This window comes from Erigeron canadensis, chromosome 6 (assembly GCF_010389155.1).
Source record: "Erigeron canadensis isolate Cc75 chromosome 6, C_canadensis_v1, whole genome shotgun sequence".
Taxonomy (NCBI): Eukaryota; Viridiplantae; Streptophyta; class Magnoliopsida; order Asterales; family Asteraceae; genus Erigeron; species Erigeron canadensis.
In genome coordinates this window covers 32,183,933-32,244,880 of record NC_057766.1, presented here as the reverse complement: position 1 = coordinate 32,244,880, position 60,948 = coordinate 32,183,933, and the positions used below count along the sequence as shown (strand labels likewise).

Here is a 60,948-nt window from a genome sequence, read left to right as displayed (position 1 = left end):
ACTTACTTAATCAAATAAAAAAATTCGTAAAAGTTGAAAAGCTTTAATTATATATAGTTAGAAACCAAATTTAAATTATAATTAGATTACAAAGAACAAACCTATGATTCAAATTACGTTGAATTTACTTGTAATTGATAATAGTTTTTATAAAACTTAAAATTATGATAATAAAATTAAAAAATAAATAATTTGAAAACCAAATATTTTTCAATTTTAAAAATAGATTTTAAATTCATACGGTTTCTATTATGATATAGAATGTGATTTTTTGTTTTTATTTTTTTAAGATTTTGTTTATATATAGATTTTATTTTTATTTAATTTAATAGTTTTAGATAATATAATTTTGTAGATTTATATATTGTAAAAAAATATAGAGATGCCACATAGAATAATCTTTTATTATACTAAAGCATAGTTGCTCTAATAATTTATTAACCAATCACATCTCTCAATTTTTTTAAATTCTCAATTTTGACTTTTCTTGACTTTTAATTATAGAAAAAACCTATAAATGCCGACCATCTATTCAATTGAAGATAACTATTCCAATAATTATATATTATAAATATAAATATCTAACTTAATATATTTAATGTTATAAACACTGTCGACCATATCTAACATAACCTATTCCAATAATTATATATTATAAATCTAATTTCTTATAATTAATATCTTATCTAAATCGTAATCTTAATATATACTATAAAATAGTTAAACTAATAATTTATTAGCCAATCAAATTGCTCAATTTTATTAAATTGACTTTCGCTTATGTCACCATATAATTTAGTTATAAATTAATTCTAATAATCATTATCCAAATATGTTATTACATTAGTATTTGTAGAAAAAGTCTCATTAATTTACACTTTTTTATTTTCCATCAATAATTTATACTTTTTAGCCCTGATATTTAATTTATATTTTTTTAGCCATCAACTTGAGACAATTTTTCTAAATTTTTTATCTTATTCGTGTTATGGGTCCGCATCATGATTAAAAACATGTACTTGAATGTCAAGTAAAAGTTCACAAATATGTTTATATTTTAATTCTTAATTATCTTTCATCAGATTATGAGTATATTTGGTTTCAAAAAATTCTATAACAAAAGAATTATTATAACATGTGCCTTGTGGAATGACTACGACAAACAATTCCGTCAATATGTCTCAGCTAATAATGACAGTGACGAACATATGATTATTGTACTACAACTTGCAAAGTTTAACACTTGAAACCGTATATCATCAAAATTATAAACTTTTATAACTTCAATGTAAATCTAATATTGATAATATCGTAAGCCCCGTGTTCAGTGTTGGACACGGGTCTAAAATCTAGTTAAAGAGCTATGTGACAATTTTTAAAAATAGCTTTAAATTGTAGAAGGCTTTAAAATGCTAGGATAACTATTGTTTTAATATTTATATAGGTCTTTTACCCGCACGATGTGCGGATATTTAAAAAGGTTGTTTTAGTTATATAAATATTTATAATAACTTTTAACAATTATAAATTATTTAAGCATGTACATATACCAAAAAATAACTCTTATTGTTTATGAAAATCTTTGCATTTACAAAAAAAAGTTATAAAATATCACATATTATACTTCATGCAATAATAATAAACATAAAATTAAGTTAAAATGTAAATGTAATGTAAAATCATAACGATCTGTTATTTTTTCAAAGTGATATGTGATCTATTAGAATTTCATCACACTCATTCAAATAATATAGTTTCATGAAACTTAAGTGGTGTTTGTTTGTGACTTAATAAAATAAGTCATGACTTAATTAAAAATACTTATTCCATTAAGTCATCAAAAGTGTTTGTTTTCGTGACTTAGTAAGCAAAAAATAACTGTAAAGACTTAATCCATACAAACATTATTTATCCATTCAATCACTAAATCAATTCAGTCACTTAACGGTTAAAAAAACAAACACGCCCCTTTTCTTTTATATTTGATATAATGTGTTTTTTTTATTTAAAAGTAATTGATATAAAGGTAATTGATGCAATGGTAATTACAATTAATTAAGAACAAACCTATTATTCAAATTAGGTTAAATTAACATGTAATTGATGCAAGTGTTTTGAAATAGTTTTTATAAAACGTAAAATCACCACCAAAAAAAGGATAACAAATAATTACAATATGATAGTAGAATAAGATATGAACATTTTAAAAACCAATAGTATAAAATATTTTCCAATTTTAAAAATAAAATTTAAGTTCATACGGTTTCTACTATGACATAGGATTTGATTTTTTACTTTTGTTTTTCTTTTAAATTTTGTGTATATATAGATTTTATTTCTATTTAATCTAATATTATGTTTATATAATAAAATTTAGTGGATTTATTATATTATGAAAAAAATATAGAGAAGTCAAATAGGATAAAGACTTATGTGACAATTTTTAAAAATAGTTTTAAATTGAAGAAAGCTTTAGAAGGCTAGGATTCCTATTGTTTTAATAATTATATATATATATAGAGAGAGAGAGAGAGGGGGAGAGAGAGATTTTAATAACAATGTATTCCAATGTTTGTAATCACTTTAGAATTTTTTTTCTATATAAAGACTATTATCTTTTTAATAGTGATTTTAAAAAATGAAAATAAAAATAGTTATTTAAGATTAGGATCTATCACATTATGAATAATTAATTAATGTTACATGATGTTTAAAAAAACTTAAAAAAAATATATGTTACGTGATTTTACAGAAATAAAATAAGATACTAATAGTAATAACATGGAAACATTACTTAACTAATTTATAGAATTTCTTTTCATCAAATAAAAGAGAAATATTTATGGCATAATAAAAATAATATATACTTGTAAGGTATTCTATATTTTATGGCAAGTAGAATTTTACTTAGTAATTATATATATTTTATAGGTTGCAAAAAATAAACAAATATTATGTTACATCAAGTGGTTTTGTGTTTATCACTAAATCAAAGGTCACGAGTTCTAGTCTAATCAATAGATTTTTTTATTTGTAATTTAAAATTAATTGTCAAGCTCTAAGAGACGTTCAACATATGGATGTCACGTAGGAAAAAGATGATGGGACGTCACCAGAGATATGACACATCAACACTTGGAGATAGAGAATTATATATATAATAGAGAAGACTATTACTTTTTAAGCATTGGATATCTCGAATATTAATTGTTAACTACTGAATACTAATTTGTTGTTAAAAGATAAAAGATAAATAAAATAAATTACTTTGTTATTATTAAAAACATAAACATAATATATATAATTGTGAGTGATAAGTTTGAAGACATCAAATTTTATGCGGGTATTATTTACTATATTGATAATTTATTTTTTTTAATTTAAATATTGAATATCTAATATATATTTAAATCGTTTGCATTAAAAAATAAAACGCTCCAAACAATTGGTGTAGTGGTCGTTTTGAGTTTCATGTCATCCTCTCACATGTGGGTTCGAAACATCATCGATTTGAATTATACAAATAAGACATATTATGGACCATTAGATCATGATCAAGTATTAATCAAAAAGTTTAATTAAAAGATTTAATTTAAAGGGCATACGTGACATTTTATGCATTAACAAATTTCCTATTTTCACTCACCGGACATTTTTTGAACGGATGCACTTTTGGGACACTTTCATTTCATTAGCCATTTAGTAGTACGAGACTTTTATTTTTTATAAATAAATTTTCTATTCAAAAAATTATGGTGTGTAATTCCTGATTTCCTTCCTTAATTATTTTAACAGATATTCAAAAAAAAGAAATAACTATTTTAACTATTTTTGATGCACCTCCATCACTTTAACGAATAATAAGATACACAATAATGTTTTCAACTATATCACCTAACAGTTGTCTAAATTTTGATGTACCATAATTTTTTTGGTTTTACTTTTCAAAAGCATATTAAAATTTTAATTTAAATGTTAAGTTGTAACATACGAACACATTACGGAAATAAAAGTGATGCACAACAAAACTTTGTGATTCATTGATGTACTCTTAAGATAAATTTAATGGATTTAAAATATAGTCATCATTTTATAAACCTTTTTGAGTCTTAAGCATAACATTGATGCACAACAACTTCTGAATTTTTATGAACTTATAACATAACCTTGATGAAAATTGATGCACCATGATTTTTTTTTAAATAAAACTTTAGCATAATTTTGATGAGAACTGATGCACCGTAACTTTTTTTTTTCTTCTTATTTTTATTCATGAGTTATTAACAATAAATACTCCATTGATGCACTTTGATTAGTTTGATGGAAAGTAACTACATAGAAACCAAATAAAAAAAAATTGCACGTAAGTTACAGGACTAAATATAAAAAAATCTACAACGTAATGCTCTTAATAAACACATGATGCCCAATATATATGTTTGTAAGTACCAACAAATTAGACACAGCAATCGCACATCTTCAATTGGAAAAAAAAAAAGAGGTTTTTGAAGACTAACAAATATAATTACCTATTTGTGGTTTGATAAAATCTAAAAAGCATGAATATTAGCCAATTGTTTAATCATCCATACATGGTAAAAAAAAATTAGTCACGTCCATGTAGATTGTTTGTTTGGGGAAAAAAAAGTTAGTCACGTACATTTAGGTTGGAGTGTGAGGAGATAAACTAAAAGTAAAAATGAATAAACACCTATTAAAAGGGGAATGTAAAATACAAAATTATCCCTGAGGCATTAAATTTAATTATTAATTAGAAAAGACACATGTCAAGCTCATAATATGTCTTACTTGTTTTATGTTAATACTTATTTTATTTTACCCCTCTCATAGATATATATATATATATATATATATAGAAGGGCGTAGATTTTAATTTTTGCGATGTAGGGGTATATTGTTTTTGTGTAGAAAAATTTCGATATATAATCGGTTTTGACCCCTCATTTTAGCGTGAGGGAAAAAAATTAAATCCCGACCCCCACTAAAAACTTTTAAGCTTCACCACTGATATATATATATATATACATATCTATACTATATTAATAAACAAATTATCATACATTTTTTCAACTCTCTACCTTTAAAATATCCAAAATACCGTTAATTTTCAACACATTTCTAACTCACACATATATCTACCCAATATATATCCCTAAAATATTTTACACTCATATTTATCCAAACTATCTATCCCCTTTAATAATTTACTTAAATATTTATACCTAATACCTTTATAACATTCTTAATAAAGTTATTTACAAAAGATTAATACATCCCTTAACCATAAAATAACTACACTACCATTTACGTCAATTATTTTAATTTTAATAACCACTTCGTTATCACCACCGCCACTAGCACCACCCGTTGCTGCCACCAAATCCGCCGCATTGCACGGATACCCATCCCGTATATATATATACTATTACAATTATTATATACAATACGTAATAACATAACAATAACAATATATAATAAATGTGAGCATGCAAGTTCCAACTAACTATCTGCTTATATATAGACATGAAAGAATAAAATAAGTTGTATGAACCTGAGCATAAATAGATATCACCATCACAATGCGTAGCCTCTTTGTCATTGTGTTTTATTTTCTTTTCACAACATTTTTAATAACCACTTTAGTGCGTGGTTCTATAGATCAATCCTGTTTTCTGGGTGGAAAATGGCATATATTGATAACCAATAACATCCGAAGTGACATAGACGTAATATTTCACTTGAGTTCAAGAGATGATGATATGGGAAATCATACACTTTCTTTCGAGTCGAAGTACAATTGGACTTTTTGTGTTGGATTGAAAACCAAATTTACTGGCGAGTTTTGGTGGGGTTGGAGAAATCAATCTGTTACTTTGTTTGATGCACATATAAGTGAAGTTTGTGGGACCCCGAGTCTTGGTACTCAACATTGTTATTGGTCAGTAAGACCTGAAGGATTTTATTATATTAGAAATAGTTCATATCCTAGTGAAGATTGGCATTTTGATAGGTCATGGGATCATTAAATCTCTTCGGTGTTTTTTTTTATATATATCATAATAATTAATGGAACATGAAATTGAAACTATATATATTTTATCAAGTATATTTTTCATATGGAATATTGGAATATTTGTAGAGTATTGTTGGTTTTTGTTGATGTAGACTTAAAATTGTGATAAATTGCGAAATGTTGATTAAGAAAATTCAATTAACAATTTTTCTGATAATCATTGATCATAAAAAATACTGAAAATTAAGAGAATCTATACTCTATGATATATATACTTGTGAATAATAATTGATAACTGATTATACATTTTCTTTCATATAATTGATAACTGATTTGTACCTTTTTTTTTATTATTTTCTTTTTCCGTTAAATTTTCATTCTCTTTTACTCCGTATTTGTTCTTACCAATCACCCCTTTGGTTCCTAATTTGTACGTCGTTATGACTTTAATAAGAAAATATATAGGAAACCTGTTTACAAAACAACATAAAATCAAAGCCAATTTAATTAATCATTGGATTTTTCCGTTGTGTAACGCATGAAAAATATATCATTCTTTACTTCTTTTCAATTTTCTTTAATATGACATGAAAAGGAAATACACGTAAACAATACAACAATAGGTTAGAGATATTGGCAAACCCAAGCCCAAAAAATGTTCTTCGGCTGACTAACTCACAAGACTAAAGATTAAGTTACCCTCAAATATCGTGGTACTGGACCTAATGGTATTGTCACCGGTAGGTATTGTCAAACCCAAGCCCAAATAGTCTATTTATAAGATATTGGCAAACCCAAGCCCAAATAATTTGTTTATAAGATATTGTTACCTCGCCCTCATCGTCTCTGTTATCACCCGTCGCCTCCACCACCACCCGTCACCGCCATAGCCAGTAATGTCGTATTGCGCGGACATACATCTTGTAACTATAATAAGAGAATATATAGGAAATCTGTTACAAACAACCTAAAATCATAGCCAATTTGATTATTGGATGTTTCCCGTCGTGTAACGTAGGAAAAATTATATCGTTCTTTTTAGTTTTTTTTTTTTTTAAAGAAAATCACGTAAACAATAGGTTAAAGATATTGACAAGCCCAAACCCAAACCCAAAAATTGTTCTATGGCTATCTAACTCACCAGACTAAAGATTAAAGTACTCTCAAGGCCTCTAACACTGTGGTACTGGTACATACTCATACTACATACACTGCTTGTTACATGCCTTCTAAGCTTCTACACATAATTTACATGTTTATTTACATGTAAATGTAAAATAACAACCAAGTAACATATACTTTCATCATTACAACTTATATCTTATAACGTGTACCAAAAACATTTTGAATTCTTGACTTTAACTTTTCTGCAATAAAGGTTGTAGACATTTGACGAAATGAGTAGCCAACTTGGTAATTGAGAAATATGGCTCAAACTTGTTGGAGATAAGAAGTTTGTGATGGAGCAAGCTTGGCAAGGTAAGAAGGGTTGATGTCTCCGGGCATTACTATGACTATCTTTAGCTCGTTTTCCAACGACACGTCCCCACGGAACTCATCGGGCAAGGATTGTTTTACTTGACCCGTAATTGTACTAATATTGTTGGTTGGTGATATGTTAGAAAAAGAATATGGTTTCTTGTAAGAGCATGTTAAAGTCAACAATGCACATGCTATTACACATAGAATCAAAGTTAGACCAATGAAAATGTAAGGTATGGGAGAATTAAACCGGAATACGGTTGTGGTGGCAACAATGGTGGTGTTATGTGTAGGTGTCATTAGTTTAGCTGTTTTTCTCTAACTTTTTGGTTTTGGTTCATACTATAGTTCTCTAACTATTTATAAAAGTTTTTCCCACTTGTACTCAAATAAGTATATATACGTTGCAATGGTGACATTTTGACATTTAAAAATGACAACGACAACTTGAATAACTAGTAACCATTCGGGTTGCAAATAATTAATAAGTAATTATGTACCTTTATCTACCTTTTTCACCCCAATTTAATTCTTCACGCAATTTGTTCATTACTCATAAAGACAACCGAAAGTTAGGTGCAAATATTACCCTTTTTAAAAGACACTAGTTAGGATGTATGAGTTTTTGTTAAAACATCGTGTAGTGACATATAGTATATATGCCAAAGTGAAGTCTTGTGTCTTCTTTTTCATTTTACAACAAAGAGAGAAACTAACGAAGGTTAAAACAAAACTTAGTATAGAATATAAGAAGATACTGGATAATGCAATTGTAAGGGGAGAAAAAGAAAAATCTACCCACCTATCTACCGATATAAATACTAGCCTAATATCCATGCAATGATATTGTTTTAAATATATTACGAAATAATTTATTGTTAATCTGGTTGTTAAAATATATAATATATTTAAATCCGGTTTTCTGCCCAATTGTTAAGTCTCCATCATTTTTATTTTTTCTTACACCACATGCTTGTTGGATATTTTAGTGTAATTGGGTAAGTTGGTAATTTAATCATAATAATATTATATCATATAAGTTTGGTGGTGCGGAGTGCACGCTTATATAAATTTATTATAATCTTAGCCCCTAAGGGACGAAGGGACAGGGGCAGCACCCCCGGGAGCAGGGCCCAAGGGGCGGCAACCTCTAGCGGGGTCCAAGGGGCAGAACCCCTGGCTGGGGTCGAACTTGAGGGACTTGTTTTGCCATTAAAATTGTTATGGCAAAAACGTCTCAGAAAATTAATTTTTGAAACTTGAGGGACTTGTTTTGCCAATCTTGTAAAGTCGAATTTAACTGTCATAAGGGCAGTAAATAGGCCCTGATTCTTCATTCCGATGATTACGAATTCACATAGAATTCTCTCCCCGTTTTTCACACAAAACTCAAATACAAATCATACAGAAAATTCTCTAATTAACTTAATTTACAATATTTATTATGAACTCTTAAATAACTACAGTAATATTGCCTTTTACATCAATTACTTTTACATTAATTAACACACCGCTATCACCGCCGCAACCCGTCACTGCCACCACCACAGTTGACACTGCACTTTCACATCGCACGATCATATATCACACGAGCATATATGACTAATATAGTATAGATTAAGCTTTGACTTTTAAATGAATTTCAACAAAATAATCACGTAATAGTTGACTTTAGTTTACCTCAAATTTATTTTTAGTTCCTAATATTTTAAAATATATCTATTAATTCTTTTTTTTTTTCCTTTTTGAAACGACATGTCTTTTTATATACCCAAATCCAATTCAAGTGGAAACTCATGTTGAGAAAATCTCCGATTCTCTGTCTCCATTCCTGGGAATATTTTTGTTAAGATTAGGATTTAAACCAAGACATCCCAGACTTCACCATATACTATACCAATCATCTAATTAATAGATTATGAACCTTAAACCATATATATTGGCCGGAAGAAATTAACTAATATGAGATCTCTCTCGTTTTTCTTAAAAATACCACAAACTCTTCAACCTGAATCACAATCTTCACTCTATCGTGAGTTGTTCCAGTTTTTCTTGATCTAAATCAATTATGACGAAGCATTGGATTTTATTTTTATTTTTTTTCAAATTGTTTTAATAAATTTTGCTCTTTTTATCATGTATATAATTTTTTATATAGTAAAACATGTTTATAAATCATGTTCGTTGACTTTTAACTATAATTGGGTTTTCACTTTTTATCGTCAGAGATATAGATACAGATTCATATCTTTAGTAGATTTGTTTGGAATACGATTTGATGTGTTTAATTTGTATGCAACTTTTTGATCAAGAGGATGTGTGGGACTGGGTCGATGGTCAACTCCAATGAGACAATATTATTCACTGTCAAATGTCAAAGACATGATCAGACGTGTTTTACTGTAGTCAAACTATACACGACTGTGATAATTAATCTTTGGGAAATTTACCTAGATTAAGAGAGTTCTTAGTTTACACTACATTTTAAAAAGTGATCAATTTGGTCAAAAGAACCGTGACCTACAGTAGGAAATAACACGTCTTAAATAAACCATTCATGATCCAACACGTGGCCTTTTCTTCTCTCTCTTTATTTTTTTGTCTGTACGTGACCTTTCTTCCCCCTCCTTCCATCATCTCCTTAACAAAAAAAAAACTAGGAAAGGTTATCTCCAATTTTATATGAACTTTTGAGAGTTTTAAATATTTAATCAATCTATAAAAGGAATTATCCCCGATTTCTTCTTCCTGCACATAACTCACAGTAAGAATTATCAATTTATTTGACATTTTTTGTCCATTATTTAGCCTTGTTTATGTATTTGAACTGCCTGACCTGTTTAACATTAAACGTAAATCCGACCCTTTTTACAAATAAATTGCTTGTATATACCCTGGTTTTAGCCCATCAGGTGAGGAATCTGTTGTTCACATTTTAATAATTGTTTGTTGTAGGCAATCAATGTGAACATCCATGTTTGTCGAATAGACTTCAGGGATTTGCACATGTTTTTTTTCCTAACTCCATATTTTAATTCGTTTACATAGCGTGAAATATGATGGAGTTACGGATTTATATATGGATTGAGATTGAAACCCCAAACACAGTAAATGATGCTGTGTTTTTTTGAAATTTCTTTGTTTAAGAAAAAAGAACAATGAAAATGAGGGAAAGAAAATAGTTTGGAGAAGAAGAAAGAAGTGAGAATAAATGACCACGTGTCGAGTCTTTATTGGCACTTCAAAACCCGTGTGATTTCTACCTGTACACCACGGATTTGTTGACCAAATTGGTCTTTTTGCAATAAAGAGTCTAAACCAAGACCACCTCCTTTCAATTTGACTATATATGTAAATTATTTATATATTACTTTTAATAAAATTATTTATAATATACATTTTTCAAACATTAAAATAATTAAACCAGTATGGTACCCGCGTAATGTCGCGGTATTCGTGACGACGACGGTGTGGTGATGGGGATGATTGGTGGTGGTGGTGGCGGCTTCAAGTGGTATTGATAATTGATGTAAAAGTAATTTATGTAAAAAATTAATAGAGTTTTTTTAAAAGATAAATAATTGATTGTGTAATTTAATCATTAATGATATTTTAGACATTTTTCTCTACGTAACTTTCAACATGAAGTTATTATTTTTATAATATAGTATATATACCCCTTTACATTAATAAATTTTACATTGATAATCACGGCACCACCACCCGTCTCCGCAACCACCGCCACCGCCATTGTCATCCCCGCCACCACCACCCGTCACCATGACCATACTGTCGCATCGGACACGTGTCTAGATTAAAACAATTAGATATTAATTTCTACTGTATCTCGTATAAAATCTTCATTACATCCTTTATTAATACAAAGGCATGTGAACAGTTAATTATAAAATTTGAAGCATAAAGGACAATTAATAAAACAAAAGTAAGTTTAAGATTTATATAATAAAATGTTTTCAGACAGATGGTATATGGCTTGCTTTCTATTTTGGTTAGAGTTCTAAACTCAACTCCTTTCCATCCTATTTGTTTTGTTTCAAGAATTCTTGCTTTTACAATTTAAACTTTTATGTTTTATATTTTGTCAGTTTTTTTATTAGACTTTGAAAATGTTATTTTGCTCACTCAAATCCTTTTATTTTCTTATATTTTAAAACTAGCTAATAAATCCGGGTTTTTAATTAAAATTTTAAAAAACAAGATAAATATATGTATTTCTTGTTATTGATATGTTATAATCTTTAATATATATTAAAACAAAACCTGTAATTCCAAATTGAAAAAGTAAGGACCATTCATTAAATTTAATCTCTCATTTTTAACCACTAGATCATATCATTCACTAAAAAATTAGTCAATAACACTTTTAGTCCTCATAGTTTCATATAAATGTTTATAAAGTCCTTAATTCTATTTGTTTTAATTTAAATAGCCTAATTGAATATCATTCTATAACATTTTTAACTATATATTTATAATAGTAGTCTTTAATGTATATAACTCATAAATAAATAAAATCATTTATATGGTATATTATATTTTTATATAGAGAGTTTTATATATGGGGGAAATGAATGTGTGGGACAACACCACCCAACTTGGGTGAAAAACTCCTCACATCTTGATTTTTTTATTTCATAAAAATCAGGGGGACCATCACTCACTTTTCCCTTTATATATAGGTATTCCTAATGTTGTGTTGCAGGGTTGCTAGCTTGAGTGAAAAAATTCTCTACGGGACTAAGGGGTTTTCGGGCATTTACCTTTTTTTTTTTTTTATTATTTCTAATGTTGTGTAAATGATACAGATATTTGACCAAATTTTAATTTTGAATGGATTAATACGGGAATTTAAATTTTGATAAAAAGATTTTTGATAAATTTATTATACATTTATTTGTTTGTTAATAGTCTATACTATATACCATTTATTTCACTAATTTTTTTGTAAAAAATTTTAGTTGTATTATTATTTTTATTTATTTATAATAAAACATTAAAAGTATGATATTACAACAAAAATATTCAATTATATTTTCTTTCCATTATTAACGATTTTATTTCAACAACATCACACGCTTTTTTTTAAATATTTTAGTATTAGATGGTTTTTATTGATGTGATTGTTTAAATTCATAGATTAAATTAAAATAACACATTTAATGCTCTTAATATGAGTAAAGTTTATGTAATTATAACTTAGTATTACTAAAAGAATCTATTTAATATTTCATAATTAATATAATAGTGAACTTACACTTATTGGAACATACCGTACGTGTGTATTCAATGCATATATTTAAGTTTTATAGATGAAAACATTATTTGTTAACCATCATCGACAATGAACATTTTATTATGATTGTGGTTCAAAAGTTTGTAAATCTTTATTTAGATGTTAATTATTTTCATGATTAAAAAGTTTTTTAATTTAAAGAATAATGTATAAATCCTCTCGTATTACCTGAGTAATAAACTAGTTTGGTTTGATAATATTAAATTAACTAACATAGTTTTTATATATAAGTACCTATTGATATACTCGAGTAATAAAACATAAAAGACATTTTCAATTAAAAAAAAACTTTAAAGAAATCATTTAGTGGACTATTTATTTTTAAAATGTTCAATAGTAAATAACTAAATATGACATCATAAATAAATTAAAATCTTCTTGAAAAAAACTATGAACATGTTACATAATATTTTTTTCTAAAAACTATGGGAAGTGATAAATCTACAACAACTAGTAACCATCTACAACAAATGTACGTGTTTTCCTGCACAGTTTACAACTGCGTAAAACATATATTATTGCAGATGGCAAATAATTATTGTAGATACCCAAAAACTATATATGAACATTCCACGTAATATTAAGATATCTTTTATCTCCTTTCATTCTTTTCTTACACTTTATTGTTTTGCTTTTGGTTTTCTATTGATATTCGGCTACTTTTGTTTAGTTTTGGTTTCTATTAGGTAACATATTGTTTTTTTAAATGTTTTTTTGTAATTCTTTTGTTTTTCGATAGCATTTTTCTTTCTAACGTAAGTATTTTCTTTATTAAACTTTCATTTGTGTTTTTCTAAAGTTATTCTTTTTTCGCAACATTTATTTTCGCATATATATTTTCAGAATTCCTTTTTTTCCTCAACTTTCATTGTACTTTTTTGTTTGATTTTTGGAATTTCTTTTTGCAACATTTTGTCTCTTATTGGTTAATTTTAGGAGTAAACATAAAACATAATAGTGATGTTATGATGTTGATCTTCAAAGAAACGGATAACCGCAACACAGAGTGAGCTATTATCTATACTCCTTTATAAAGATTATGCACCCTTCTCAAAATAGAAATAGTTACTCATATGTCACATACGAAATTACTAAATTGCCCCTTAATAAAAACTCATTATGGAAAGAGTTTTATAAATTACCAACTTTACTCTTAATGAAGTAATTTACACCATAAACCCTTATTTTAATACTTAATACTTTAAGCTCTTATCTTCTAAAAATTTCCACCTACACCACTTGACACTACCACCACCACCAATAGTACCATCACCGACACCACTAGACCATCTTTTCTACCACCGCCGCCGCATTGTGCGGGTACCATGCTCGTCAGACTATATATATATATTAGAAAATTTTGAGCTTAGATGGAATGATAACTTTTGAACATGGACATGGTTGAGATATCATCTTAATATATAAGTAAACACATTTATTAAGATGTATTCGTAGTATTATCTTAAAAAACGCATAAAAACCACAACTGCATGCGTCCCCGTAACGAGGGGTTTAAACTACCTATTAAACAATATAGACAACCATCGTTACTTAGTTAGAGTGATAAAGACTACATTAACTTCTTGAAGAAAAAACCAAGCTCAAAGATTTGCTGTTAATTAAAAAAAAAAACAATATAGACACCAAATTTTAGTTAGTACTCACCATTACCATATCATAATTACAATACTAATAAGGTTTTACAAATTTTGGTTATAAACATACAAATTGGAAAAACAATAAAGATATTCTTAATTACTTTTGTAAAGTTAAATAGAAACAACACAATTTTCGTCATTGATGATCAGCCCAGTTGGTGAAAGACATTTAATTTGCGATTTAACCCAAGGTTTTGGGTCCGATTATTAGGGATGACAAGCCTTAATTAAGGTTTTTTCCCTCCAACACATGATCTATCATATTGTTGTCTTGGTATATACAAACTTTCGGTGAGATTTTTCTAATATCGTATTTGATAAAATGTTAGAAAAACGACAACTTTTAGCGCATGTCATTGTCTAAGGGTATAGGTATCTGTATATATCATACTAAAATAAAATTGTAACATGTATTTTGATAAATAATTTTATGATTCATGCATGTCACTTGTTATTAGGTTACCGACCAAAACATTAGATGTAACATATATTCAAATAATCCGTATTATTTATTACTTCTTCCGTCCCAATTTAAATGTCCACGTTTGACTGTCTAAGTCAATCTTTCGTAACTTTGACCATTAATATTATTTTTTTTGTTTTATAATACTTAGCGAAAGTTATATCGTTATAAAATATATTTAAAACCTAACTGATTCATATATATTACATCAAATATTATATAACATAAATAGAAATCTAGACGGTCAAAGTTAAACAAGAAAGACCCAAAATGTCAAACTATGACATTTGAATTGGGACGGAGGGAGTATTATTTATCTTAAAAAAATTCTTAAATCTAGTATCGTGTACAGATATTAAAAAAAAAAAATAGGCATTCTTGTAAAACAATAATGTGTATGGGCCTGAAGCTTTACTTAATTGGTGTACGGGCCGGCTAACGAATGTTATTTTGAGTTTAACTAACCTATATCTATCGATCTATCTACACTTGCTTAATTCGTTTCATATAATATTGTTTCCATTAGGGTTTTTAATTAAGTTTTTTCAATACGATGGCGGAGCTTGGGTTTGATATGCTTCTGCAGATACTCATCAGACTGAATCTGGAAGATTTAATCCAATGCAAGCGGGTTTGTAAGTCTTGGTATTCTTTTGTTTCGGATCCTTGTTTCGTCGAATCTCATTTAAATCGTTCTTATGCTAATGATCTTAACACTTATGGGCAAAGAAAAAGGATCATCATGCCTGAAAGTGGTTCTTGTCGTATTGTTGGTTCTGCTAATGGCCTAGTATGCGTCTCTCTTAATGATTATGATCGACTTTTAGTAACCAATCCTTGGACTAGAGAGGTGAAATTACTCCCACCGCCTCTCTACTTTACTAGAAGTAGTACATCATGTTGGGGTTTTGGTTATGATTCGTCCATAGATGATTACAAGGTTATAGTTGGGTGCACGAGAAACGAAAAGGACCACACACGATTTTATGTGTTCTCGCTGAAATCGAATGTTTGGAGGCTTATCGATCGAGTTATGTATATGCTATACCTTGGTAGTGGTAAATCCGGAATCTTGTGTGATGGGGGGCTTCACTGGCTTATGAGGAGTAGTTATCGTGAAAACGAAAAAATAGTAATTCTTTCGTTAGATTTATCTAGCGAGGAATTCAAAGAAATCCCTCTACCAGATCATCATCATGACTCGTTTTCTATGGAGGAAACGTATAGACTTGGGTGTAGTATCCGGGGATGTCTATGCATCTATAATCACAAATCTGCTATAAGTGAAAGTGATGATAAATCTGCAGGGAGACGGAAATATCAGTACCAATTTCCCATTTCACGGACCTTATGCAGCTCCTCTAACACTACATGGGTAATGAGAAACTGCAATGCAAAACAGTCATGGGAATTGTATCAACTTTTTGATCATGAGATAAACCCTGATGCTGTACACTACTTGAAAACACCGCCACGGGGTGGCGTTCGAGAAGGTACTGTTGATCACCTTAGATGTTTAGACACTGATTGGGTGTATGCTAGTGCTCCTATATTTGTCCAGAGCCTTGTGTCTCCCTATATTGGTGGCCGGCAGAGACTATCTTCCCTTGCTAATATTGGGATAGGTGAGACAACTGATCGTGCTATTGCAAATTCTAGTTTGGATGATGTTTCTTCAGGCTCCTTTCCATTTTCACATGGTATACTGGAGAGTAAGCGAAAGTGGTAGCTAGCTAGCTAGACAAGTAAAAATCGTGAGAGTTATGATGCTAAGGTGTGTTCTAATTCACCTATATATATACTCTTTGTATATCTTCTCGATCAATGTGTACGTTAAATCTTAAAGCATATATAGATTGTTGCAAACTACTGAACATTGATCTTAGACTGGGCACTTCTCTTCGTATTATAACGTTCTATATACTCGATCGTTAGTTAAACTAGGACGAGTCCATTTTCAAACTAAAACATGCAGGACATTACATTAATTTACATGAATTAATGCTAGTTTCGAGTTTTTTTAAGTTGATGCTCATATATGAAGTAAAAAGAATTGAAGTTACCATTATTATGATTTACGATTTTGAAAAAGAAGTTAAATATTAATTGTCGTCGGTTATCATGAGCTAGCAATGAGGTAAATTAAAGCTGTACAAAATTTGTACCTCTGCGATAAACTATAGCTAATCTGCATATTTTGATGTCATCTTTTTTGGTTTCAATTCTATCTTAGTTGTTAGTTGTATTTTATCTTTGCTCAATATATGTCTAACTGTTTATATATGAATGCAGGATATATGGTAGGTAGGTGCTGAAACTATAACAAGGAGGGACAAGATAAATAATATAAAGAAGATTGATCGCGTCAACTGATCGATTGATCATCGACTTCTGTTTTCACAAACTAGAATTTTAACTTAATTAGTTAGTAACTAGAATACCATATGTGATGGAACCACAACAAATAGTATGTTTCTTTCCAATATTTTTGTTGTTACTTCTTACTTGCTGTGAATTTTAATTCTGTATTAATAATTTCATATAGTTAACCACAGTACCACACAGTAGAATCATACATCAGAAATAAAAGGTGGTCGAAAAAAGTGCAATCGGGATTTAACGGGTTTGGGCATGGCAAGGCCAAGCCTTAAAAAGTAAAAGGTAGTCTATGATTTGGAAACCGGTCTAAAGTGGGCTTGGGTAGGCCTTAAATGGGCTTTATTGGAGGTTTTGTACTTTTTTAGGAGTGGTTGATTTTTTTATTTTATTTTTTTAACAGTCAATATAATTTTATTAATAGCATCAAAATATACTGTACATAGATGCTTAGACTACCAAGATGATAGTCAAAGCATTACATATTATGATTTTATATACATCACATACTACAAATGCATATTCTCCCAATTACACCATTGAAACTTACTTGCCTTTGTACGATTGCTAATCCACAAATACGATCTTGCTTTGATAACTTCCACCACTGCCTCCATTGATAGGAGAGATAGACGAAAGTGGAAAGATTGACGACAAGTCCTTTCTTAATTGGGTGGTACTTACTCTGTCAAACTTTCACCACTCATTTTAAAATTATAACATTTTGCTGTATTCTCTTGTAACTCAAACATACTACAAAGATTTACCCCATTTTGCTGTCAGTATTCTGTCAAACTTTTTTTTTTTTACTTTAGTTTATATGGTAATGAACTAGGCCCCCAGAATTAATCTCGTTTGAAGCCTCTAAAAACCTTAAGCCGTCACTGGGTCTAGCTTTCGCCCTCCACCACCATTTGCAAAGCAAAGACAAGTTGAAAGCATGTAGCAATTAACCCAATCCCCAACCACCAACTGTTTTTGAAGCCAACATCCTCTCCCACTTTACCCAGTGGATTTTTGATTTATCCTCCCCACCCGACCACAAGAACTGTTTTCTCTTTTTTTTTTCAAGGACATCAATGATGTGTTTTGGTGCCTTAAATAGTGAGAAATAATATGTAGGGACAGATCCAAGTACCGATTTTAGTAACGTGAGTCTTCCCCCAAAGGATAGTGTTTTTGCCTTCCATAATGACAATCTTGTTTTGAAAACATCCACAACTGGTTTCCAATACTTGATTAGATTCATATTTGCACCTAATGGAAGTCCAAGCAGATAACTGATCGGAAAAGCCCCAACTTTGCATTTCAGGGAGTTTGCAAGCAAGCTGATTAACTTCTGCTTAATTGTATCACCCCGACCCCAAATAAACGACTATTTGTATATATAATTTACCCTTAATCCCGAAGCTAAGTAAAAACACCTCAAAACTCTTCTTAAATTCCTTGCATTTTTTTCACTCCATTCCCCCATAAAAATCGCATCATCGGCGAAAAAGAGATGTGAAACACACGGACCATCAGATGGAGTTTTTATTCCGTGGAAGATACCCAAATGGACTGCTCTGTTCATTACCACTGCACATTCAATGCCTCCATGACTAGGATAAACAAGAAAGGGCATAACGGGTCCCCTTGTCTTACTCCCGGCCTTTTGCACTTCAAACGGAATTGTTCGACCCATTGACAAGAACTGCCATACGAGCTGATGTTAAAAGTCCTGAAATCCACCCACACCATTTTTTTGGAAAGCCCATATGACTCATAATCTCAAGTAAGCAATTCAACCTTAAGATCACTTCTCCTTTGTTTTTCGTCAGGATACAACATTCTCGTTTCCCCAACAACTATCTCTAAATGCATAAGCTGCATGTTCTTCAATCACATTTCTCTTTTCCTCGTCCTTTTTCATTTTTTCTTTCCGCCATCCTTTGAGCTTAGCATGTTTTTCCCTCGTCTCTAGCTATCGCCTATCGGACTGTCAACATTTGTATACATGTGTGAAATTCTTATGGATAACTAATTTGCATTCCAAAGTACATAATAAAAAGTATGCTACTAAATGCATTTTGTATCTATGTTATAAAGTTTTCCTTTAAATAACTAAGGGACATAATAATTACATAGCTTGATTTCGTACGAATAAAATGTTAATATCTGTCAATATACTAAAACAGGATTAAGGCTTTTATTAATGACACTTGGCTTATTAACTAAACGACATGTGTCCTTTTGAAAGTTGCCAATTTTAAATTACCTTATTACTATCAAACACTAATATTTAATCACTAATATAATTTAAGATGTGTCTCTTATCTACTACGGGGAAGGGAGTGGTGTGGTTGAAATCTCCATCCCTCCCAAATTCCACCAATTATTTTTGTCCAATTCAATTTTCTTTTTTATCCCTTCCAACTATTTTTATTGGCATTCATGCCTTCCCCATCCCTCCAAAATTTTTTTTTTTTCTTTTTCATTTAATTTAATCAAACTTTTTCTTTTTTTAATAAAAACATATTTTAAATATTTCATTAAAATTAAAACATAAACCATACATATTAAAATTAAACAAAGTTCATTACACACTTAGACAAGTAAAAATTAAAATGTTCGACACATAAACAACATAAACGATAGATTAAACAACATAATAATCACTCATTAAACTCCCATCCATACTTCGCCGCAATCTCCCGCTTTTGCTCAATCGCCCACTCTCTGCTTCTTGGATCGGATGTCGCGTGTGGGGTGTTGAAAAACTTGTAGTCACTCCTCTTGGTCTTGGTAGTTTGATGCTCGAGTTGTAAGTCCAACAATGTTTGCTTCTTCATGTTCGCTTCCTCCATATTTTGCCTTTTCTTCTCCGCGTACTCCTCCGTAAAAGCTGAAAAATAACCTCTCCCCTTTGACGACGACGGCCCCACATTCTTTTGGCCCTTTCTTGGCCGACTACTAGGAGTGCTTGACTCATTCAAATCCGGCAACACAGTGGCATCGTCATTGTTACTAGACGACTCATAATTGCCTCCTTCTGACGACTTTCTTCGCTTATCCGAATGGGCCGAAGATGTTTGCCCAACTTGAATTGTTTCCTTCCACTTTGCTTCATCTTTGACAACCTTCCAAGCTGCAATACTCGTGAACTCCTTCCCGATTCTTGTTTTGTAGTCCTTAAGCACCTCAGTCATCACATGTATATCATCACATCCACTATTCCTTACACCATCCTACCATTAACAACATAAACATAGATATATTACTTAACAATTATATTAACAATTACTAACAACTTAAACTTAAATAAAGTATATATATATACTAAATACTAACAATTACTAACAATTATACTAAATACTAACAATTACTAACAACTTAAACTTAAATAAAGTATATATATATATATATATATATACTAAATACTAACAATTACTAACAATTATACTAAATACTAACAATTACTAACAACTTAAACTTAAATAAAGTATATATATATACTAAATACTAACAATTACTAACAATTATACTAAATACTAACAATTACTAACAAAGTATATATATATTGAACATTGAACGTAAGTGAAATGTATATAAATTTATAAATACTGCTTGGATGTAGCATCCATTGAACGTTGTTATTGCCGTACACATAATGCTCCACTTGGTGTTGAGGCTATCCTTTGTTCGAGTTGTACCATCCAACTCCTTCGAGAAATGCTCCAAAATTCGCTCCCAAAACTTGTCCTGTCCTTGTTCATTACCGACTACTCTACATGTGGAAATATGAATCCACGCTTTTGCCAACGCCACCTCTTCTTCTTGCATCCATTTCTTTTTTTCAGCCCGTCTTATTACAAATAAAAATTATATTAACATATATATATATATATAAACCGTGAATAAATATAAATAGTTTAATACCTATTTGAAATTCTTGTGTATCGGGAATGGCGTCATCATCATCATCGGTGGGGAGGGGACTCGGTGGACGCGAGCAGGTAGGGGGAGGAGGATTCGTTGAGCGATCAAATGGATCGAACCACTCCAAATCAATCTCGGCCGTTTGGTACCACTCGTAATCTTTGGCGCGGGTACTTGGAGGAGGAATCATTGCGCGCGGGGGAGGGGGATGCATTGTGCGTGGAGGAGGGGGAAAATACGACGTATGAGATTGTGAGGCGTAATGATATTGAGGTTGAGTAGTTGGTGGTAGGTCGGGAATATAGTTTTGTGAGCAGTCGACTTGTTGAGGTTGAGTAGTCGGTGGTGGGTCAGGAATATAGTATTGTGAGGGGTCGACTTGTTGAGGTTGATATTGAGCCGTGTCTACTCTTCGTGGTACACGAAAATTGCCTCGTATCGGTGCCGGTGGACCTCGAACATTTTTCCCCCTCCTTGAATCCATGGATGATTTTGTGAAAGTAGAAAATGTGTTTAGTTGAGTAAAAGGATATAGTTTTATTGTTGTGTTTGTTGAGAAAAAGAACGATGTATTTATAGAGAAAAAGAGGATGTATTTTGAAAGGGTTTTTTTTTTATTATTTTCTTTAAACACAACGGCTCTTTTTTGGTCAAAGGGTCAATTTTTTTTTTTATGCTCCAACGTTCGAAAATGGCTTGTCCCCACACATACACGCTCCATGCCACGCCGGGCTTATATGCCGTTTCCCCTCATGCCGCGTTGATGCCGGATAGTTGGCGCCGGTGTGCGTTCAGTGGCATGGCATGCCACTAGCCATGCCGTCCACCACTCCTCTCCCCCTTAAATCATAATTTCCAAACCGAGGAGGTCGAACGGTGTTTTGCCAAGAGTATTGGGAATCAAATATATATGTCTTTCAATATGTATCCCTCCATATCATTGGTGATTTGGTGTTTTTTATTAAACCGGAACATGAGTTCTGAGTCGCATATCGCATAACCAAATTGCCATATACATTCAATACATTCACAGGTGCTATATACTCTTTATAATTACTCATATAGGTTTTGTATTAGTTAGTTTAATGACTTTATCATATTTGAATATTTATTTTTTTATACGTTGTTTAAATTAAATTTCATAATTTATATTCTATTTAAACAAACAATTCTCTAATTATGTGCATGGTATTATAATAATAGTATGGAATGTTATGTTTTGTTTATATGTATATGTGTTTTCGTTCTTTATTGTTTCATTATTACATATATATACAAATCATATTTAATCTAGCAGTAATTTTATTTATTTTAAGTGTTTTTGTCATCTAAATACACAACAATGATAACTTTTAATCTCTTGATATGAAATATAAATAACAAAGCAATTATTAATTCTACTATCTATGTACATTCACATAATTGGATTATGAAAAAAGAAAACATCTTTTCAAATTCATTGAGAGTGGTAAAGCACATAACAAGTATATTTTTGAGATGAAAATATTGAATATCCATACATCGTACGGGTATTAATACTAGTATTACTTATAAAACTCTAATATTTTTTTTAATGACAAATTTAGGTGGTTTCAATTTGCCATCCAAATTATAGAATAAAAATATAGAGTTGGGCGGCAAAATTCTAACTTGGTAGACCCTTGAGAAACAAGTTTAAAATTATGCCACTTATTATGCCGACTATATTTGAGGCCTTGGTCTCGAGCCTTCAAAGACTATTTTATTTGTCCATTACTTTTACTTTTATATATGTTTTATTATCTATACTTCTATACTTTTATATAAAAAAAATAACATTCTCTCTCCTAAAGTGTTGAAAAGTTAACAATTTTAGGACATGTAAAATTACCATTTTACCCTAAATTAATTAACTTACACAATCATTCAAATATCTTTTAAATCAAATTAGTTAATATATATCAACTACTCTTTTAAATCAAATATCTTTATATCATATACCTACATAACTTGACTCATTTGTCGTCGCTAACGATTGTCGCCGCTGTCACCATTTGTCGATACCACCACATCACTGTCACTACCATCACCGCCGCATTTACGCGGGTACCATGCTCGTTTTCTTAAAGAAATTTATTTATGGACAAGATGAATTATATTAAGGAGTACAGACTGAAAGTAGCTAGCGGGCTTACAAAGAGTTAAATGGTTAACACGAGCAAGGATTAATAATCCAATGACTTCAATTTAACCATCTGAATCTGCAACCTCTACAATGGTTTGCCACTATCTCATCGTACATAACATCCGGCTTCAAGGTGGTCGAAAAAAGTGAATATGGATTTAATGATATAGTATAACATACATCAGACATAATCGGGTACTTTAGATAATAACTTAAAGAAAGACACGACTAAGATTAACACTTGAAAGTCTTTATTCATTATATAATCTTTAAATAGTAATAAATTTGATTAAGTATTTCCTTTAAATAATATCATAAAATACTAAAAGGAGGAAAAAATGACAAATACATATAAAAAAAAACTTAGTTGTCCTTCAAGATTTAAGACTCATTAGTCCTAAATTATCAACATTAAATATGAATAGATTTAAGTCTCATCCGTTGCCAGCACCATCATCATCCATTGCTGCTACCAATACCCGTCTAGTGATATATAATTAAAAGAAAAAAAAAAGAAGAATGACTCGACCCAATGAAATCTCATTAAGAAAATTTGGGCTTGACAAAGACCTACCTTGACCTATACAGCATAAACTGATTCGGCCCAATGGATCATTGTTTTATTTTAACTAACGGATAACCTACGACTTCTTGTTATTTGACTAGCCTTGTACCCGCGCGATGCAGCGGGACATTGGAAAAAACGTTGGTTAAGTAGCGGTACCATGTTATTACGTGAATGTATGATTCAACTAAAGTGTTTCTTAGTCCGGCTGAAAGTGCAAACCGTCGTCGTTGTTTTAGAGCGAATGTTTTTTTATGTTGATTGATTATTAAATTCAATAACGTATGTGTGTTATTTTGGTATACTATGTGAGCAACTTCAGGGAAGGGAAGGACACGCGTAAGATTTTTTTTTAAGGGTAGTTTTGGAATTTCAGGGATGAAGTGTTTGATGGTAGTATAAATTAAAAGGGTAAATTAGAGATTTTAAAGGTAAAGTGTTAAATTTTGAAGGGGTAGTTTGTTTATATAGATAGTATAGATAAATATAAAGTCATGGTTGAGAGTTGAGACTTGAGCTAAATCCTGTCGTCATATGTTACCAATCTGAGAGACAGAGATCGACTTAGCCAGGGTGGGTCCCAATTCTTTTTTCTATTTTCTGCGAAACCAATGGAGGCCGCTGATGATATAATGGAGCAAATCCTGATACGATCTGATGTGGAAGATGTAATCAGATGCAAGAGCGTTTGTAAGTCATGGTATTCTTTAATCTCCACTCCTTATTTTGCTGATTCTCATCTAAAACAACATGCTTCCAACAACATCAATCCTGATAAAAGGATCATTATTAGCATTTATGGTTTAATTAGAGAGGGTCAGATGGTTTCTTTTAATCGTTTCTTTATCATTGGTTCTGCCAATGGCCTTGTATGCATCTGTCCTAAGGATTTTGAACTTTTGGTGGTCAATCCTTGCACTAGACAGACCATGAAAATACTTGAACCCCCACCCGAACCGCTTCCTAAAAGCACCCACAGGTGGGATTTGATTTGGGGCTTTGGTTACGATTCTTCCAACAATGACTACAAGATTGTGCTAGGCCTTGAGACGAAGATGAGTACACGTTTTTATGTTTTTTCATTAAAAACCTGTCTTTGGAAATTTGTCCAAGAAATTGAACTTATAGATACCAATTGGAATAGGGTATCTGGTCTCTTATGTGATGGGGCACTTCACTGGTTTATGTTGAATTTGCAAAGTAAGGAGAATATCATTCTTTCTTTAAATTTATCTCGCGAGGAATTTACAGTAACCCAACAACCAGACCCTGACAACCATCCTTCATATGAATATGGTTGTTCTTACACCCTAGGGGTCTTGGAAGAATGTCTATGCATTTATGAACTTGACGCTGTGTTACCGCCCACCCCCACCAAGATATGGGTGTTGCGAAGCTATAAGAGCGGAAAACAGTCGTGGGTAGAGTTGCCACTTAATCATGTGATGAATCATGGTGTTGCATACCACATGAACAAAGATGATTACTCTTATGATGACACACCACACTTATCCATCTCTGGGGAGTATCTTGGGGCCCCTATATTTGTGCCTAGTCTTATATCTCCCCATAATGTTAAAATGGATTCTAGTTCTAAGTCCGGCTCTAACTGTGACATCTGTCACCAAAACTGGTAATTTATTATAGTCTCTAACTTACATTCCAAATTTCTTGACTAGTCAATATGCCTATATAGTATAACAAGCATAGAAATGTGGTGATCATTTCCAATATGGGATTTCTATTACTTGATATTCAATAGTTTAGGATTGAGATATTTGATCTTCCTAAACGTAGATGACTATAACTATCCCCGTAATTTCTAGACTTGTAGTTGTTAGTCATATTTATTTCTAGACATTGATAAATTAGTATACGCTATTTAGTGGTGAACGAAATCAATAATTATAAAAGTAATATATAATTAATATAAGTAGTAAGATGGTAATAGTAATAGTAAAATATCATATGTTTAGTAAAAAATTTTAGTCATATCATAAACTAATGGTGAGCAAGGAATTTTAATTCCATTAGAATTCTTATGATACATTAAGTCTAATCATAAACTAACTAAAACACTTATCTCCATATATATATATATATATAATAAGTATACCCTAAATAATAAAAAAAAAAAAACAAACCAAAACCCTTCTTGATTTTCTTTTGTCGATCAACAAACAAACATCACAACCTAAAATATATATTTTTATTATATTAATCATCTCATTGTCAAAGCAAACTTGGTAAGTTTAATTATAATTCTATTGAATCTTGATTTAAATTACAATTAATAATAAAATTCTTAAAGATTATATTCTATTCTTCTTTCAAGGTATCTAAGAAGAAGATCATCAATCTTGGGGTAAAATCACTTGTCTTCTCTTTTCATATATATTAGTCTTTTTAATTATTAATATATATATATATATATATATAAGCATATCTTTTTTTTATTTATTAATTTTTATTTATAAGTAACCTATTTGATGAATATATATTATGGCAAATTTATAATAATGAATGAAAGGGTTTTTTTTTTTTTTTTGGTTAAATCAAAAGCTTGTATAAATCATATTAATGTTAAAAGTTTAAGTATTTAATGAAGTATAATAATTAATGTAATAAAAGAAATCCAATTACGAAGGCATGAAAATCATAATAACAGATTTAATTAGGTGTTGGAGAGATTTGAAAGTTTATATATAATATTAGTTGTAGTAGTCTTTAAAACAGTAAGTTTGGGTTATTTCAGAATCTGGACAGATTCGTTTTGTTAACTTTGAAAGGTCGTATCTTGGTCATGGGAGATGGTTAAGTCACGTTTTGGTGTCTAAAATTAAGTTCAGGAAGTCTACTTTCTGGTGGAAGTGGTTTCGTGTCAAAATATGAAGTTTAAGGTTGTCAAACGAATTTTATAACAAAACTGCGCAAAGCTGAGTTTTCCGAACAGATTTTGGTCGACTTCAAATAGTCATATCTTGGTCGATTTTATGAACTGGACAATTATTTTTCTCCAGAAATTTTTTTGAGATGTTAATATTGTACAGTAAAAAAATTGGATTTTTTTGAATCTTCGAAGGCCCTTAACTTTATAAAACTTTTCTGTGTGCGAACAGTGATTTTTCTGACTAGTCTGTAATCATTGAATTTTAAAAATAGTTAACGTGCCAAATAAATTATGTAAAAATTCATGTAAGTATATAACACTCTAAGGTAACAGTAGTTAAGATTTGGAATCTTGAATCATTCGTTTCATCCTAATAAAAAATAGATAAAGTTACCAAAAATTTCAGTTAATATGAACTTGTAGAATTTAATCTTAAATCAGTAAAACAAATATTATATATTAAGTTATGTGACTTGTAACTTAATAATATATGACAAATCAGTTGTGAATATTTTGAAAATAGCCATATGTGTATTTCATCAAATACGGTTACAATGGACGGTTCTTGACCATGTCCATAATTGTAACTTGTTCATATTTATATGTTGTGTAGATTCTAGCGACCTTGTTGGATTTGCATAACTACTTGCTTGTTGAGGTGAGTTTCGTGGCCCCTTTTTATATTATTTCTTTGGGGGAAAATGATGCTCAAAACACTTTTCATTTCTTTACTAGCTGTGTCAAAAACTTGTTTGTTTTCATGGACAAATACGTGTAATTATGAAATGTGTATGCTAGCTTGCTTGTATTGATTTCTTTGATGCAATAGATGTCTTTTGATATCTATTGAAGACTATTGGAAAACTATCGACCAACTTTATACTCCAGCTGGTAGTTGTTGGTATTTAAAGCATGATTGAGTTGTTGGCAGGAGTGATGAGGATTTTGTTGTTGGATAACTATGATGGCTTTGATCATTATTTAGTATGCTACTACATGTTTATATTTACGCTATTGTCCAAAACCTGATATATCATGCACAGCAAACTCATTTGTATTCCTTTAAACCTATGAACTCACCAACATTATGTTGACATTTTCGAGCATTCATTTTCAGGTAATAACAATGTTTAAGAAGATTGAGCTTATGGACTTTAGGAAGACCAATAAAGAGATCCTTCATGGACTCCTAGATTGCATGTGAAACATTGAACGCTATTTGCAATTATTACTTCTTTGCTATTTGAGGCGTGTTGCCTAGACTTTCCGTTTATGGAATTTACATTTATTTGAATTTCATTTAGTATGACTCTATTATAAAGTCCATGTGCCATTGCTATATCTTTTAGTCATATCCTACGATTCCGTCTAAGGTGGGGTGTGACACTAACCGTCTGATTATTTCAGTGGAAGAGAAAGCGGCTGGCATGGCAAAGAAGAATGCACTAATAAGGTGGGCTCTGGTCATTTTGTTATGTCCTATTCCTTTCTTTAAATAAGTTGTATTTTATAACAATTTTAACAGCTTCATATTTATTCAGTATGAGTTATTAACCCATACCAATTCTTGCTCTTGTTTCTCAGTTAATCAAAGGGCGGAGTCCCAGACTTTGAGCTGTTGAAGCGGTCAATGATAACAGGGAATTGGTGTATGTCCTTTTTGCTTCTTCTTTAGTACTACAAATCTATCTTCAAATATTTTCTAGTATCATGTGTTTGTTGGATTTCAGTAAATTGAGTGTGATGGTTCTTTAAAGCAGACTGTTTATTTATCATGTGGCTTTTTCATTCTTTCAAGAATTTTTAGATCAATGTTATTAACTTTCGAGTTCCTGATGATCTTCCTTTCCCTTGCATAGTTGATATGTCAACTAAGGGTATTTTGAAAATTCTCACTCCGTGGGTAATTGATGTTTATCTTTTTCCAATTTAATTCCCTAGAAAATAATGTAGGTTACCAATCATAGGAATACGAGCTAGGGGGTAGATTATTAGTGTTGGCCATGGTCCGTATATTTGGTGCTTGCGTCTAGATGTTTCAAAAATGTCTTATATGTCGTTACTTATTTGTAGTTTTTTTTTTGAACGGCGTGTTTCGAATAACCTCCAACTCACCATACAAAGGTGAGACCACTCGTATAGACTACATTCCTGAAATTTATTATAATTACATATGCAAACGGGCTGATGTATGAAAAAGAGTGTAATGCCTGGATGTTTCTTACATACATCAGATATGAACCAGCTTGATTACAGGGCCGTTGACCACGACTTTCAGTGGATGGACTCGCATTGTTATGATGGTGGGAACTGGGAAGGTTCCAGTTTTTGAAGGTGTGCAGGCTCTAGTGCTCAAAGGACTCATGTCAACCGTGAGCCATGGTATCTCCAGTGAGGTTCTCTCAAGGCTTACTATACCCTCATGTGATTTCATATTTGGGGACCATGAGACACCACTCTTAATGCACATCACACGTTTGCTTCCTTGGCTCTACTTACATTTAGAACGGGAGGTACTTGTGGGCTTAGGCTCTACTTCAATAACCAAAGGCTTGTTCGTTTACAACTAATTTGTTATGGTGCCACGCAAAATGGTTTGACGAATTAGCTGCCATTTCATGGCGTATTAACAAGGTAGAATTATAAGTATTGACAATTTACTTGATTGTATGGAAAGGTTAATATAATCTGAGATTTATAAAATTTGCAAAAATGGAAAGTGAATAGAAAAATGTGTTCTAATTTCTTATTGAAGTGTGAAAATATGGGTTTTTTTTTAATAATTGTTTTGAAAAACTATGATTTGATTGCGTTTTTTTGTTTTGTGCTTTGGCACATTAGCCACTGTGTCACCAAATTTTTCGACCGGTCTCACAGGGCGCAAGTTCGATCCCCACAAGGGGGACTAATTTGGTAGTTTTCCTTGACGTTATCTCAACACGGGGGTTATGCGGGTGCCTTAAGCACATGGGACTAAGGAGTTCCTATTTTTATGTTTTCTCAGATAACAAGAGGTGTATCCTCGACTCAACTTCCAATGTTTTAGAAGCTTTGCTCATAATTGTATATGATTCTATGATTGTATCACCAAATATAAGCCAACATACTATACAATAAAAGCAGCCTTGATGGGATCAATGAGTCATAATTCATGGCTTTTGGTAGACCACTGAGTTGGGTACTCTGGTCAAGGAAATGGCCTTGCAAGATAGTAATACTCATTCAATTCTAGAGATGGCAAGAAAATCGGAAACCCAAAACTCGGCATTTTTGGGCCGAGTTTGGATCCGGGATTGCAGGTTTAGGGCCGGGTGCCCGGGTATGGGGACGGATTTCTGTTTTATTGCGGGTTCAGGTTTTGCTCTCGTTTTAGATGAAAATCCGTATACCCGAAACTCGTCCCCCCATTCACATATATTACAAATTTATATTACATACTAGAATATGCCCCGTGCGTTGCACGTTTATATCTTATTTCACTTAAAGCACGATGAATTATTCAAGTGCAAAATAGACGTTAATATATATTCGAGTGCAAAATTTTGGTTAAGCTTACCATGAGTATGTCCGTATTAATCGAGGTTTTTTCATTACAATGTCAATTGATTCGGATAACTAAAAAACATTCAGGTTTGTTGTTTTTCACAAATAACTCATAATTTGTTTACTTGTGTGTTACGCGTGCATCGAATTATCGTTGTTGGTTATGTGCAATTGACTTGCTATAAGCATAATTTCTTTAATTATGTAGCATATGACCTAGATATGTATAAATTAAGTTATGGTTCAATTTAGTTTTTTAATATATAAGTTATTAAATAATAAGGTTTACTTAATATTTAATGTACCTATTAGATAACTAAAACTAATTAAAAATAAAATGCCCTAAATATAAAAACTGAATATTGTCTTAGCTTCTAAATATGTTGATTTAGCAATTTCAAATAATATTATTTTAACTTATATGAAAAAATCAAAAAACAAAAAATAAATTTCAATATTCTGTTCTTATTTGTATTATTGTGTTAATTGTGAAGAATGTAAATATGTTTGATTATTATTACAAAATTTGATTAAATTGAATGAAAATATAACATATATATCCTGTAATTAAAAGTATGGTTACATTCAAATTACTACATAATAAAAAGTCAAACTTAGAATCTTATGTAAGTTATATCATAATAATGTAAATTAAATCAGAATATTTGAATTAGTAAAAATAAAATTAAAATGCATATATAGTTATAATTATTTTATTTATTTGTGAATGAGTATTTATAACTTTACCAATAATATATATATAAATTACATATCATTGTTTATCTATTTACTATATTAGACCCATACGTTGCATGGTGAATAACTATTGTCGTAAAAATCTATTAAAAACAAATAATGCATCTTTTTTAAATTCAGACTATATGAAATTTTATATGTAAACATACTTATTAAAGACAGTAACATCACAAATTAATATATTTTAATATTAATCAATCATTGTGAATAATTGTTGTCGTAAAAATTTATTAAAAATAAATAATGCATCTTTTTAAAATTCAGACTATATGAAATTTTATATGTAAACATACTTATTAAAGACTGTAACATCACAAATGAATATATTTTAATACTAATCAATGAACTTATTTTTTAAATAATGTCTAAATCATACAACCATATATGTAATGAATACTAATCAATGGTTTATTTATGAAGTATCTTGCTAGTTGCTTTATTTAATATCTTAATCTTAATATATACTATAAGACAGTTGAACTAATGACTTATTAACCAATCAAATCTTTCAATTTCGTCAAATTGACTATCGCTTATGTCATCATTTAGATAAACTATAAATTGAAAATCCTAATAATCATTATCCAAATATATTATTATATTAGTATTTATATTAATTTGTAAAAAAAGTCTCATTAATTTACACTTTTTTGTTTTCCATCAATAATTTACACTTTTTAGCTCTGAATACTTAATTTATAGTTATTTGTAGCCATCAACTTGATATATAAATTGTTTAAAATTTACATTAAACAACTTCAACAAATAAAATATTTTCTACAAAAAATTATTTTAAAACCTAATAACTTATTAACCAATTAAATAACTCAATTTCATCAAATTGACTCCCGTTTATCTATTATTTTTCATCAATAATTCACTTTTTAACCCTGAATACTTGATTTATATTTTATATTTAGCCATCAATAACTATCATAGGATAGCTGATTGAGAATAAACCTATTTGTGTTAAGGGCCCGTATCATGATCAAATAAATATACATGAATCTCAAGGACAGGATCACGAGTATATTTATATTTTAATTTTTAACTATTTTTCATAATAATATCACGATATGATCAGTACAACTGGTTTTTATAACAGACAAATTATTATGGCATGTGCATTGTGAAATGAATACGACAAACAGTTTCATCAATATGTCTCGGGTTATAATGACATTGACGAACATATATTGTATTACAACTTGCAAAATATAACATTTAGAACTGTATATCTTTAGAATTATAAGCTTTTATGAATTAAATGTATTCATATCTAATATTAATAATGTCGTAGACCCCGCGTCTAGTGTTGGACACGGGTCTAAAATCTACTATATACTATAAGACAGTTGAACTAATGACTTATTAACCAATCAAATCGCTTAATTTCATCAAATTGAGAATCGCTTATGTCATCATTTAAATTAACTACAAATTAAATATCCCACTAATCATTATCCAAATATATTATTATATTAGAATTTATATTAATTTGTAGAAAAAGTCTCATTAATTTACAGTTTTTTGTTTTTCATCAATAATTTACACTTTTTGACCCTAAATATTTACTTTATATTTTTTTTAGCCATCAACTTGAGAGAATTTTTTTAAAATTTATAATTATTTAACTAATTAAAAAAGTTTTCAACATATGAAATATTGTCTACAAAAATTTATTTCAAAACCTAATAACTTATTAACAAATATTAAATTAGATTTTTATAAATTATAAATATTAATATTTAGTTTAATGTTTAATATAAACACAAATTTAAACTCTAGATACATGCATGTCTCAAACATAATAACAGATGACGATATATAACATCATTAATATTTAGTTTAATGTTTAATATAAACACAAATTTAAACTCTAGATACATGTCTCAAACATAATAACATATGACGATATATAACATCATTATCCTAAACACAATAAGAATTACAAAATATGGGACGATCACAGAACAAATAATGATTTACAACAGAGGGTTATTCACTTACTTGAATACTAAATCCAAATTAATATGGATTTCATTCAACATTCATTTTATCTCTCAAACAAAAAAGGTACATAACATTCTCCCTTTTTTATCTATTAGTTTTGCGTAATAATGTTTAAAGTTACAGTTGTCAATCAAATCAAGAGTCCTAATTGTTATAAAAGAATATCGAAATAATCTTAATTGTTATCTAATTATCATAGGACAGGTGATTGAAAAAAACCCTATGTGTGTTATGGGCCCGCATCATGATCAAATACATATACTTAATGTCACGTACAGGATCACAAGTAAGTTTATATTTTAATTCTTAATTATCTTTCATAATACTATATCACATTATGAGCATAATTGGTTTTAAAATATTCAACAATATAGTTTTTATTATAACATGTGCCTTGTGGAATGACTACAATAAATAATTTCATCAATATGTCTCGGCTAATGACAGTGACGAACTTATGATTATTATACTATAATTTGCAGAATATAACACTTAGAACCGTATATCTTCAAAATTATAACCTTTTATGACTTAAATGTATACAAATCTAATATTGCCAAACAAGTATTTTAATTTAATAATTGCTATTAGGTTTTTCATTATTTTACGTTGTTTCTTCATAAATGGCTTGCCCCGGTAATACTAGATATCTACTTTTCAGTATTAGTTTATTTAGAAAATCGTGACAAACCCCCAAACAATTAGAATTACATATATTACTAAATTAGGTAGTGCAATCGTCCATGGGAACGATCCTGTAACTTATCACTAGACTATACTACACTGACCGTGTTCTCTGCCCGTTAGTATGTGTGTTTTAAGATAATTACTTGTACAACGTTATAAATTTAAAAGTAGAAATAAAAACACCATCATGCTTAGGGCGTTATAATTAGCTTGCACGTATGCATCATTTATTTCGTTATCTGCTGATGTTGACGTCCTATTAGTGTTTCCAGGAGCCTGTGGTGTCCTCTGACTCGAAGAGATAAAACCTGGTCTATTCTGCTCCAAGTCCTGACTTTGAAGAGGTGTAAGTGCGAATCCGTTTCAGTTCCGAGGTGGTGTTAGCACGGGTCTGTTCGGGCCTTGGTCTGCCAGGCTCGTGGTTGGTCTGCCAGTGTTTTGACCTTGAGGAGCCATCACGATCCTGAGTGGGCTTTGATTCGGCATCGATCCTTCCGGGCCATAACCCTGCGGTGTTATCGTTGGTCTGTTCGGGTCTGGAGCCTACGGTTCGGACTTGTCCGGAGTTCATTACTGTGGTGCAGATCCTTCCGGATCTTGACCCTGGGACGTCACCGCTAATCTTCATGGACCTTGTCTTTGAAGCCCGGGTCTACCTGAAGCTCCCTACGAGCTTGATCTCTCGCCTAAGTGGATGGAATGGTACTCGCACTTGCAACATAACTATACATACTTAGGGGAATTTCAAATGGAGTAACATTGATTTGGTACAATATATAATTGTTATGTTTAGCCACATGGTCTCAGATTAAGTGGCCAACTAGAGTCTTCTCTGAGAAAATTGACGGATGTGATGTTGGCTTGCATACCCAGGATTGAATCTTGAATATCATTGTTGAAATTCGAACTATTAACATCTAACACTTCTTTTTTATTAATATATATATATATATATATATATAATTGCTTGAAAATATAACGAAACAGTGACTTGGCCCAAAAGAAACTCCACCGGACTCCCAATGATCAAGAATTTTTTCAATGGATTATTGTTTTGTTTTTAGTAATGGATAACCTACGACTTCACTTCCCATAAGTCATGGTTGAGAGTAAGGCTGACAATTTTGACACGAAACCTGTTAACACGACACGACACGACCTGTTCTTAACAGGTTTCGTGTTTGTGTTTAACAGGTTTCCTGTTAAGACACGAATATTTTCATGTCTTAACAGGTCCAGACCTGTTAGGACCTGTTAAAAGACCTGTTAGGTAATACACATGTATATTTTACTATTATAGTGCAAAACCCTAAATCTATTTTATCCATTCCCTCTAATCAGGCGCGTCTACCATCCACCATTCTCCCTCCGACCCCTTTCTAACTCCCTCTGAAAAACCATATTCATCTCCAGCCCCATGAACCCATCTCGTAATCTCATCCTCCAATCGACAGGTAACCTTTCTTCACTTATTATTATACTTTTAATATTAATTTGACCGATTGGGATTTTAAAAAATCAAGAGACATGTGAACAAACACAATAAAACTCTATGACGAAATTGTTTATATTTCTTGAATTTAAAATTTATGAATTCTTCTTTTGGTTATGTCAATTTAGTCAGTCAACAAAGCGATTTCAGTATTTTTATTGCACTTAATTTGTATTAACACAACAAAACAAGACACATTTTTTTTTTTTTATCAAATCTGTATGATTTTAGAAAAATATTCTTAATAAACGTTTTCTTATTTTTTACCCCTTTTTTTATTGAAATTTCCAAAATAGTGTTAACAGGTCCTTAACAGGTGCACCTGTTAAGTTTTGTGTCGTGTTCGTGTCCTGAAAAAATGACACGAATTCTTAACAGGTCGTGTTCGTGTATACCCTTAACAAGTCCATGTCTTAATAGGTTCGTGTCTTAACAGGTTTCGTGTGCCCTGTTATGCGAGCCTTAGTTGAGAGTTGAGCAAACTGCTATCGTCGTATGTTTCCAATCTGACAGATCTACAAGGCCCAAGGAAACTGACTCGACCCAATGAAATCTCATTAAGAAAATTTAGGCTTGACAAAGACCTACCTTGACCTATACAGCATAAACTGATTCGGCCCAATGGATCATTTTTTTATTTCATCGTACATAACATCTGGCTTCAAGGTGGTCGAAAAAAGTGAATCTGGATTTAATGATACGATATAACATACATCAGACATAATCGGATACTTTAGATAATAACTTAAAGAAAGACACAACTAAGGTTAACATTTGAAAGTCTTTATTCATTATATAATCTTTAAATAGTAATAGATTTGATTAAGTATTTCCTTTAAATAATATCATAAAATACTAAAAGGAGGAAAAAACGACAAATATATATATAAAAAAAACTTAGTTGTCCTTCAAGATTTAAGCCTCATTAGTCCCGGGGACGAGTGCTGCCTTTCTACATCTGGGTAGTGTCAGTTAACCCAACAGAAGGTGATCGCTATTACTTACGGCTTCTTTTAATGCATGTTAAAGGACCTAAAAGCTACACAGTGAACGGTGAAAAGCACACAACTTTTAGAAAGGCAACACTTGAGAGAGGCTTGATTGAGAACGACGATACTTTGTCACAATGTCTTACAAAGGCTTCCATGTTTCAGTTTCCACATTCTTTGAGAAGACTTTTTGCGACTATATTGATATTTTGTAACCCGATGGATGTTAGGAGGTTATGGGATGAACATTATGATTCTCTTTCTGAAGACTACAGAAGACGTTTCCAAAATAGTGATCAAGTTCAAAGTCTGGTTCTTAAAGACATTTTGGTATTCCTTCAATCTATGGGTAAGAGTCTCGATGATTTTGACCTTCCTCGCATAAACTCTAAACATCTCGATTTGGGAGGTTGTCGTGAGTTACAAGAAGAATCTTCCATAATTGTTGAAGATGATCATCTGCGTGCCAAAGATAATCTCAATCCTGATCAGAAGTTTGCGTACGATACCATCATGAGGCACGTTGACGGTAACTATCCAGGAGTTTTTTTTGTTGATGGCCCTGGTGGAACGGGGAAAACCTATCTGTATAATGCTCTACTTGCTGAGGTTCGTTCACGTGGGCAGATTGCCATTGCAACCGCATCTTCCGGGGCAACAGCTAATAACATGCCTGGAGGACGCACAGCTCATTCGAGAATTAAAATTCCTCTAATCCTGAGTAATAACTCTCTTTGCAACATCAGTAAACAAAGTGGTACTGCGCAGCTACTCCGTCGTGCCAAACTCATCATATGGGATAAAGCCTCGATGGCTAAGCGACAAGCGGTGGAGGCATTTGATCGAACAATTCAAGACATAATAGGCGTTAGTCTGCCATTTGGGGGGAAGGTAATGGTTTTTGGAGGTGACTTCAGGCAGGTGTTGCCAGTGATCAAAAAAGGAATCCGCGCACAGATTGTAGACTCGAGCCTGCGAATGTCACCTCTTTGGCCTGGGATAACTAAGATGCGTTTATCTGTCAACATGAGAGCACGGACGGATCCATGGTTTTCAGATTTCCTTTTAAGAGTCGGCAATGGGGAAGAAGAGGTGATTGAAGGCAGCTTTATTCGCATACCTGATGAGATGACCATCCCATACACTACCGAGTCCGAAACCAGATCGAAAAAGGCCTTAATAAGTGCCATATTCCCGTCCATTGAAGTCAATGGGACTTCTCCATAGTACATAATTTCTAGGGCAATACTGTCAACTAAAAATGAAAATGTCGATGAGATAAATGATGAGTTGATTGATAATTTAGTGGCCAGGAGCGAATATATTACAACTTTGATGAGGCGAAAGACGATATTAACAACTACTATCCGGTTGAATTCTTAAATTCTCTTAGTGTCGCTGGTTTGCCCCCTCATCGTTTACGGCTCAAAATTGGGTGCCCAGTTATACTATTGCGTAACATCGATCCATCCAACGGGCTTTGTAACGGGACACGGTTGATATGCAAAGGTTTTCAACGAAATGTCATCGATGCAGAAATAGCAGCCGGGCAACATGCCGGTAAAAGAGTTTTTTTACCAAGAATACCCCTGTGTCCATCTGAAAATGATATGTATCCCTTTAAGTTGAAGAGAAAACAGTTCCCGATTCGCCTTAGCTTCGCGATGACAATAAACAAAGCCCAAGGCCAGACAGTTCCACACGTCGGTGTGTATCTACCTGACTCGGTATTCTCACACGGACAACTATATGTGGCCCTGTCTCGAGGGATATCACACGAAAGGGTGAAGGTTTTGGTTAGGCCTACCCAAATTTTCCATCAACCCGGTGTATACACCGCAAATGTGGTTTACAGAGAAGTTTTACAAGATGCATAGCTTATTTAAGGTGCGTGGATTTATGTACCAACTAATTTTTATAATACTGTCCAACTTAATTTACTGTTTAGTTTCTCTTTTTTTTTTTTCCAGGTTTCAAGGTTTTATGCCCATTTCCACACTTTCTACATCTACCATTTCATTCTCATTCCGTGAGGTTATGGGGTAATGCACTATGTCTTTACATACTTATGCCTTAATGTTTGCGTACGAAAGGGTTGCATGACTTGGTCGGGTTTATGGGGTAATTCACTATGTCTTTACAGCTTATACGCACTATGTTGAATTTATAGGCTTGCCAATTACATATCAGTATTGATTTACTACAATTGTAACATTGATCTGGATATTTTGAAAATATATATCACCACTACGGTTGTAACATGATTTAGATATATCGAGTTTATAGCCTTGCCATTTATTTTTCAGTTTTGGTTTACAAATACTATCCGGTTGATTTGGATATATCGACTACAGTTGTACCAGGTTGAGTACCAGGTTCTATACCAGTTTACGATGCTTCTCTAGGGATACACAAATTTGTTTGTACACTTCATAATTTGTTTGTGAAAAACGGTTTCTAAAAAAAACGGTTTCTACATCTGGAATACCCTATGAAGACAACTTAACGAATCAACCGACCCATCTGGTACCCGTGCAATGCGACGGCAGTAGTGGGGAAGACGGTTTGTTAGAGATTCTGGGTAGTTGCATAAAGAAAAAAAACAAAAAAGTCCAAGGGCAAATCTGGTAATTCAAAAACAGAATTACCTAATATAAAATATGTCATTTCTTTTATAAGGTATTAAAGATTATCAACATTAAATATGAATAGATTTAAGTCTCATCCGTAGCCAGCATCATCATCATCATCCATTGCTGCTACCAATAACCGTCTAGTGATATATAATTAAAAGAAAAAAAAAAGAATGACTCGACTCAATGAAATCTCATTAAGAAATTTTGGGCTAGACAAAGATCTATCCTGACCTATACAGTATAAACTGATTCGGCCCAATGGATCATTGTTTTATTTTAACTAACGGATAACCTACGACTTCTAGTTATCTGATAAATATAAAGTCATGGTTGAGATTTGAGACTTGAGCTAAATCCTGTCGTCATATGTTACCAATCTGAGAGACAGAGATCGACTTAGCCAGGGTGGGTCCCAATTCTTTTTTCTATTTTCTGCGAAACCAATGGAGGCCGCTGATGATATAATGGAGCAAATCCTGATACGATCGGATGTGAAAGATGTAATCAGATGCAAGAGTGTTTGTAAGTCATGGTATTCTTTCATCTCAACTCCTTATTTTGCCGAATCTCATTTAAAACAACATGCTTCCAACAACATCAATCCTGATAAAAGGATCATTATTAGCATTTATGGATTAAACAACGAAAGCGATATGCTTAATTTCAATCGTTTCTTTATCATTGGTTCTGCCAATGGCCTTGTATGCATCTGTCCTAAGGATTTTGAACTTTTGGTGGTCAATCCTTGCACTAGACAGACCATGAAAATACTTGAACCCCCACCCGAACCGCTTCCTAAAAGCACCCAAAGGTGGAATTTGATTTGGGGATTTGGTTATGATTCTTCCAACAATGACTACAAGATTGTAGTAGGCTTTGTGATGCAAAGAAAAACCACACGTTTTTATGTTTTTTCACTGAAAACATGTGTTTGGAAATTTATCCAAGAATTTGACTATGTACTTACCAATTGGAATAGGGTATCTGGTCTCTTATGTGATGGGGTACTTCACTGGTTTATGTTGAATCGGCTAAATAAGGAGAATATCATTCTTTCTTTAAATTTATCTCGCGAGGAATTTACAGTAACCCAACAACCAGACCCTGACAACCATCCTTCATATGAATATGGTTGTTCTTACACCCTAGGGGTCTTGGAAGAATGTCTATGCATTTATGAACTTGACGCTGAGTTACCGCCCACCCCCACCAAGATATGGGTGTTGCGAAGCTATAAGAGCGGAAATAAGTCGTGGGTAGAGTTGCCACTTAATCATGTGATGAATCATAGTGTTGCATACCACATGAACAAAGATGATTACTCTTATGATGGCACACCACACTTATCCATCTCCGGGGAGTATATTGGGGCCCCTATATTTGTGCCTAGTCTTATATCTCCCCATAATGTTAAAATGGATTCTAGTTCTAGATCCGGCTCTAATGGTGTAGTTATTTCAGTGGAAGAGAAAGCGGCTGGCATGGCAAACACGAATGCTCTAATAAGGTGGGCTCTGGTCATTTTGTTATGTCCTGTTCCTTTCTTTTAATACGTAGTATCTGATTATAAATTTAACAGCTTCATATTTATTCATGACTTTTTATAGTATGAGGTATTCTTGGTTAAAAAAAGCGCGTAGCCTTAGAGCTTTTTGGTACGCAAGGCGCAGGCCGCAGGGTGTACAAAAAGTGCTCACTTTTTGGGCTTTTCTGCGAGCCTAGACACTAAAAAGTGTGAACTTTTTGTATGCAAAAAGAGTTTTTTAATACTAAGTAATTTTTTTCCCTAACTTTTTCTTTCTCAACAAGATTGATCTCTTCTTTCTTCCTCCTCAACGATACCATCAATCTTTTGGGGGTTTCTTTTCAAACACCAAATTTGATCAAAGCCGGACTTATACGAGGCTCTTACGGATGGTGTTTAAGTATTTTATGTGTTATAAATACTGTATAAATAATTTGTATTTTTTTTCTTCATAAGTGTGAGCCTTGCGTATGAAAAGCTTGCCGCTAATGCTTGCAATTTTGGCTATAGGTCGTTCCGTTGTTACAATCAGTCATGTTAATGTTTGGTATAAACGTGTGTATGTTTTGTTATTCTATTCTATTGTATTTTATTCATATAATACTCTTCCGATATGTATGGTCACTTACTAAACACGTTTAGTTTTCACTCTCACTTTTTTGTCTGAAGGTTCTTCTCGAACAGTCTTTTTACCCTTGGGTAGAGGTACATCCCACCTCCCCCATACCCTACTTATGCTGGGATTGGGTACAATTGTTGTATATTTATTCTTGTATCACTTTTTATAGTATGAGTTGTTATTAACACATACATCACCTTTAAATAGAACACTGTTCTCAGGTTCTTTCCCTATCATATTATAATATGTGCATTTTGCCCTTCGTTTTTTCACTATAATCATACGTTTGGCCTTTACCCACTTTTTTTTTTAATAAGTATTAATTAATTACAACTTTTTTACTCACTTTTAGCCATGGTTGCAGAACTCGCTATGCACTATCAACGCGGCCGACTGGGGTGTTCCAAGTACCCGGGAAGTCAAAGCGGTCAAGGCGGTGAGTACTCCGAGTATTCGGCGCCCTAAGGTGTAACGACTACTTGAGTAGACTCGGGTAGTTTTGCAACATCGCTTCTAGTTCTTATTTCTCAGTTAATCAAAGGATCCAGTTGTTGAAACAAAAGATAACAGGGAAATTGGTTTATGACCTTTTTGCTTCTTGAGCACTACAAATCTATCTTCAAATAGTTTGTGGCCAGTATTTTGTGTTTGTTGGATTTCAGTAAATTGAGTTGATGGTTCTTATAATCACGCTCTAAACTAAACGGTTATTTGATTATTATATTTGAGATTGTAGCATAACTCATAAGTATTTAGTTCAATTCCATGTGGCTTTTCCATTGTTTCAAGAATTTTTAGCTCAATTTCATTGACCGTCGATCTTCCTTTCCCTTGCATAGTTGATATATCAACTAGGGTACGTATTCTGATAACTTTCATGCCCTAGGTAATTGCTCCTTTGACCGTCAATTTAGTTCCCTCATAACCGGTGTAAGGGAAGTAACAAGGGTAGGGGTATTTTAGTGTTAGCCAGAGTCTTCTTTTTTTCTTTTTTTTTTTTTGTGTCCAGATTTTTCAAAAACGTCTTATTTTTTTATATTGGTATTTTAGTTGAATCTTATGCCCTCAAGTTCTTCAAGTCCGGATTCATGGACAAGCCTTCAGTAACTAGTTATTATACTCATATGAAACGACTCAACTCGATTTAAGAAAATAAAAAATAGATTATTTTTTTATAACCTAGATGAAGAAAAAAAACAGGTGAAGAAATTACAACTCAGATGAAGTAAAATGAAAACCGAGATGAAGTAAAATGATAACCCTGATGAAGTAAAATTACAACCCATATGAAGTAAACAAAAGTCATAACCCATATGAGCACTTAAAAAACTTGCAATCTTTCACCAATAATTTTCATACTTCAAAATCAATTTGTCAAACTTTTAAAATGAGTTTAAGACACATGACTCAACATTCCAAAAACTTTCATTTAAATAAATGTACAATTTACAACGAAATGAGTCGTTTACCGCCTTTACCGAACTTGACAAAATACATCATTTACACCATGATACCATACAAATCATTTCAATTCAAGACTCCATGACTCAACCAAGTTATAAACACACTAGTAAACATATCAAAAGTATCTATTTGATCAAACGTTCATTTTACAACCAAACGGGTCACATTACCCATGTCGTCATCGACTAAGATTCTTCAATACTTTGAAAAACAAAAGACCAAGACTCCAACCCAACTTTTTGCAGAAATATACATAACAAAACTTTACCAAAAACACTTCACATGTATCAAGAGCCATAACGAGGTGGGAATACTAAGTTTCTACTAAAAGAGTCATTTACCGCAAAATGGCAAGCTACCTTTAAAATGCACAACTTTACTTCAAGCACTACTAATCAATCACTTATTGTCACTTTCAAGACCTATAAAAAGGTAAACAACTAAAAGGATGAACTTTACGCTTAGTGAGTACGTTTATATACAAATATACACATATTACCACACAATCATCTTGTCCATTAACACCTTCATATCAACACAAACTATGTGAAATCATGTAATTAATCAACCAAATAAAACATACTAACCAATAATCAAATCACATTATCATATCTGATATGGTCTTATATAAACTTATCTATATGCCCATCATGATACCATGGGTCTCAATTCTTGCAACTCCATACAATTACACAATATATATATACTTCTATACAATCAAACAACCAACTAAAAATTTCATTCACATCCAAATCACATTGTCATACCCCGTATGGTCTTTCATAATATGTCATACCCCATATGGTCTTCATCCCATCATCTAAATACGACATATAGATTCCACACTGTTGGGATTTTATTAACCAAAATGATGTTTATTCCATGAATAAACATAGTTCATTAATCTAGGTTTATATTTTAAAAACTTTTTTAAGTGTAAGGTTTAAATCGTAAATAAATAAAACGTTTAATTATTTATATACAAATTAAATCGTCTAAAAACATAGTTAATGAACAAGTAATTAACCTAGTTAATTACTACTAGCGGAAGCATGTAATAAAACAATTAAAACTATTTAATTCTCTAGCAAATATCTATCGCACATTCATATAGTAACTAAACAAATAAATAAATAGAAGAACTACTAACCTCTTAGACGACCTTCCGAAGATGTTATTCTTAAGCAAGAATAATGTGACCTCATCCTTGCCATGAAAAAGATCCCGAAGTCGTGCCCCTCAAAAGACTCGTACATGCGAACGGATTTTCGACACTTAATTAAGTGCTAGCTATAACTTTATGTTATAACAAATACCCACCGAAAAAATAACTAGAATGAGGTGCTCTCCGCCTGGGGGGGGGGCGTCGAACTCACACGAAAAGAGAGAGGAGAGAACGAGTTTTCGGTGCAAGGATTCAAGAAGGAATAAGAGTTCTTTATATAGGCATAAAAAACCCTTAGGTTTTCTTCTTTGAATCAATATGAGATAAGGAAACCAAGTTTTCTTCTCCCCCTCCTTCTCCTTTGCGCGACCGACCTAGTCGGACCCCCATAGGTCGACTTTGTCGACCCATGGTTCTACTCATGGTGCTTGATGTCCGATCCTGTTTTCGACCCGATTCGCGTTTCCGACTCGCGAATCTTATCCAAATCTATTTTTGGAAACTTTTAGTTATTTTCATTTCCAGCGAGTCTAAGTATATGAAAGTATGAGGTTGTCATACCAAAGCATAGGTCTATAACCTTAACTTAAAGAAACTGTATCCTAAAACTCTTACATGTTTCTTTACCTGTTATCAGTTTTATTGTCTTTCCCACCACTACTAGCAACGTTGGTTACAAGAGGAATTATCAGAGCAATAATAATAATAATCACCGACGTGTGGTTCCTCCCACTTCTTGTACTTCTTGCAAATCTTATGTTGTGATTTGTCGTGCTTCCACTGATCTCTTAGTTCTCGAGAAACGTGGCATGTTGTGTATCGATAATGCTCTTAATATCACTGACTCATCTTCTTTTAATTAAAATTCTCCTAATCACGATATTACTAATGCTAAAGCATCCTCCTTACTGAACCTGAAAATCAACTCAGGAGATCATCTAGGTCACACAGGGCCATAAATTTTGATGATTTCATAATTAATTTTACTAACGCTGAGGACGTTGGAAAACTTATAGATTCTACCTTTTATTGAGAAACCATTAATAGCGATCATGCTACTTAGTGGAATCAACCCATGATTTAAGGGCTTAATTCCATGTAACATAATGACGTTTGGGACTTGGTTGAGTTTTCTGAGGAATCCAAACCTGTAGGTTGTAAATGGATATCCAAAACCAAATTAGACCCGAATGGAGACGTTGAACGCTGATGTGTGAAATCGAGTTTAATAATTTATAACAAGATCTACCGCGTACTGTCTACCACACACTTACGGGCAGTGTACCCGTTCGTATGTAGTATAATTAATTGGTTATACTACAAATCATAACCAATTGTTTCATTAAGATCTTGACAAAATGTTAAGTAAAACCAACTTGAATTCAAAATACTATGCAACCATAACTAATTGTTTCACTTCATCTTCATAGATGTATAAGGATTTAGCTACTCATAATGTTAAAAGCGAAAGATTGAAGTAGAAAGGAAGACATAATGTACCCAATATAGAAAACAAATCCAAACCGAAGTTACAATCGAGCTACAATGAGTAACAATAGCTAAAATCAATCTTCAAGTCTTCAAAAATTGTTGGAGTAGTGAAAAACTCTTGAAAACCTTGAAAAACGGCTGAAGTATAAGTGTGTGAGCTGAAAAATGTCCAAGACTAGGGTTTGGGTGGAGTAGTGGGTGGTATTTATACCCCAGGAGAGAGAAAATGGTGATGTCAGATAGATCTCGCGCCGCTAGGAACTCGGGTCGCGCCGCTAGCTCCTTCAGGCCAAAGTTCTGACTTCGAAGGTGCCCAACTCGCGCCGCTAGGGACTTCAGTGAAAAGTTCTGTCTTGAAAATCCACAACTCGCGCCGCTAGGGACCATCCTCGCGCCACGAGGTCTTGCAGGGAGTTTTCGTTTCAACTTCGTTCTTCTTCGGTTAGTGCATATGGACCACTTCTGAGCTATTTTCTACCATTTGGGGCAATATACCTGCTGTAGGCTTGATACCACTAGCAAATACCATAACGTACCACAAAACAAGTATAAATGGCTATAAAACTAGTACAAAACGTCCAATTCGGTGTAGGGAAACATGTACAATTTGAGGCTTATCAAACGCTATAAGGACAAACTAGTTGTGAAGGGCTTTACTCATAAGGAAAGAATCGATTATCAAGAGACTCTTTCTTTTGTCTCTCATAAAGATTTCTTAAGAATCGTCATGGCATTTGTAGCTCCTTATGATTTAGAGTTATCAGATGGATGTCAAGATCACTTTCCTGAATGGAAACTTGCAAGAAGACGTATACATGCGGCAACCTGAAAGATTCATTCCAGAAGGTAAAGAGCACATGGTCTACAAGTTGAATAAGTTCATTTCATATATTGGTTGAATCAAGCATCACGATAATGGCACCTTAAATTCGATGAAGTCACAAAAGGACAAGACTTCTTAAAGAATCAAGTGGATCAATGCACCTATCTCAAGATCAGTGGGAGTAAATTTATAATTCTTGTTTCTATGTGGATTTCATTCTACTTACAAGTAACAACTTGGATATGTTGCATGAGTCGAAGCGTAAACCTTCGCATAATTTCGACATGAAAGATCTTGGTGATGCCTCTTATGTCATAGGTATCGAAATACATCGAGACAGGCGTAATGATGTTCTAGGTCTTTCTCAAAAGGCTTATATTGAAAACATCTTAGAACGCTATAACATGCAACACTACACACCCACTATAGTTCTAGTAGTAAAAGGAGATGTATGTGATTGTTTCCAAAGTCCGAGCATTGTGTTTGAAAAGGAGCAAATGAGGATGATACCTTACTCCTAACTAGTCGGGAGCATTATGTACGCTCAGGTATGTACTCGTCCAGATTTACATCGCCGACTAAAAGGTTCTATGATATCTGCAAGGGACCAAAGACTACATATTAACTTATAGAAGAAGTGACAACTAAGAAGTAGTAGGATGTTCTGATTCTGATAAGAAATCTGCTTCTAAATTTATATGATTAGCTATCGGCTATCTCTTGACGGAGTCATAAACAGAAATGGCTGCAACGTCCACCATGATGACTGAATACATTGTTGTTTACAATGACATATGTCATGGGATGCTGTTAAAGAACCTGGTCAGTAGACTCAAAATCATCAAGTCCATTACCCAACCATTGAAGCTTTACTATGATAACTCAGGTGCCATAACTTTCTTGAACAGTACTGAGCTGTATCTCAATACAAGGTATCTGTTTGTACACGAACGGATTGAGGAAAATGTTCTTTGTATTGAGTACAAAAGAACACATAATATGCTAGTGGATCCAATGACCAAAGGTCTTCCTCGTAAAACTTTCGTAGGACACGTGTCGAAGATGAGACTTACTAAAGGATCTAATATAATAGAATGTTGTACTTATTGGTTATTATTATTATCTTAATTAAAAAACTTTCTTTTATATTCAAATTTTGTTTGTCTATTAGCTACACTTTGAGCTCATAATGGTGTATAGATATTATTATAACAAAATTTGTCTTAGTCAATTGATCATTCATTCTTAGTTTTAAATTTGAGTCATGGTTTGACTAGTGGGGGTCGTGAGTTGATGTTCTTCTCTACGACTGTACTTATTGACTATGATTTCAGTTTAAAACAAAATGAGTATTATCCCGGCCGGACTTATTGAATACTCATAGATAAATGACCGCTTGGTTAAGTGGAAGAATGTTGAAACCATGTTAAATGTGACCGTCACTGATCGTTTATCATTCGTGATATGATAATTGACGATGCCTGAAATCCCTATGTCTAGTAAATATACGATAAACGTATTTACTCTTAAAGACATATTATAGGGTTTCCCATCAGATGATTGAAACTACCAGGACTTATATTGCATATACTAACCACCAGGGACTAAAGTGTATGCTCTCTCTATAAATAGATAGCCATTTACAACAATTTCCCACTCTAATATTCCTCCTTATATTGTGTGTATTTTTCTATCCCAAATTCATATCCCATCTAAATACAATCATCTCGTTTTGGGAACCCGCAATCAATAGCAAAATATGTTTAATCATCTTACAGGTTCCTCAGGATCAATGGGTATGTACTCTATCATGTTTTCATTATATTATTTAATGCAGATCATAATTATTCCAACATCCCATCCCCGTCCCTATCCCCATCGGCGAATATAATTACATCCCCATGTCGTCTCTATCCCCAGTCAACTCGGAGATTCCCCAGTCACATCGATTTTAGGTATTGGATTCCTCAACGGATACACATATTTTTTGTCATTCATACTCTATATTTACAAGTTATGTTCTTATTTTCCAAAAAGCAAGTCATTTTGTTATGTCCTGATCCTCTCTCTAGATACACACTATTTGATTACTGATTCAACTGCTCCATATTTATTCTTGTACTAGCAAATTTATCCAGGTTCAACCCAGACATTTTAATTAAAATCTTTTATTATACTAAAGCACAGTTGCTCTAATAACTTATCGACCAATCACAATTCTTGATTTCTTAATGTTGACTTTTGTTTTCAATTTTGACTTTAATTTATACTTTTTTATTCTATCACCAATTTACACTTTTTACCCAATAATTTTAATAAATAAATAAATAATAATAATAGCTAATATATATCTCATATAACTATAGCTAATATTTATCCAATAAAAAAACTAATATATATCCAATAATATGTTTTATCATATATATAAAATTAATTAATTAAAAATAAATAAAATTTAATGTAAATATATTAAGATTTTAATACTAATTGTACTATTTTAGTTTTAATATATATTAAAAAATAATTGAACTAGTGACTTATTAACCAATTTTATCGCTCGATTTCATCAAATTAACTCTCGTTGATGTCATCATTTACTTTTTTACATAATTTTGTTTAATTAATAAAAAACAAATAACTAAAATAATTATTTTTTACAATGTTATCAAAATTGAATTTTATCCACTTAATTTGCGGTTTTCACACACGAATAATTGTACATTGTAGTATCTCGAGTTAAGTCAAGAAGGGGCTTTAAGGTGTTAATATGTGACAAAGATGAGAAGACAACAAATAATACAACAAATTTCGTCTATAAAGAAGTATTTCAACTGATGAAGGAGGATATACGTTTCCAATGTTTTTTTTATTACATTAGTTTCTTTCTATTAGCTTAAAGTTATTGACATTTGAATTAATATCTAGTATCTACTTATATCTTCAAATTTGAACTTATAAGCATTTATAAGTTACATGTATTAACATCTAATATTAATAATGTCGTAAGTCTCGTGTTCAGTGTTGGACACAAGTCTAAAGTCTAGTTATAAAACTAAAAAATATGCATGTAATTTTTGGAGATAGTGAATTAAATAACACAATATTTATAAATTAATAAAGTACCTATTGCATTAACAAAAACAGAAAAGGATATTATACTATATAAAATAATTTTCTTTGTTTATAATAAAAGATTAAGAACTTTAAATAAGCATTTAGTGACATATTTTTAATTAAAAATATTGTAAATTATTTATGACATCATAATTAAAATAAAGACCTTTTAAGTAAAATTGTAGACTTGCCACATCACATTTTTTCAAAAAATACTTTTAAAAGACAATTGTCTTTTATTTATTATAAAGATAAAGATCTCTTTTTAATTTTTATCGTATGAGTTATTAATTAACTCACACATCACCTTTTATTTAAACACTGATCTTAGTTGAGCTGGTTCTTTTCCCGTTATAGTATAACACTAGTCTTAATACTCGTACGATGTACGGAATATATAATGCGATATATAATCTAATCATGCATGCATCGTTAAAATATAAGTTACTGATCTAATAACATTTAAGCAAGTAAAGGTTATACGTACGGTTTTGATTATAATAGACAAATGTTATTATTATCATTATATAAAAATTACAGAGCTAAGCTACTAAATAAGAAGTTCAATATAAATGAAATTTAAAATAAATAAAGCAATAACAATATATAAATAACTATTAACCCTATTAAATACTTAGGCTAGTTTTAAAAAAAAATAGAAAATAAAAAATAGTAAACGTAATGACTTAAAGTTCGAATGATTCATAAAAAATAAAAAATAGTAAACGTAATAAATAAAAAATAAGATTATGGATTTACTCAAATGATTTAATGTATTACTAGCATTGTACCCGCACGATGCGGCGGTGGTCATGACGGCGACGGTGTGGTGGTGGAGGTGAGTGTTGGTGGTGGATGCGACGTCGAGTGTCGTAGATAATTCATATAAAAGTAATTGATTTAAAAGGTTAATGGAGATATTTTAGAAAAATAAAGGATTGATAGTGTAATTTGATTATTAATGTTAAGATAATAGTGTATGTGAAAATATTTTAAAGAGTTGTAGCCTTGTAAGTGAAAATATTACATACGAAGGCATTTTAGACATTTCCCCCATGTAACTTTCAACATGGGAGGTATTTTCTTTAATATAGTTTATAGATAATAATATATTATTATATATGGTAAGTTGATATATATGTAATATTTAATAATTAATATTAAATATGGAAATTGACAATTACAATTTAACTAAAATTAGGAAAATTAATTTTTTTAAATTAACACATGTCGATAAAGTAACGTGCCACATGTCGCATTAAAAATACCTCAATCTTATTTTAGTATATCGGTAGATATGTGTCCATTATACCCTTTATCACACATCTACTATAATCATACTTTTGACCTTCACCGACATCTGCTATATATTAATATATATGCTTTAAAAATTTTGGTAACCTTAAAATGAGCTAAGCCTTACTAGTTTCGTATACATAAGTAATTGTGACTGAAGCAAGATATACTAATTAGCGATTGTATGCAAATAAGCACTAGAAGACAAGGTTTATTGAAACATGCCCAAAAACATGAAATATATCAACAAGGAAAAAAAATTAAGGTACAGAAAATGTGTATGTTGCAGTTACGTTTACAATTAAGAACCCATGATCGAGCGGATCGATTCCTGCTTTCTAAGAAGATACTAATCATCTTAATAATTCTGATGTACCGGTTTGCTAAAAAAAGAAAACATAGGCCTATTGTTCCTTCCGTGTTTAAAAGGAAGGCACAATTCCATATCCGCGTTCTACCATATGGTTTGTAGGGAACATTTGGTCCACGTCGACATCTGCGTTGGTTCTTTTAGCAAAACGACCTTTGATCCTTGGTCTTGTTTCCGCGTAAGCTTTTCTTGATGCATAGCGTATGGTTTTTTCAAATTTTCTGTTTTTCTTCTTCTCTCTGTACCTTAGGACTCTGGCCTCTCGGTCCATTGGACTGAGTTGTGTTGCCACTTGAACCGGAGGGTTTGAGAATAAGTCGATTGTTCCTTTAGAAGGTCTAGAATGTGACAATGAAGCCTCGGTTATCGTTGAATCAGGCACAACTCCAACGTCTAATGATGACATGGAAACCTGGAAATTACAAGTAGCAAAGTTAGTCAACTCTCTATATATGTTGCATCATTTTCTATGTAGAAAAATAAAGGGCGTTTACGTACTATTAAGTTCTGAAAAATGTAACACTTGTAGGATAGTTTTTTTTCTAAACATGCTTTGCAAGTTTGTATGGCCTAGTACTTAGGTGTATGGTCTCGGGTTCGAATTCTTCTTAGGTAACGGTTGTAAACAATCACAATAAAAGACCCGTCATCACCGGGTAACCCAAATATGAAAAACCTCATCCGTTTACCATTTTGATTGGGTCATGATTAAAGATTTGATATTTAAATTTTTTTTGATAATTGATATTCACATATTGAAGTGGAAAGATTGTGTTTACCTAAAAGTGGAAAAAATTTACACAACAAAAAAGAATCACATGATGCTAGCTTTAAAGGGGAAACAAACAGTATAACAGTCATCATGTAAACTGAGTCATGAGATATTTTATCACACTATCTCATATTTAGACAAAAGTTACATCAAGTAAATTCATATTACTTCTAGTAACAGATGCAGATGTTGAACAAGGAAAATATGATGCATAATGTAAACATGGAAATTTGACTAGTGATAGTAGTGAACAAATGATACTAGTTCTAGTCAGTCAAAGGATTTGTAAAGATTTACAAAAGGTGCAACTATTGGTTTCTATAAATCAGTCTCACCGCTAACACAAGGGATAAATCCTATAGAACTATGGTTAGAAAGACATATAACCAGGATTTAAACCTTTGACCTCCGCTTTAATATTACAAGATTTTACACCACTAGACTACCATAGACATGATGTATGATGTAATTAATAGAAAACTTACACTTTGAGTAAGTTGAGGATAGCCATAAGCACCAACGCCAACACTAACACCACCATTAATTGAGGTCTCATATTCCATTCCCAACTGAAACTTCTGTTGCTGAAAATCATGGTGATGAAATTGATGATTATGATTATGATGATCTTTTCCAACAGGCACCACACTATCACCATTGCCTCCACCAAACAACTTTTCAGACACCTTATTATTGTTAAAACATTGTTGTTGATCATCACCACCAAATTCCATAAACTCCAAATACTCATCTTCATCACCTCCTTGATCACCACTAAACAAAAACCCATTCTCTTTATTACCATTTTGGCCTTGACTATTCTTTGGTGCTGCTGGACCATCAAATAACAACCATGATGCTGCTTCACTTTCATCTTCATCATCTACATCACCTACATGTCACAAAATCATACTTGTTAAGTTTTCTTGTTCTTTTATATAAAGTCGATAAAAAGTTTAAAGCGTCTTAGGAAGTGTTTATCTGATTATTTTAACTCGAAAAAATAACAGTCATCAATAAAAAACATGATACATGCTTATTTCAAGACCTAAGTAAGATATAAAAAATATAAAGTGCCGTACCTGGCTCTGACAAGAATCCACTTTGGGATTCAACTCCAATCCCCATCATGGACCTCGGGTTAGTAGCCTGAGGTCCATAAAGTGCGCCAGGAATCGGCATCACCGGGACGCGGTGATGCCGACGCGCAAGAGGGTTGGCTGCATGAATATCAGCGTCACAAGTTACACAAAGCGAGGCGGCATCCGCCTTGCAAATAAAAGCAGCAGGGGCTTGTTCACAAGCCTCGCATACCCAAACACGTTCGTGTTGGGAAGACTGGAGCTTATTCGCAGCGTGGATACGGGCGTCACACGCGGTGCAAAGGTAAGCGGCGTCAGGGCGACAGTAAATGGTACAAGGGGCGGACCGGCAGGTGTCGCAGACTCGAGCCCAAGCGGTATTGGTTTTTAAGCATAAGGTACTGCTGTGATCCAACATTGTGTGTTTGGGTTAATTTGGGTTTGGGTTTGGTTTGTGTGGTTCTTGTTTTGTGTTTAGAGTTTAGTTTTGTGGTCTCAATAAGGAAGCAAAATGTTACAAGTGGGATGTGGAGGAGAATCCAGGAGGTGACACGTGGAAAATAACTAGTGGGTGAGAAATGTTTGGAGGATTAAGTCATAGTTTGTGTGGGTCCATGTATGGGACCAGTAGTGAGATGTTGCTCAAGCTAATCGTCGACCCGTCGATTCTTAGATGGACATCTAGTAAAACTTGATGTGTAAATCTTTGTCGATAGATGTAAATAACAGGAAATGACTAGTGGTAAAAAGTCAAAACATTACAACAGCTAAAAGTAGAATGAAAATGACACACATCTTTCTTAGAAATCTTTACTAGTATAATGAAATAAATGAACTTTTTTAAAGCTCAGATTATCAAGTTATTATGATTGTTGGTAAAAATTCGGATGAAATAGTCGATGAATACTTTTTTTTTTCTTAGTTAAAACATCAGTGGTAAATATATACGATTGATCATTGTTAGTCAGTGACAGAGCTATATAAAGACAAAGTATAGTGATAACTATCCTCCAATGTATATTAAGCCTTATATTTCTGATTACTTTTATGTATTAATTTGTTCCAAAGTTAATTGATCCCTTAACAAAACATACATGTAAATCGTAAACTATTAGGCCCTCTTAAACTTATAATCCTGACTCGGTCGTTATTAATATTGTTTACATTTATATCATGTTGGACGGCTCTTTGTTTCAAGTGATATGATGGGCGCGCTTAACAAACAACTCTTATAGAATGTATCTTCCTTCCGAATAGGTTTCCTTCCTAACAATAGGCCTACATTTTCTAAAGAACATATAGGTAGGAGACCTTTAAAAGTCATTGCATTAAAATTCTAAGTTTAACAATGTTGACAATATTTTGTTTAATCAAATTGGATGTCAAATATACTTTGTAACATTCTAACATAATAATATATCCCGAATGATATATATGTGAGTAACTCAGTAATTTTAAATATATGCTTATAAACATAAACATCACCCGGCTGACCGTCCCATTAGAATGTACAATTTTGAATATTCAAAGTTTGTTAATTTTAAACTCTGAACTTAATTAAATATATTTTTTATGAAAACTATATTATTGAAAATGTTTTTAAAACACAAATCAATTGATATAATCTTTATATCAAGTACTATCTAATATAAAAAAATTTATTTAAAAGTCAAAATTAAAACAAGTTAGATTTTAAAATTTTAAAAAAAGACATTTTTAGCTGAACAAAGGAAGTAACATTAACTCATAAATTTCACTCATTTTTTCATTTTAAGTTTAACATTTGATGTATGATTTGTCTAATTATTAAAACTTTAGACATATTTAAAACGATCCAAATTAGGCAGTCTATTTTATATGTTATAATTATTCTACATATTTCACTTTCAATTGGTGGGGAGGGTGCACAATGTCGACCCATTTAGACTAGACATATAGTAAAAACATTTTTCGTGAAATGGGTCCAAAGGCCACGTGATCCGGATCATGGTCAGCCCATCTCTTGCCACCTTTTTCGTCTCTAGCTTAGCTGGCGGGTCCCAGGCAGTAGTTACCCATTTGGCCATCATACGTGGAAGTTAACTGTGGTAGCCACCTGTCATGTGGGTTCCACTATAAGTCAATTTCTCTATGGTGCTCAATATATGGCTGTGTTCCGACCACATCGTCTCTATCTTTCTTTCTTAGTTTTCTTTTCACCCCCTACACTTTTACTTATTTTACTTTTTGACTTCAAAATATGTATTCATTAATAACCGATTGTCCATTCTGTTTGACATATTGTGGCAGAGCTAGCAATTTCTTTGAGTGGTTTAAAAGATAAATTAATAAAGCTTGTTTATAAGTCTAGTAGGTTTGTGAGGAGAATTATTCTAATAATTGACAAAAATTACATTAAACTTAACCAAAATTGTTTATACATGCAGCAGATTAGATTGTACCTTCTCGGTCCAAATTTAACGTTTGTTATTTTGTATAAACAAACATTTTATGTTTTTAGACATAAAAGCCTAACATTTTTATACACGTATGCAGTTTTAGTGAAGGTTAAAAAAAATTTTAGTATAAACATTATAATTGTTAAATTCCAATTCAAGTAGAGGGTGTCAAGTTGCAATTAAGCAAATTTCTTATCTCGAGCTAAATTGACCGTGCCTTTAATTTGAGGGCCATTAGAATTTTGGACCACTTTTTTCCCGAAGAAAAGTAAACTAATAAACATTCAATTGCTAAAGTTTTCTGTTTATCATCAATTTGTATTCCAAAGCTTCAATATTTCCACATGTTAATTACTGTAGTGTGCTTTTCAAAAGATAATAAAAAAAAAACCCTGTAATGTAATGTAATATGTTACTGTAAAGTTATGTATATATCTACAAATAATATGTAGTTATGTGACTAGGAAGCTGTTCAAATAAAAAGTTATGTGACTAGGGGAGAATTAAATAAAAAATGAGGAATGCTAATGAACTTAATGATAAGGAAAACCCGAACAGAATACGATGTAACAAAATTTAAGTAATGATTAGTGATGTGTGATGAACGAATAATAACTCTCCACATAGACGGTTATTATTCATCACCGTTACCGTTCATAAGTTAATTCCCATTAATATAAGGATATAATAAATCCATATAATCCAAGTATCCAACATCACATTGATGATACAAAGAAACTCAGAGAAATTGCAAATCTGTAAATCTTATCGAAACAAGCTTCGTAATATCTGTGTATCTTTTGTTCAAAGATAACTTAGAGAAAATGCAAAAAAATGTGAAACAATTAAACTGAATAAAAAAGAAATGGAGAGCGCGTTCTCATTATGAGATAAGATGGTGATTGATCAATGGGATTCACTTGTTTGTCCCAGTCGCATTCTTCACTGCCTCGGTTGCATCTTGTGCTTTTTCTTTCATCTGTTGTCCAGCCTGCATGGACATCCATTTTAATAAGATGTATACCGCAATAAATAGATACAACTTATGCCCCTTACATTAGATTAAATAATTATAACAATTAGTAGAAAGTTTAAAAGAAGATAAATCAAAACTGAACCTGCTGAATTGAGTCTTGGGCGGACTGTGCGGCATTGCTAGCCTGTTCCTTCATCTGGCTGCCCTTTTCCTAAGATGAAAATAATCTCAAGCTTAAACATAGATTCTTGTGTAAATTTTACATTTTGTCAAAACCTTATCGTTATCAAATAAATGATGAAGAGAAGAAAAGGCAAATCTGAAGTACCTCGGCTTTGGCCTTGGCCTCGCCAGCTTGGTACTCTATGTTCTGGTTGTTGTTCATATTGTATTTCTGAGATTGATATTAGCTGTTTATAAAAGTAAGAAGAAATTGAAGAGACAATATATCGTGTTGATCACAAAGTATATAAATAAGGATAGTTATATATAGCTTATGTGATATTTATTTTTAGAAACAGTTCCACATATTGTCCATAGTTCTCGGCTACAAATGGTAATTTTTCTGGAGATTCAAATCTGGACAAAACAAGACCACAACTTGAGAGTAATAACAGGAAGTTTTGGACTAGGTACTTTCTATTTTTAGGAGATTCAATCAGGAAGAAACAAGACCATACATTTACCATATTAAAGGGTGACTAACAACATGAAAGGTTTGAGCAAGGTGCTTTCTATTTTTAAAAGTTGAAATTTCTTTCTACTTTGATCAACTTCATGTATAGTTTCTATATTTAGCTATTTAAAATTTGTGAACAGCATTTGTTAGACAAGAAATGCTGTGAGATCCCATGAATTCTTAGCCAATTTATATGTTGTTTCATTAGTACTATTTTTACATTAGCTTTTTATCGTTTGCATAGAAGAATAAAAAACACTAGTTACATAGGCATTGTCGTATTACTAACTTTAGGTTCGGTTATTATCATACAAGAATTAATCCAAATATATCCCAAGTAGGTTGGTCTATGGGTCGATCTAGTGTACTACCCCTTTTATTTGGTGTTTTGATTACATCGTACACCTATATGGCTATATGTGCCTAACATTGAAGACTTGCTTTTACAAACTTTAACACCTTGTGCCCGAATTAAGTTGGTATAACCTGAGTGGTGATCATAAAACACAAAAAAACAAAGTCGGAAGCAAGTAGAGCTCACATAAGCAAGAATAAGCAATTTGGGCCTGGGAGGGTCTAGCATGGGGTGGTCAAGGTTCGGAAAAAGTACTTACATGTTTGAAGCATTAACTCCTTGGCAAAGTTTGCTTCCTAATAATTTTCTTCGGCTCGATAAATCTGTTTCAAAGTACTTTTTGAAATTAAACCTCTTTCAACAGCAAGATTCCAAAAAGTTTCCAAAATGCCGTTATCACCAGCATAACTAGCAGTGAAACTTTTATGGGTTTTTTGAGTGATCATCAACCTGTTCTTGTACATTTCATCAAAAATATTCAAACCAGTATTTGTATCACCTGCTTTCAAGTAAGCATACGCCAAACTCGAGAATACAACACTATCTCCTGATATCCCTTTCTGCTGCATGATATCATATATTCTTTGAGCATGATCAACCCTCTCTCTCTTGCATAATCTCCTTATTAGTGCCCTAAAAATCGAAATGTCAACAATTATACCCTTCTGATATAACTCATCAGGTAACTTCACCAACATCTCTTCGTTGTTTTGGTTGCAGTAAAGATCTACAAGCCAAGAATATGTGCAGTAATTTGGAGAAAACCCATCATTAATCATGGAGAAAACAAATTCTTTAGCATTCTCCATATCTCGAGTCTTGCAAAACCCATGAATCAATGCCTTGTAAGTAAACGAGTCAGGTTTCAATCCGGCATTCAACATTGTCCCTCTAACTTTCAAAGCAGACTTCATATCTCCTATCTTACAATAAGCATTAATCAAAGTATTACAAGTGATGTTATCAGGTACAACCTTTTTCCCACTCATTTCATTCAACAATTTATTTGCATCCTTTATCCTACCCTCTTCACACAATTTTCTTAAAATCGTGTTATACGTAACAGTGCCAAGAAACAACCCTTTAGCTTCCATTTCTTCACGCAATAACATAGCCTCATTAAAACCATTCACTCTGCAATACCCATCGATCAAACTAGTGTATGTCACATGATTTGGAGTAGCACCTTTGATTTCCTTAAACATTCTTAACGCCTCCCTCATTCTACCTTGTTTACAATACCCACAGATCAAAGCATTATACGTTACAATGTCAGGACAAACACCCGCTCTATCCATTCTATCTTGAATACACAAAGCCTCATAATGCATACCTTTTTTGCAATACAACGATATCAACGTATTATAAGTATATAGATCAGGAAAAACACATTTAAACTCCATTTCACTCAACAATTCTTCCGCTTTCTCCACATCCAAAGACGTACAACAAGCATGAATCAATACATTATAGATACACAAATTCGGAACCACCCCACTTTTCACCATCTTCTTATAAACCTTCCAAACCGTATCAGTCAACCGCTCTTTAACCAACGTGTTCAACAAAACAGTACAAGCAGGCAACTGCGGCTTTAACCCATGAACTCGCATATGCTCAAACACTTGAATTGCATCTTGGATCATCTTAGAATTGGCATAAAATATAACCAACCAGCTCAAAACATGAGAATTCACATCCGGGTCATCACAAGTATCCGCAAGTGAGTTCAAAACCGTGGGCGACGACAAAAAGTCTCTCAGAGCAATTTTGTCGAGCAGTTGGTGTGCAGTTTTGAAGTGTCTTTGTTTAGCTAAAATGTGGATCATCGTCCAACAAGATTGTAAAGAATGCTTGTAATCAGGGTTTAATTCAACCCATTTGAAGAAATTCCAAGAAAAATAGCTGATTTTTGAAAGGTTTTGAAGGGTTTGATTGATGGTGGATGAAGTGATTAATGAACCTAATTTGGGTTTTATGAGAAGGTCCCAAGAACAACTTTTGAGTATAATTGCAGATATTGTTTTTACTAAATGTGTTTCATTTGTAGCACTTCTTCTTAAATTGGCCATTGGAGTTTATGTTCCGCTCTGCTGCTATGTATCAGTATTATGCAAGTAAGAATACCCTTTTATACTTTCTGGTAATCAGCAATGTGTATTTTTATTCAACGGAATAAATCTCCAGGTGAAACAAATACGAGTAGTAAAATTTGATTTGTAAAACATAAAAATACTTTTTTAAAGGTAATTTATTTTTATATATAGATTTGACTTCAATTTTAAAGAAGACATGTTAAAATAACTTTATTTTTTGGTTGGCCAAGGTATCTTCTAAATCAATTATAGTATGTGGGTCTCGGAAGTGAGTTTTTTACAATGTCTCGCGTTCGAGTTCTGGGTTTTTCACTAAAGGTATTTTCCATGAAGAATGGGTTGAAGGTCCAGTAAATCGCTTGTTAAAATTATGTACACCACGTCTGAGTCAAAACTAACTTTACAAAAAAAAAACCCTGTATTTTTATTACGAAAAGTCTTTTGCTTTTACCCATATTTAAAGACTTTAAAATCATAAAAGATATAACACCCAATGCTGTATTGCATAAGTTTTGAATCTCAATAATTCGACGGTGTATGAAGAGGTTGCGATGTAGACAACCTCTACCAAAGTCGATAGGTTGTTTCGAAGCTTTATTTAAATAGTTGAAACGATTGAACCTATAACCTTTATCCTCATTCCTCAATACCAATCGTGATTTTAAAGTACATTTGAGTTGTTTAGTGCATCTCTCACACACACACAAAAAAAAGACATGAAATTAGTATCACAAACATTGATTTATTTACCACATTACACAATTTCTATAACTTTTATAACATACTAAATGTGTAAGACACATATGTGGTAAGAATATCACTTTCCAGAAAATAAATGTTGTATACTTTATGAGAAATTTATACAATATTTAAATTTCAGTTATAATAGCATTAATACAATATAAAATTAAAAGAAAGAAACTGTTCAGTGCCGTCTTCTGCGAGTTTTGAGCCTCAGTACCTCGACGGTGTATGGTAGAGGTTAAGATGTAGGCAGACTTTATGTTCTTATAACTTTGTATGCTTAGCTATAGAAACTTTTTGTTAATGTAAGATTAGTTTACTTGGTAGAGGTTCTTGTTTTTTGAGATAAAATTCAAAATTCATTCCGTGACATGAAATATTTTAGGTGTAAAATAAATTTACCTTTAACAAAATCCATTCAAATTTGTATTTTGTTTCAAAATGTATTGGCCAAAATACAAAGAACAATATGAAACGTGGTCATTCGTTACGAGATATTCTGCAAAATGGAGCAAGATTTTAACTTACGGGTATGACTAAAACAAAATCAGAATGGTTTTAATAATACAGCGATGAAACTTACTACTCGTATTAGGTGATACCTTCAAATAACATTTCTATAAACTTGGCAGGATGTTTAAGTTTATCAAGTTCATATCTTTTCCGAATAACATTTCTATAAACTTGGTTAATCATCTTTGTAACCACTCATATAATCATGATTACTAAAAGGTGCTTAGCTAAGCTACCTTGCTAGCCTGTTATGCACCTGGTTCGATAAACTTGATTGATAATGTGTATGTGTTGATATAGTAGGAAGACGAAACTGCAACTATGAAACCACATTTGTCGAGGGATTCTCAAATAATTTAGAGATCATATACCAAACTTTCACATTTTAGAACATTTAAATCATATCATTCGAATCAGCACAAGATCATCTCAATAATCCCAATTAC

The 60,948-nt window shown here is 32.1% G+C and overlaps 9 protein-coding genes and 1 long non-coding RNA gene across 14 annotated transcripts in view; 4 read left to right on the top strand and 6 right to left on the bottom strand.

Annotated features, from left to right (window-relative positions):
• Positions 1–6,566: 6,566 nt before the first annotated feature.
• LOC122605340 lies at positions 6,567–7,450 on the bottom strand. Its single transcript, XR_006324595.1, has 2 exons — positions 7,176–7,450; positions 6,567–6,961 (listed from the first exon to the last, which is right to left on the bottom strand). It is a non-coding gene; the product is annotated as an uncharacterized LOC122605340 (long non-coding RNA).
• Positions 7,451–15,504: 8,054 nt separating this feature from the next.
• Positions 15,505–16,680, top strand: LOC122604716 (F-box/kelch-repeat protein At3g06240-like). Its single transcript, XM_043777587.1, has one exon. The coding sequence runs from the start codon at positions 15,505–15,507 to the stop codon at positions 16,678–16,680; it is 1,176 nt and encodes a 391-aa protein (XP_043633522.1).
• Positions 16,681–19,981: 3,301 nt separating this feature from the next.
• Positions 19,982–21,729, bottom strand: LOC122604715. Its single transcript, XM_043777586.1, has 3 exons — positions 21,246–21,729; positions 20,931–21,142; positions 19,982–20,554 (listed from the first exon to the last, which is right to left on the bottom strand). The coding sequence occupies exons 1-3, from the start codon at positions 21,727–21,729 to the stop codon at positions 19,982–19,984; spliced, it is 1,269 nt and encodes a 422-aa protein (XP_043633521.1).
• A 2,755-nt stretch (positions 21,730–24,484) lies between these two features.
• On the top strand, positions 24,485–28,636 carry LOC122605777 (F-box/kelch-repeat protein At3g06240-like). Of its 4 annotated transcripts, none has more exons than XR_006324714.1 (3): positions 24,485–24,664; positions 28,272–28,317; positions 28,449–28,636. XR_006324714.1 is itself a non-coding variant. In XM_043778732.1 (3 exons), the coding sequence occupies exons 1-3, from the start codon at positions 24,796–24,798 to the stop codon at positions 28,476–28,478; spliced, it is 888 nt and encodes a 295-aa protein (XP_043634667.1). In that variant the 5' UTR covers positions 24,681–24,795; the 3' UTR covers positions 28,479–28,636. The 4 variants fall into 4 exon arrangements, 2 of the variants coding, with proteins under 2 accessions (XP_043634667.1, XP_043634668.1); XR_006324713.1 differs by having other exon boundaries at positions 24,485–24,674; XM_043778732.1 differs by lacking the exon at positions 24,485–24,664 and adding an exon at positions 24,681–25,607.
• Positions 28,637–36,371: 7,735 nt separating this feature from the next.
• On the top strand, positions 36,372–38,221 carry LOC122604714 (ATP-dependent DNA helicase PIF1-like). Its single transcript, XM_043777585.1, has 2 exons — positions 36,372–37,570; positions 37,651–38,221. The coding sequence occupies exons 1-2, from the start codon at positions 36,372–36,374 to the stop codon at positions 38,219–38,221; spliced, it is 1,770 nt and encodes a 589-aa protein (XP_043633520.1).
• Positions 38,222–39,275: 1,054 nt separating this feature from the next.
• Positions 39,276–41,915, top strand: LOC122605495 (F-box/kelch-repeat protein At3g06240-like). 2 transcript variants are annotated; one of them, XM_043778450.1, is made up of 3 exons: positions 39,276–39,512; positions 39,960–40,487; positions 41,489–41,915. In XM_043778450.1, exons 1-3 carry the CDS (start codon positions 39,424–39,426, stop codon positions 41,562–41,564), a joined length of 693 nt encoding a protein of 230 aa, XP_043634385.1. In that variant the 5' UTR covers positions 39,276–39,423; the 3' UTR covers positions 41,565–41,915. The 2 variants fall into 2 exon arrangements, with proteins under 2 accessions (XP_043634385.1, XP_043634384.1); XM_043778449.1 differs by lacking the exon at positions 39,276–39,512 and having other exon boundaries at positions 39,519–40,487.
• Positions 41,916–50,687: 8,772 nt separating this feature from the next.
• On the bottom strand, positions 50,688–53,168 carry LOC122603158 (zinc finger protein CONSTANS-LIKE 2). The gene is made up of 3 exons (XM_043775787.1): positions 52,702–53,168; positions 52,105–52,511; positions 50,688–51,259 (listed from the first exon to the last, which is right to left on the bottom strand). Exons 1-3 carry the CDS (start codon positions 53,117–53,119, stop codon positions 50,900–50,902), a joined length of 1,185 nt encoding a protein of 394 aa, XP_043631722.1. The 5' UTR covers positions 53,120–53,168; the 3' UTR covers positions 50,688–50,899.
• A 2,642-nt stretch (positions 53,169–55,810) lies between these two features.
• On the bottom strand, positions 55,811–56,612 carry LOC122602718 (stress-induced protein KIN2-like). Its single transcript, XM_043775308.1, has 3 exons — positions 56,444–56,612; positions 56,258–56,326; positions 55,811–56,130 (listed from the first exon to the last, which is right to left on the bottom strand). The coding sequence occupies exons 1-3, from the start codon at positions 56,498–56,500 to the stop codon at positions 56,056–56,058; spliced, it is 201 nt and encodes a 66-aa protein (XP_043631243.1). The 5' UTR covers positions 56,501–56,612; the 3' UTR covers positions 55,811–56,055.
• Positions 56,613–57,037: 425 nt separating this feature from the next.
• LOC122602717 (pentatricopeptide repeat-containing protein At5g38730) lies at positions 57,038–59,226 on the bottom strand. The gene has a single exon (XM_043775307.1). The coding sequence runs from the start codon at positions 59,219–59,221 to the stop codon at positions 57,446–57,448; it is 1,776 nt and encodes a 591-aa protein (XP_043631242.1). The 5' UTR covers positions 59,222–59,226; the 3' UTR covers positions 57,038–57,445.
• A 1,718-nt stretch (positions 59,227–60,944) lies between these two features.
• LOC122605796 (S-adenosylmethionine decarboxylase proenzyme-like) overlaps positions 60,945–60,948 on the bottom strand; it is a 1,405-nt gene continuing 1,401 nt past the window's right edge. Inside the window, exon 1 of the mRNA XM_043778750.1 lies at positions 60,945–60,948. This exon is cut by the window's right edge and continues 1,401 nt beyond it. The gene's annotated coding sequence lies outside the window, so the exon portion shown is untranslated.

What these genes read in the sequence shown, in the direction of transcription:
- LOC122604716 (XM_043777587.1), top strand. Translation starts at nt 15,505, where the DNA reads ATGGCGGAGCTTGGGTTTGATATGCTTCTGCAGATACTCATCAGACTG.
- LOC122604715 (XM_043777586.1), bottom strand. Translation starts at nt 21,729, where the DNA reads ATGGATTCAAGGAGGGGGAAAAATGTTCGAGGTCCACCGGCACCGATA. An exon ending in TACACAAGAATTTCAAATAG is followed by an intron (nt 21,143 to 21,245) that starts GTATTAAACTAT and finishes AATGGATGCAAG; the next exon opens with AAGAAGAGGTGGCGTTGGCA. An exon ending in ATGGATGCTACATCCAAGCA is followed by an intron (nt 20,555 to 20,930) that starts GTATTTATAAAT and finishes TGTTAATGGTAG; the next exon opens with GATGGTGTAAGGAATAGTGG.
- LOC122605777 (XM_043778732.1), top strand. Translation starts at nt 24,796, where the DNA reads ATGGTTTCTTTTAATCGTTTCTTTATCATTGGTTCTGCCAATGGCCTT. An exon ending in GACATCTGTCACCAAAACTG is followed by an intron (nt 25,608 to 28,271) that starts GTAATTTATTAT and finishes TGATTATTTCAG; the next exon opens with TGGAAGAGAAAGCGGCTGGC. An exon ending in AAGAAGAATGCACTAATAAG is followed by an intron (nt 28,318 to 28,448) that starts GTGGGCTCTGGT and finishes CTTGTTTCTCAG; the next exon opens with TTAATCAAAGGGCGGAGTCC.
- LOC122604714 (XM_043777585.1), top strand. Translation starts at nt 36,372, where the DNA reads ATGCATGTTAAAGGACCTAAAAGCTACACAGTGAACGGTGAAAAGCAC. An exon ending in GTCAATGGGACTTCTCCATA is followed by an intron (nt 37,571 to 37,650) that starts GTACATAATTTC and finishes TTGATAATTTAG; the next exon opens with TGGCCAGGAGCGAATATATT.
- LOC122605495 (XM_043778449.1), top strand. Translation starts at nt 39,634, where the DNA reads ATGCTTAATTTCAATCGTTTCTTTATCATTGGTTCTGCCAATGGCCTT. An exon ending in AACACGAATGCTCTAATAAG is followed by an intron (nt 40,488 to 41,488) that starts GTGGGCTCTGGT and finishes CCATGGTTGCAG; the next exon opens with AACTCGCTATGCACTATCAA.
- LOC122603158 (XM_043775787.1), bottom strand. Translation starts at nt 53,119, where the DNA reads ATGTTGGATCACAGCAGTACCTTATGCTTAAAAACCAATACCGCTTGG. An exon ending in TGGATTCTTGTCAGAGCCAG is followed by an intron (nt 52,512 to 52,701) that starts GTACGGCACTTT and finishes TGTGACATGTAG; the next exon opens with GTGATGTAGATGATGAAGAT. An exon ending in ATCCTCAACTTACTCAAAGT is followed by an intron (nt 51,260 to 52,104) that starts GTAAGTTTTCTA and finishes TGTAATTTCCAG; the next exon opens with GTTTCCATGTCATCATTAGA.
- LOC122602718 (XM_043775308.1), bottom strand. Translation starts at nt 56,500, where the DNA reads ATGAACAACAACCAGAACATAGAGTACCAAGCTGGCGAGGCCAAGGCC. An exon ending in AGGCCAAGGCCAAAGCCGAG is followed by an intron (nt 56,327 to 56,443) that starts GTACTTCAGATT and finishes TTTTCATCTTAG; the next exon opens with GAAAAGGGCAGCCAGATGAA. An exon ending in CCCAAGACTCAATTCAGCAG is followed by an intron (nt 56,131 to 56,257) that starts GTTCAGTTTTGA and finishes ATGTCCATGCAG; the next exon opens with GCTGGACAACAGATGAAAGA.
- LOC122602717 (XM_043775307.1), bottom strand. Translation starts at nt 59,221, where the DNA reads ATGGCCAATTTAAGAAGAAGTGCTACAAATGAAACACATTTAGTAAAA.